The sequence below is a fragment of the Telmatherina bonti genome (genome assembly GCF_933228915.1).
Source record: "Telmatherina bonti genome assembly, chromosome: 8".
NCBI classification, from domain to species: domain Eukaryota; kingdom Metazoa; phylum Chordata; class Actinopteri; order Atheriniformes; family Telmatherinidae; genus Telmatherina; species Telmatherina bonti.
Genome location: NC_136626.1, coordinates 27,745,128 through 27,817,216, shown reverse-complemented (window position 1 = coordinate 27,817,216; position 72,089 = coordinate 27,745,128). Strand labels below are relative to the sequence as shown.

The 72,089-nt window shown below is 39.4% G+C and overlaps 3 protein-coding genes across 3 annotated transcripts in view; 2 read left to right on the top strand and 1 right to left on the bottom strand.

Annotated features, from left to right (window-relative positions):
* yjefn3 (YjeF N-terminal domain containing 3) overlaps positions 1-36,270 on the top strand; it is a gene marked incomplete at both ends in the record, with an annotated part of 43,821 nt that extends 7,551 nt beyond the window's left edge. Inside the window, 5 exons of the mRNA XM_079244689.1 lie at positions 24,083-24,191; positions 30,593-30,703; positions 33,685-33,798; positions 35,680-35,830; positions 36,074-36,270. Of these exons, the coding sequence (XP_079100815.1) occupies positions 24,083-24,191; positions 30,593-30,703; positions 33,685-33,798; positions 35,680-35,830; positions 36,074-36,270 (682 nt within the window). The remainder of the gene's footprint in view (positions 1-24,082; positions 24,192-30,592; positions 30,704-33,684; positions 33,799-35,679; positions 35,831-36,073) is intronic.
* A 4,268-nt stretch (positions 36,271-40,538) lies between these two features.
* On the top strand, positions 40,539-60,735 carry cilp2 (cartilage intermediate layer protein 2). The gene is made up of 10 exons (XM_079244871.1): positions 40,539-40,881; positions 47,888-47,965; positions 49,788-50,057; positions 50,203-50,385; positions 50,725-50,880; positions 50,977-51,294; positions 51,621-51,729; positions 51,999-52,156; positions 54,104-56,532; positions 56,622-60,735. The coding sequence occupies exons 1-9, from the start codon at positions 40,821-40,823 to the stop codon at positions 56,518-56,520; spliced, it is 3,750 nt and encodes a 1,249-aa protein (XP_079100997.1). The 5' UTR covers positions 40,539-40,820; the 3' UTR covers positions 56,521-56,532; positions 56,622-60,735.
* A 3,746-nt stretch (positions 60,736-64,481) lies between these two features.
* On the bottom strand, positions 64,482-67,631 carry LOC306759005 (Rieske domain-containing protein). Its single transcript, XM_079244476.1, has 4 exons — positions 67,400-67,631; positions 66,998-67,113; positions 65,439-65,734; positions 64,482-65,241 (listed from the first exon to the last, which is right to left on the bottom strand). Exons 1-3 carry the CDS (start codon positions 67,587-67,589, stop codon positions 65,636-65,638), a joined length of 405 nt encoding a protein of 134 aa, XP_079100602.1. The 5' UTR covers positions 67,590-67,631; the 3' UTR covers positions 64,482-65,241; positions 65,439-65,635.
* Positions 67,632-72,089: the final 4,458 nt, after the last annotated feature.

Sequence of the window (72,089 nt, the reverse complement as noted above, 5' to 3'; positions counted from 1 at the left end):
TGTGGAGTGTGTAATTGCTTTTTTTGCAGGTGGAATAGCAAACTGTCTGAGCATTAAACTGGCAAGACTGCAAGGGTCAAAGTGTGTTAATTATTTTAAGGGTTAGATTCAGTGGCATGGCATTCATGGTGTATGCTAGAATACGTTTTTGTTTGAATATACATCCACTGTGCGTTTTGTACCTTTCTCTAATTTCTATTAGCTTTCATCTTTGTACTGACCCAGATATCTATGATGGAAAGAGGCCTGTGTGAATGTAGGTGCTGGAGGAAATTTTCTTGGTTAGTTTTAGAAAATAAGAAGCAGCTCAGTACACCCTGTCCTTAAAAACGGTCCCTTCTCCTCAATACTTGTGCCTCCCCCTTATCTTTCTCAGTTAAACAATAGACTATTGATGAGACCTAATTTATTCTACCTTTACAACCGTGATTAAGTCTTAATTGAAATCTAAAAGGCTGCACACTTGAGCACACATAGAACAAGAGCAAAAAATTGTGAATGCATGTGTAGATGTTTCACATGAGTCTTCTCTTCAAGTGCTTGTAAGATTTACTTTACAGGATCTGGTGTCTCTAGCAGCAGAAGATCACACTCAAACATAGCATCTGTTGAGAAACTCTCAGCTAGATGCTTCCAAGCACCTCACTGCTAAATTTCTCAGAGAATATTCATGCCTACACAAGGAGTGTGGATAGAAGAGGCGACTAACGGCACCCTGGACAGCAGGAGACATATTTTCCATTATCTCCAGAATACATGGCACTGCTTTAGGCTTTGTAATTCCAACACACGTTGCAAAGGTATGAGCCAAAATGTAGGAAATGTAGAGACATCAGTGTTCTTTAGTGCCTCAGCCTTTGTGCTGGTGGGGACCATCTGCATCCTTCTTTTGTTTTTCTTTTTTCTTTTTTTTTTTTTTTTTTTAAATGGATTCTGACAATCCATCAAACAAACAAAAACAAACCCAAAAAAGACGCCCTACATAATCACAATGACAGTGCTGCTGTTGCCTCAAGCATACATTGGGTTTAACAGTCAGTGTCTGTGTCCAGTGGCAAGGAAACCTACGTGACAGATGATGTTTGTCTCCATTTTGATTTCTTTTTCTGATTTCATATCCACATACTCGGTGAAACAGAGGCTATTATTAGAGGCAGACCTTTATTTCCTTTGGCAGCTCCACGCAGTTTCTCAATTACCTGCTGCTAATTAAACTTTTGCACTTCTTATCTTTTCACATATTCTCCACCTCTGATATTTCAGGTGGCACATGGTTTCTCTTTTTCCGTTTGTTCAACTCCTTTTGTCCATGCCTCCCTTTTGTGTTCTGATCAGCCTATTTTCCTGCTTCACCCTTACTTCTGGTTACATGTTTTGATGCTGTTACAGCTGTTCGTTTTTACTTCCCTGTTGCTTCTTGTCAAGATCTCAGTAATGCAGTTAGTGAGGGAAAAATCATGGTGACTGATGCATAATGAGGATCAAGCTTTTCCAGTAAGGAGCCCTTTGTATGTATGACTTTCATTTGAATTATTATTCAAATAATACAGCATTAAATTAGAATTGTTATGCTCTGAACTCCACAATGCAATAAAATAAATTCTAATACATTTGATTAAAAAGACAGAGCATGCATGATATTCATGCAGTTTTTAATGAAGACAGGATGCATTATTATTGTTCATGTTGTTTTGTTTACTGCAACAGGAAGTCTTTTTTTTTACTTTATTAAAATCAGACATTTGGTATTATTTGGAATTGATTATCATAACTGCAATTATCTATTGCCACATGCATTAATACATTTATATCTGATTGGCTAAAGCACACAGTTATAAACCATCAAATCTGACAACAAATCTAGTCTGCAGCATTATGGGAAGATTTATTCAGAGATTTCTGCAGCAGGATTCAGAAGTAGAAGAACTTATGATCTTCACCAAGAAGAAAAAGATATTTTCTTCCCTTGACTGAATCGTTACAGGGATAATTGGTTTCTATTAATTTCTTATTTCACACATTCTACTTTTGGCATTTCTTGTTTTTAATTGATGTTTATCAAATAACTTGTGCTTGGCAGAAGAAAAGAAAATTAAATTAAATATAATGATGATGAAATAATATCAATATGAGAGAAATCTGTTAAAGCATTATCTATATAAACCTATTCACGGCATCTCGAAACAATGCAGTAACCTCTGCAGCCACTTTATGCTCTTATGTAACACACATTACTCTGCACCGCCAGCAGTGGAAAACTGTCGGTGTACATTAACTTGCCATGCGGCCATAATGTGGGACCTAAAAGACTCAGATTTAGACTGCCTGGCAAAAACATATTTATGGAGATATGTTCATCCAGCATTTGAAATAATTTTGGTTGTAGCTCATGGAATTCTGGCATCATTCTGGTCGTGTTTATGAAGGCTTTAAACCTAAATCTGCATTTGGATCCTGCCCCCGGCTCAAATGACTTCTCCAGCACAAGCAGTGTTTCCATGTTCGAATCATGGTTGGGATTCTTACTGAGGGTAACTCCAACTAAGAGTTCAGCTACCATGGTAACCATGGACTCTGTGAACCTACAGCACACTTGCTTGTTGACAGGTTTGAGTATCTCCTCATCACGTCAGGAGCACGAGGCAACTGCCAGACAAAAACTGTCCTTTCCTCATTTGTCTGATCGATGGTGAAGCAAACTAGCCTACAAGTTATTTTGGGAGAAGATTTTTAGATGCAGTTTGGAGGTGCTACTTATGACTGTGTAATTGAACATTTGTTGTTTTTTTATTCTGTGGTTTATAGGTACTATATCTGGTCTTACATCTGAGATATAAACCCATTACACTTTCTTTAGAGCAAATTCTTTTATAACAGAATTTATTGTAAATCTATCAAAATAAAAAGTGAGTGGACATTTGTATATGTTAAAAATAGCAGCCTGCTGGGTTCAAAGCAAGTGCAAACGTCAAGAAAATAATATTTACTTTTGTCAATAAAGTTGACTGTGATTACAATCAAAGTTGTAACTATGAGCCTGTAAAACTGAGAAAAGTGGATTTTATTGTTAACTAGGAAAGTAATTCATCTGTCAAATCATAGATTTCTCCCCATGAATCAAAATATAACAATGTTACTTCAGACTGCCGGATTTGCAAATAACATTGGGGGCAAGATTTAGTGTCTCAGTGCATTTTGATATGTAGACTGGTAAAGTTGAGGATAAAATCAACTTCTTTTGGATTAAAGGACAATTACTCTACCTTCTAAGTTCCAACCACACCACTGAGTGGACCATAGACTGTATATGAAAGATGGACAGAGCCTCCGGCGGTTAAACGTGAAGCCTATGCAGAAGTGCATAAAACTGCAGTTTCCCTTTCATCCGCTAGGGGCTGCAAAACAGAGCAAATCCCCATAGACTCCCATGTTAAAAAAAAACCCCAACAACTTCACAGCAGAAATAAACATGTTTACAGCCTGGTTCAAAAATCCATTTTCGGTTTATAAGTCAGGTTTACCTTCATGACAACTGTGGGGGGAGTAAATTTTTTTCTAACTCGCCCGTTTAAAAGTTATTTAATCTCAAAGTTTGGCATATTTAGGGGCATGCCCTTTTGATTGACAGGTACCCAATCTCCTGCTTCAAGTAAGAAGAACGTAGAACAACCGCGGTTTTTAGCCGTTAGCAACGTGACTTAGTTTTGGCCCGCTTACCTCCGTTAGCTGGTTAGCTCCTGTTATCTCCAGGTTAGCTCGGTTAGCTCTTTGATACAGAAAACTAGGAGTTCGCTCGTTGTCAATCTTCTACCATGACAGTCCCAGCCACCCTCTCAGCTCTACTTCTTTGCCCATATTTGTATTTTCCTGGCAAGGTGACACGCATGCCTCTGCCAAGATGGTGATGGTAGGAACTGCCGACCGTACTTTAATTCAGCTCTTCAGAAACCTATGGGTGACATCAAGGAGGCTACGTCCATCTCTAACTACAGTCTATGGCTGGGACAGACCCAGCTTAGGGTAAGGGTACATTACCATCAGGATAGTCCGCTAGACTCGGTCTGATTGGGGAGTTGGCTCAGTTGTTTCCATTCAGACTGAGATAGTATTCAAGCTGCAGTTTGGTCAAACGTGCCAAACCTTTATTATAATATATCCCCATTCCCACCAAAGATGGCGCTGCACTAGTATCTAGCAAAAGAGAGGACAAGACCCGCATCAAGAGGAAAGCTCTTGTTTTCTCGATATAACACAATCGAGAAACAAGAGCAATACAAGATATAACACAAAACTATCGCTGTTAAGGACTGTTAAGAGGACTCTTAACGGGATCGCCATGTATTTACCCGCAATGAAATGCTATGTCAAATGCAGGAAGTGACTTTGTTTGTAGTCCGCTTCCTGTTTTTGGTCCGCTTAAAACAGGCTGAGACCTGCGTTTGTAGGCGGACCGAGTCCGCTTCTTTGGTCCAAATTAGAATTCGTTTGGCGCATTCACAGCTTCCCAAACAAAGCGGACTTTCATGATCATGACCTAAAATTCTCTCTTCTCCCCTTCTTCATTTTCTCCTGTGACTTCAGCAACGTAAATGTTAAGTCATGCATTCACCGTATTTCAGAAGTTTTTGCTTAATCTCTTATCAGCAGTCATTTCAGTTAGAAGAGATAAACTAAAGACATACCCAAAATTGATTATATACGAGATTTTAATTGAAAACAACACTGGTGATTAGACTAATGCATCCCAGCCATGTAGCAGTGATGTGAATACGGTACGAGAAAGCATGGAATAATCACCTGAGAATAATCACTGGATGAGCAGAGATAGGAGGTGGCAAAACCTTCTGAAGAGGCTCCTCTGATATTATTGTCTTGTGTTTTTAGCTCACCTTGATAAGCAAGTGAACATCATTCAAGACCCATTACAGTTTGCTTATCATAATATACCTGGAGTTGAAGATACAATCATCAACTTCAGTGAGCCCACTCTCCTCTGCACAAATCAGGCATCATGATGAAGATCGAGTGCTTTTAACAAAATTCAGCTGCAGAGTTATGTGAGAAGCTTCATAAATTCCAGGTACATATACCTCCACAATCATCTGTATTTATGACTATCTACCAAACACGTTGCACAGTCTGACATTGTGAGACTGAAAGGTTGTCTGTCTGAGATGGTGGTGAGCAGCACTAGAACACCCCGGGGGACTGTACTCTCACCATTTCTCTTCAACTATACACCTCAGGCTTCCAATACAACTCGGAGTCCTGTCATCTGCACAAATACTCTGTAGACTGCAGCTGTGAGGTGCATCAGTTTTGGACCCTCAGCAAGTCCAACTAAAGAGTCTAGCCAGTTTTGCAGCCATCTGTTGCTGCATCAAAACCAGAGATTTAACAAAACTGATTAAACTAATCAAGAAGCCGGGTTCTGTGTTGGGAACAACTCTAGAGTCTGCTAGGGTTAATTATACTAATAATGCTGCATATATTGCTAGAAATAGTGGACAATTCTTCATTTTTTCCATTTCTTTTCATTTCAAACATGTAACTTTTGCAGGTGGGCGTGCTTCTGGTGAATGTGCCAAATAAACTAAAATGGCTAAAGCACAAGGAAGATGCATAACTTGCTGAATTAAAAAAAAAAAAAAAAGTTTAGATACAATTTACTCACATGATACCCAAAAAAAAACTTTAGCTATGTTGATAGCAGAGATACTTTTATGTTGTCCAAGCACATGAAAGCATGTAGAAGGTTTAAAACTTGTAACTTCATCACGTGTATTTGGTGAAAACAAACACAGCCGAGATTGCTCTACAGATCCCAGTCCACGTCGTCATCGCCATACACATAGCTATGAGATCTGTGTAATTGAAGAAAAAAAATGCTAGTTCACATTAAATGAGCTGAACTCACGTGTTAATGTTGGCTTGCTAAAGATAACAGAAAAGATCCTAAACCACTGAAATAAATTCATTTTCAAATTTTTAACAAACCGATCAGTTGTGGTATCATTTGACAACCGTTTTTGATCCCCACTGAGAGATTTGCTGGACACTATTCTCAACATCTTGTTATGAACTTTGTCTTTTTTTATGACTTTATAGCAGAGGTAAAGATGCAGATACAGATGATTTAAAATAATCAGAGAACTGTGAGGAGAAGATGCAGAGAAAGAGGGCTTTACAAAGACTGAAAATAGAAAAAAATGAGCATCAGACTGATTGGAAAGCAAACAGCAATCAAAGTATTTCCACTTTAAAAGCAACTGGGCAGAAGTCCAAATCTAAAATTTGAATTCTTTAATTGGCCCTGAAATAAAATAGAAAAAAGAAATATTTTTCAGTATTTTTATATATATATTTTTTTTCACTTTAGCATTTATGACGATGGGATAGCTCAAAATGATTGGAGTCGTTTGCTTTCTGGTATTTGCCAGGGGGCATTAGACCTGTGTCATACGGCGCACAACAGGGTTTTGAGCAAAGTTTCTACCATAAAGTGATGGAAAATGTCTCAGAAACGTTTTTGATCAAATCTGATACATTTGGCTTTGTAGGGTAAAGCAAGTTCTTTAAATTCAGTTCTTTTAAAGCAAAAAATCCAATTTCAGAGACTTTTCCGTAATTATAAATCCTGCGCCACTATTAAAGCTTCAGCTTTTAATTTCTCCCCCTTCATTGGTTTGTCCCCTGAATGCTGTGGGTGACTCGCTGTCAGGGGGTCAGAACTGTTCTCGGCAATGTGACTAGAGAGACAAATACTTTCATGACAGAATGGGAGCGATGCCTATGGTGACTTGCCGTATGTTGACTCTGCTGGAAAATCACAGCGTAGGAAGAGAAAAAGATCCAGAGAGGCGATAATAAAAAGAGGAGATGAGAGGAGAGGAGCGGGGATTTTAGTACGGTATAGGGGGAAAAAGCAGTGGATGAGGACGACTGTGCTGATAAAAAGAACCTGGGGAGGGGTGCTGTGTCTTGCCACTCACTTCTCTGCCAGCTATTACCAGTTGTCATTCAAATCAGATTTTGTGCCAGTTGCCATAGAAACTAGCCCCAGCTACACCCCTAGGGAGGAATGTTGCCAGGCTTACTGTGATTTTGCACAGGTCATGCGTAAGATGAAGACCTTTGCAAGGAGGCACCTTGGGGGTAAATTTGTAGATTAATTGTGCAGATGTTCATGTTTTTGTGATAAAAGAAAATGTCTTTTCTGAAAAGCAGTTTTTTTAAATGTGATTTTAAAATGAAAGAAGATTGGAATAAACAGAAATATAAAAACAGAAAACAAAATCATAGAAATTTGTGTCTACATTTGATAATACACTTTTCTTTCCATAAACATAGCTTCTGTTTGCAAAGATAAGAACATTTCATATTCGGCCCCTGGTATCGTGGTATCGTTGTTTATGTCTTAATATGTCTGTGAGCATTCACCAGGACGGCTTTCCTAGTTTGAAGTAATTGCTGTCACTGTCTCGCTCTGCTAAGTCCTGATTGGGAGTGCTTTGTTTCCCATCGGAGGAACCCTGTCCCTGAATTCTGATTATGTAAATAGCTTTTGTTGTCTTTTATACTGCTCTCTGTTTTTGTTTATCAAAGGATTTGCATTCACTTGGAGTAAATTAGAAGAAATTAAAGTTTACTTTTAAAAGTTGAGATACCACCAAATACCACCAGAACATACTGTAAATAAGAATAGAAAAATTTAATTAGTTGCATGGCAATTTTTGCATGTCTGATGTGGTAGTATTAATCTCTCCAGATAACAAATTACATGTTCCTTCTTTTCACACAAAAAGAAATAGAAGTATTAGTCAGCAGCTTTATAATTGCTTGGAAACTACATGTAGAAAGGATTTAGTTGCCTCTTTGCCTAGCAACACCTCAGAGCCCAGACTGAGATTTATTACAGTAAAGCAGTCAGTAGAGGAATTCTCTCTTCCTGTGTGCTTTGATGGACAGTTGCTAATGGCAACAGATGACCTGTGAGGCAACTAGTAAAAGCAAAAGAGAAGCGGAAAGCCAGATGGAGGAATCAGCTAACTGTCTTCTCAGAGGTGGAAGATGAAAACTCTGGAGAGCGGAAACAGAAAATGAGAGGAACAAAAATGATGAGAAATGATTAATCTTTTTATGCTATCATTTCTTGCACTTACTTGATTCTCTGAACTCACAAGTGTATTACTACAGTGATAAAGGAGTCAGGATGATAGAGGGGGACGTAAGTTTTATAGCTTTTCCTATTTCTATCAGCTCACAGTAGAAAACCTGAAGGCCTGCCATGTAGTGCCTTATACCAATATTGTTTTTCCCTATAAAATGTACAAAAGGCAGAAAGAAACGACAGCAATGTTTTTTCTCACACGTTGCTACTGTTCCTCCCACAGACAAATAATATATGTTAGGATAATTATTGATTTTGAATTGACCCGATAACTGAGAGTAAAGGGTTGTTTCTTTTCTTTGCTCCCTCGCTGGTCCTGTTTGTGCTGATGTCTGTCTCTCAGCCGATAGCATCTGGGATGGATGGATGGATGGATGGATGGATGGATGGCAGACAGAATTGTAACATCTGCAGTTCTATGAGCAGGAAATAAACAACACACGATCCCTCCCATATTAAGTCGGAAGAACATGTCACATTTGGGAAAACAAAAAAAAGAAAAACTGGATACTCAAATTTCTCATTTAAGTTGCCAGGCCCTGCTTTGTTACATTTAGGAACCAAACCTACCTAGAAATGAAATAAAATATCATTATCAAGTGTGAAATCTTCTATTTCACATCACATTTGAACTTTGCCTGCTGTTGACTGTGCTGTTTCATTGACCTAACCTACATTTAAGTATCATATGTATAAAAAAACAGCTGACCAGAGTCGTCTTGCTTCGAGCTGGAGCTCATTTGGTGCTGACTGCATGTACCCCTCACCTGGTATCCACCGAGGCTGGTAAACTTTCTGCATTCCTGAACATGCTCACCAAAGTTTAGTGACGTAAAAGCTTTTAAGGCTGTGGATGTGAAAAGGCCTGTTTACGACTGAACTAGAAAATAGTTAAACAGCAACACGTATCTATAACAGTCACACCTATTCAAAGCCATGAATAATGCAAGAAGAGCCAGTACTCAAGGACATCCTTCTTGCTCTCTTTTTCATCCCTCATGCAACTATTGCAGTCATTGCTGTCCATCATGTAAATATGTCGTTATTCCAGTATGTCTCCCCACTCACACAGAATGACAGTTTTACCTCTTAAAACTCATCATGATCCTTCTCAAGATTTAATTTAATCTCTGTACATTTTAGCACACATACATGTTACACAGTCGTAACTACACACCAGCCTATTATTTCCACCCACTTCTACACTAAATGCCTTAAAGTCTGCAGGCATTATCTTGATGCTCACAAATGTATCTAATTCAACTCCTTATTTTTATTGACTGTGTGGATGATTGTAGAAACATATGTTTGCTTCTTTTTGCTCTAGTAGCCATTGTTTGTACCTTGCACCATAAACCTCCACTGTGGTAATGAATTATTGACAACATTATGCAGAGAACAGCATCACTGTGGTTATTTTATATTAACATTAACCACATGTGTTTCAATAAAAGGCAGGATTAATCCAAATTCTGTAAGGAAGAGCAGCAGCGAGTGAAACTAGAGGGGAAGAGGGAGGTAATTATTAAAGCACCAGCAGTCACTGGATGTCAAGGTAATTTTCTTTGCAGCAAGGGTCAAGGTAATGAGATTAGTCAACCTTGAGGGGATTGAATAACATTTATTCAATTGGTCATGTATTTTACTTAAGAATGTTGCTTTTAGGGACTGAAATGTAATTTTAGATTTGTACACAATTGCTTTGACCAGTGCCACCCACAGGAAGGTAGATAAGGGTTTGTTAAGGATATAAAAACATTTTGCAAAGCTGTTTGGTGCAGTGGCATCAGAGTCATTGCTATTTTTCACTTGGCCCAGTTGCTTTTGTATTTTTGGAATTTTACTTTCCAGTAGAAAATATGCAAGGAAGAGAGTATGTAAAGTAATTGCTGCAATAGGTTTTTTTTTTTAGCAAGCTTTGTGCCTTACAATTAAATGCTATTTGCATCCTTCTTTACTGCTTAAAAAGAGCACATCTTGACTCATGCACCTGCTATTGGTTGTTGCTGGGCTGTGAAGGCATATGTGCAACACTCTGTGAGGAAATGTAGGAATGAAGAGATTCTGCTTGGGTAAAAATGTATTGAGAATACCAAAAAAAACAAACAAAAAACAAAACAAAACAAAACAAAACAAAAAACCTCTGAATATTATGTTATTATTTAATGAATGGAGAAAATCAAAGATGGTCTGCAACCTGATGGGGTGCATAAGGGTCTCCAGATTAGGGGCCCCACATTGGCAGTTTCCATGGTGACCTAACCTGTGTTTGCTTGTGCTTCAAATTGGTTCTAACTGGGTTTCAGCTGGTGTCCGACTTGGTGAGTTGTGCAGGACTCATGAAAGCCTCATGTCTCGGCCAACATGGCCATGTGGAGCCCACTGATGTTTAGTTTGAACATTACTGGGCATGGGCTTTGCATTGGTACTCTGTCTTCGGTACCACCGTTTTAAAGTGAGTCTAGCAAGTAGTATTTAAAACATGAGTAAGATGAGATCCTCATTTACAAGGTTGAATAACAACAACAAAATGAGAATCAAGCAGTCAAAAAATATCCCACTTCCAATGTCTCTGGCTGTAATCTGCTAAATGAACCCTCATTAGCAGCATTATAGGGACGTATGGATGTCCGAACTCAAATTCCTTTTAAAGTTAACATTACAAAATCATGCATTTTTATCAAATATATACATACATTTTACAACTCAAATAAAATGATTAATGTGAAATGGTAAAACTTTTCCTTTCAACTAAATTATAAAATGTAAAATAATGAATTTAGCTCCAACAGACTTGAACTTGAATTTGGTCCAGTGTGGTTTCAGTTATATGTGCCCATATGTGATGTATCAGCCTCATAAGGGATGCAGGAAGGATAAGTGGGCATGGACATAAACAGAGCAAATTTAAAATCCAATGTTGGCTGCATAAATGGGTCCTAGGTTGGGTTCTGGATGTAACCCAGTCTGACCCAACTTGGCCCCTCAGAACAGTGACTGCTCCAGAACTGTGCATGATGAATGTCGGTGTTCCAACAAAATAAGAGAACATATCTGACAGAATTTCAATGTTGGACTGGCGAGCTGTCCTGGGTGTACCCTGCCTCTCCCCCAAAGACTGCTGGGATAGGCTCCAGCTTCCCCCCAACCTTTAATTGAACTGAGTGGTTCGGATAATGGATGACTGAATGATGAATTTTAATCTACTCTAAAAATGCAACTTTTCATGCTGAATGGAAACATATGATGAGTTTATAAATAAAGATTAAAGGGCAATGGCATTTATCTCATGTAACAGTTGTCAGCCAACTGCACTGTTCCAAATTATTCATTCATTCATTCATTCGTTCATTCATTCGTTCATTCATTAATTCATTAATTCATTCGTTCATTCATTTTCCAAACTGCTTAATCCAATTCAGGGTTGCGGGGAAGCTGGAGCCTATCCCAGCAGTCTTTTGGGCAAAGGCAGGGTACACCCTGGACAGCTCGCCAGAAATAAAACTCAACTGATGAGTTTGAGAAGGTAGCAGTGCCAAAAGTGGGGTCAGTGTGACGACACCTCCTCCACATCTTCACATCTTTGCAGCATGCAGCTCACACAACTGTTCTTCCAGCTCCTGCAGCTCCCAGCGGTGAGGAATGTGTATGCACACATGTGCACAGTCTCATGAGCACGTTGTGCATATGGAAATTAACCCACACCATGCCATGCTCCTCAGGCTGTACAGCTTGTGTGACATTCTGTTCCAAATGTACTGCAAAAACCATGTGTGTGTACGTGTGGCTGCACGGTGGCCTCACAGCAAGAAAGTTACTGGTTTGATCCTCGGTTGGGGTGAGGTTTGGACAGTGGCCTTTCTGTGTGGAGTTTGCATGTTCTCCCCGTGTATGTGTGGGTTCTCTCTGGATACTCCCGCTTCCTCCCACCATCCACAGACATGCATATTAGGTTGATTGGTTACTCTATATTGGGTTGAGTGTGAGCGTGAATGGTTGTCTGTGTGGCCCTGCGATGGACTGGCGAGCTGTCCAGGATGTACCCTGCCTGTCGCCCAAAGACTGCTGGGATAGGCTCCAGCTTCCCTGTGACCCTTAATCAGACTAAGCGGTTAGGATAATGAATGAATGTGTGTGTGTGTTCGTTAAACAACCAGGACTGTCAGTGGAAAAGCCTTCAGCAACCAGAGGTTACAGCTGTACACATGGACCTTTGACACACAAACTTATCAGTCACTTTGTGTTTACTGGCAATTTGAACAAGAGTTTCATGTTCTTTTATCTCCTCTATAAACCTAAAATTTCTCTTTTTATTTATTTATTTTTTTACATCTGTTCTCATTACAGCCAGTTCACTACAGTCCATTCTCACTGTTTTCTACTATTTCATCATCGTTATTGTTCTCTTTTATCAGAGCATCTCTGAAGAATACTCTCCTGATCATCTCTGCCATCAGCGTTTGCCTCATCACACATTTTCTCTCACCACCTGCCACCCGAGCGCTGTGAATACACCCACATGCTCACACACACGCAAACGCATGCATTCGAAAAGACATGCAAGCAAAGCTGCGAAAGGTCGGCAGAATGCCAGTTTCAATATGATGGCTCTGTGGTCCCTCTCTCACCCCCGCCACCCCACCCTCCCGTCCCCTACTGCGGTGCTCATCAATTATAAACAGCCTGCACATTGAGTGTGTGTGTATGCAGTTGTGTTAGAAACAAAAGGATTCTGGTGGTTCGGGAGAGTAGGTCAAGGCTTTCAAATGTATATGCTCTTAGGTATGAATGTGCTGTCAGTGGAAGCTGCCCTTAGTTGACTCACCTGATGTTTCTGCTTGAAGCGAACTCCATATTTTGCTGTGTGAAAGAAAATGAATCAGCAGTGAGGCAACTGGATTGACGTTCATACACATATGGCAAATGCAACCTCACACAGGATGATTAGGGAGGAAGAGAGAGAAGAATATATCTGAAGGGAGTTCAAAGAAAGTGTTGGAAACTTTTCAGCAGCATCAGAAGCATCCTTCTCTTTTATGTCATCCCTGTGCTTAGCCTGCGATCCTCTTCTCGAGCTTTTTATTGGCAGAGCTACAAAATAGAATCATAAAAACGGCAAGCAGGAGGGAGATTTGTCTTTTGTATCCAAACCAGCTGAGCTTGGATGAGGCCCACAGCATTCCTGCTGGGCCTTTAAAGTCTGCAATGAGGACACTCACTGTAAAAAAAAACAAACAAAAAAACAAAAAACCTGAAAATGAGTTGCCAAGTTTTTATCTTCTATATCGCCCACACAGCACTCCTGAGCACCAAACTATTAACTTTTCAGGATTTTTGTTCTTTGGATTTATCTTTATTTATTTATTTGGTTTTTTTTTGGAGACTACACACACACACAAACATAACAACAGGTGTACACACACACACCTACACACACACACACACACACACATCACTTGTGCCAGGCAAACATGGCACTCTCATTGCAGTGAATGCATCAACACTCTTTATGACTTGCATAATTTACATTCAAATTTCATGGTGTTAAAGTTTGTATTGTTAAATAAGGAAAGCCGAATCTGTTCTGTTAAAAAGTCACATCATCTTCAGTTAAATCTGCTCTGTTGCCCGTCTGAGAAATGCAAGAATTGTAACAATCATAATCAATGAACATCTTCAGGTACTACTTGCATTCTTACTTTTACAGTGAATGTAAACCTTATGTAGAGAGTAATCCTCAGTGCCATGTGGTCAAGTATTAAATACAAAGCTCACAAACACTGTTCAGTCTGTTTGCAGGGCAGATATTTCTCATGATGATGATTTTAGCCACATATGTCTGGTTTTCACCTTTGCAGCTTTTCAGACTAACTAAACCCGATACTACATGCAATCTTATTCAAAGACGATAACATGTGGCATCATTAGCATGCTGGTTTTAAGCAGTCACGTGATTCTGGCAGCTCTGTTGCCATGGCATCAGGGCTTTGCATTAGGGGCTGTTGAGGAAAGAACAAGCTCACCTTTTAATTGTATCATTTGAAATGTTGGCATTGTTTCATGTACAAACAGATATTTACTGATGCTGTGACTGAAGTCAGAGTGTGTGCTTTATCTGGGCAGGTACTTTCATATAGGACAACAGCCAGAAAAAATCCAAAGAAACGATGGATCTTCAAATGCATTCAGGCTACTGATGTGTTATCGTTTCTTACATTGGACAGCAACACCTGATAAGTCATTGATACATCATTTCCCAGCCAGCAGCCATGTTGATTATCCTGTTCTGCCCTGGAGACCTGGAGGACAAAAAACCTGTTCTCAGCTGAAACAAATAGGATGTGAAACTACATGTAACATATGATGCTGATGGACCTCAGCTTTAGAAATGTGATAACCACGTTACCAAGAGAAGCAAATAAAGCTTCTGGGAAAAAAAAGAGGATTAAAGATGACTGAGAGAATACAGAATGATGTAATCTGTGGGCATGTGGGTGTGTGCCAGAGTGCACATACGTATGTCCATTCGCTCTTAATGTCAAGTTGTGCTTTGTTGCATCTGTGTGACTTTAGTGTGCATGGAAGAGGCTTATCCATCTAGATAACAGCCCTTATTCCTTTTTAATCACATGACATCTAAAAATGACTGATAAGTACCTGACTCACAGATAGACGCTTTTAGCTCGAGAGAACACGCTCACTCACACTCAGGAAATCAGCACCTGTTGCATTCGGGAAATATGATCCATCTCTGTGTGTTATGCGTGTCCACAGGAGCACAGCTGCTGCAGGATGAAATGAGTTATGAGAGCAAACCGCAGAGTCACCAGTAGGGCTTATCTGAAGAATGCCTGTCTCCTTGTAACGGATATGAGGAACACGAGCAGACGGCTAAACTGATTAAGCCTGATTTAAAAAAAAAAAAAATTATGCCCCACCAGACAGTTGTTTGGCTGTGATTCTGTACCTTTCTCTTTCACACAACACACGGACACAGTTCTCAAATGATCGCCTTAGGGCACGGAGACCAAAGTGAATTATGCCAGCTTGATTCAATAAGAGTTGAGCAGCATGACCGGCTCATGCTCGGCAGTTAGAACGAGACTACACGGAGGCACAGGGTCAGCGTCTATGTGCCAGCTGAGGCTCTTTATGAGACCTAACCCTCTGCTTTGGCACCTGATCCTTTCATTCATCTAATTTGCAGAAGGAAACATTCTAAGTTGTATCCTTCTAGCAAGGTCAAATTACATGCACTGTGCTTGAAATGAGTCATGTTCACTTATGTTTTTTTTGACGGCTACGATGTGATTAAAATTCAAGGATTGTGGTAATTTACCCAGAAAATTAGAATATTGGACATCTAGCCAGCTGCCTGTAAAACCGCAATACAGGAAGTATAAACTGAGTCCCAATACACACATACGTCTACACACTTGTATATTCAGGCATTCAATGTAGGGCATGTTGTTTTTTTTTTTTTTTGTTTTTTTTTGTCTCTAATGATATTCTTCAGGAGCGACCTGATTCTGTTTTTTTTTTTTTTCAGTTTGAGTTATTGCATTATTTCCTTTAGAAGACAAGAGATAGATAGAGTAGAACTCTGCTCCTGCCTTTTTTTCAGAAGATACACCAACTTTGGACTTTCTGCTTTGAATAATTAATATTTAACTTGGTTAAAATTTTAACTAAAATTTGTGACTGAATTAGAACCTCCTTGCCTTGGTATTGCCCTTCTTTTTTTGACCCCCCCCCCCCCCACACACACACCCTTTACATTATCTCCTAGCTGGATGCTGTAGAACTTCCTGCTGACACACTGCAGGAGGTGGGATTGATGATGAAAAGTGTGCTCATGTGACACATGTTAGATTAGATGCTCACATACAGATTTACGCCTGGGAATGCCCACTAATAATCTGGTTGAAATAGTGGGGAAGCCATTCATTATCTTGCATCTTCATGCAGTAATGCATCTGCGATGAAAGCATAGAGGTTTGTCAGCATGAAGTCAGTGTTATGACCAAAACCTTTTATCTGGAACAAGGGATGTGTTTGTAATGAGATTATCCTCAGAGTAATAATACAAGCGAGGCTTTGCCTCTCCATTTGGATGTCTTTACAGTAGATGTGTTTATCTTCCTATAAATACATTCCTCCAGTCAGTTTTGTAAATGTAAAAAACGAAACTGATTGAATCCACCAGGTTACGTCACGTCCAATGTGCTCCTTTCTCTTTTTCTTTCTTTTTGTTTGCCGTCACCTTTCTAACTGCCGCCGCTCACTGAAGTGTGAACTTCCTTCAGAACGGCAGGGCAAAAAGAGACAGGGGGTGGCAGGAGATGATAATATAGAGCAAGAAAACTGAAGAAGGTAAACTGGGGTAACTGATAAGGTAAGATCGACAGCGCTGCAGATCAAAGCGCAGAGCAGTGAAGGGAAGGTGGGCAAGTGATGAAAAGGAGACAGGAAACGCACCCTGGAGAATAATCCAGAGCCTTTGGCTGTGTCTTTGTAGCACACAATACAGTTCTCGTGGCCATATGGAATTGTATATCCTGTTGTTGATGTTTTTCTTTTTGACTGTTCACACAGTATTAATAAAACTCAGATAAATGCAGGATGAAACGTTGAGTAGGAAAAGTAGAGTGACAGCTACTTATGATCAATCAAATTCATAATTATGATTGCAAAGAAATCATTTGTAGACATTTAGATCCTCGATGTAATCCATCCATCCATCCATCCATCCATCCATTCAATCATCCATCCATCCATCCATTCAATCATCCGTCCATCCAATCATCCATCCATCCATCCATCCATCCATTCAATGGTCTGCCTTTAATACTTTAACACCTTTAACACTATCAAGATTTTGATGTCATACCCACTTAACTCTCTTGCTCATTTGCAAAACATTGTCATACTCTTGTTTAAAGATATTAGCCCTTTAAAACTAACTTCAGAAACACTGGGCAGAAAAGTCAATATTTTAAAAATCTGTAGTCTTCATTGGCCCTTTGATAATATCTGAAAAATTTTTGAACAATTTATTTTTGGTATTTTCACGTTTTTTTTGGTTTTTTTTTTACCATGTGATTGGTCAATATAATTGTAGTGCAATCGGGTGTCCACTAGGGGGCAGGATACCAGTATCATATGGTGTAAAACAGGGTTTTGAGTAAAGTTTCTACCATGATGTGATGCAAAATATTCAGAAATTGCACGTGTCAAATATGATATGTTTGGCTTTATAAGATAAAATAAGGATCATGGATCCAACACGACTTCATAAGTTAAACTACATATGTATGTCAATCCTGTCATATTTGTTAACTTTACACGGCAACAAGTAACTGTAGACTAATATCAAAATGCTAACACGCACATATGTATTTGTCCTGACATATCTGATCATAGTTGGCACATTTGGTGATACTTTTTTTGCAGTACAGATAAAAACAACCCCAAAAACAAAAAACTTGTCAATCCTCACCGATCCGTTGCAGAAACAGCTCTTTATCAAGTGAAACCTAAAGAACTTGACAGTCATTAATCACTAAAACTCTCCTGCACTTTGTTTCGTCTGAATCATCACGGTATTCTGTTCCCTCTGAAAGACAGCAACACAACAGATGTGAACATAGAGGGGAATGCCACAAAACAGTAAGAACAAAACCATAAAAGATGACACTGTGATCCACTTTTTATCTCAAGCCGTTCTGTATTCGTGTTTAAAAGGTCCAAAGTATCATTAAGAGCTGTTAACCAGGAGACGGAGCAGGAGGTGGACACATAATAAGACAGGTAGAGGGAGGAACAGTGAGGAGGCCTGTGGAACCAATGAACTGTGCCGTTTTTCCCCCTCTGGCCTCTCTCATGTCAGAGGCCTGACTTATTTTCTGCTTTTTAATAGACCAGAGCTGCTCTCTTCAAACTCCCAGCTCTCCACTGGTGGCTCCAGTTTAATTAATTACACAACAGTAAATTCAGTGCTGGTTGCGGTGGAGCTGTGCAGTCGGTTTAATGAACTGTGCTTAGAAGTGAAACACACAGGAGTCTTACATCTCTCTCAACATTTACAGCGAGCTACAAACGACCGTAACACATGTGACAGTGACACGTGTGATTTGATCTTGTTGTGCTGTTGTAATTATTGCCTTCTTTAGATTTGGACATGTGAATCTAACATAACGTGTTATCATTGTGTTACATCATCTCCTCTTTCAGCTAAACTCGATAAGTGAGTACCGGTAAGTGTGCTCGGCCAACTAGCTTTTATATTTCTAAAACCTTGATGTGTTTTCACTTGTGTTTGGTATTTTAACAGTTTTTTCTCCCATTCTTTATTTCATAATGTGGAAAATGTTTTACAGTTTGCCACATGTCTTTGCTGCAGGCAGGTTAAGCACCGGGAATGACGCAGTTGTAATAGCTACATACCGAATGTGATTTAGCAATGCCAATGTAATTATGAGAAAGACCTTCCCTTCATCGTTTGATCAGCAGTTCCGGTGCCTTTTGGTGTATACAAATTAAACAAGTGTCGTGGAATTTATCTGATGAGAAATAAATCTAGAGATCAACCATGCTCTTTAGGCATACACAAATAACCTCTGCCTGGCAGCACTAGTCAAAACCACGGCAAGGTTGAAGATAACAGTCAAAGCTGAAACAGGCCTTGAACAGAACATTCAGTTTCTTGCATGAACCTACTAAAGCAAGCTTTCTGAACTACTCTAAATTATGCAGAATGTATATTTTGTACTACACAAAAGAAGCTAAATAAAGGAGGAACATATTAAAACTACACTATGTGCTTAATTTCCACCTCACAAGCCTTGTGTAGTAATCTACCTAAGTACTGCTATGGATGCCTGATTGGGAAGTTCACTCTTATAACCAGCTGGTGACAACGTTTCTGCCTGTGGTCTACAAGGTTTTTCTTTGCATGGTGGAATTCTGACTTGTATTTTGTGCATAAAACCACAAACTTTTTTTTTACATGAACAATTGTTCAAATTCTATTTATTTTGAAAGATTGACCCTGTCTAGGGTGTTGGGTTTAGATCAACAATGTGTCTTTTATTCTAATTTAGTATAGCACTATTTTTCTATTCTTTGTTTACCCCGTGCCAATTTCCATTATAATGAGGTTTTGCTTTCTTTGTGTGTGTTATTTGTTTGTTTGTTTTGGCTGACGTTCAGGAACATTGCTGGACCTCGAGCACGGTCTTTCCTGATATAGCCTTTAAAAGTCCACTGTCCCTGCATGCATACTTGTTATTGTTTTCAGCGCTGTGCCCACAATTTTCCTTTCTTGTTTTCCTCTGCCCCCTTTTCTTTTATATATAGAGCGGTCTGCTTGCCCAGTAGCTGCCACTCATCCCAAACAAACACCCCCCCCCCCCCCCCCCCCCCCCCCAACCTGTATTTGGCTTCATGGCTTGAACACATCCAATAAATAATCACACACATCTCACTGAAGAAGTGGTTCTTTAAGTTACAATGTCAGTGGAACATAAACGTCTATAGAATATCTCACACCAACCCATTTTAACCTTGATCTTTGGATCTCCTCATTTTATGTAGTTTTCAATCTCACTTTGATATTCTCTCAGTTCATCTTTAAGCTTTCTTTACGTCTTCTTATAGATTATAGAGCCTTTTCCTCATATATTGTGTCTAGTTTCACCTTCTCCTTTTCTTTTACACCACAATTTTCTTTTTACTGAAAAAAACGTTTAAAAGAAAGACCTCCATAGCCGCTACCGGAGAGCTGATAGCAATGGTGAACAGTGCACTTAGACTCAGCAGTGAAAACCCAGATGTTTAAACACATTCCAGAAAAAAATAATTAGCATAATATATTTTTATTTTATATATATATATATATATATATATATATATATATATATATATATATATATATATATATATATATATATATATATATATATATATATATATATATATATATATATATATATATATATATATATATATATATATATATATATATATATATATAAAATAAAGCTGCTGTTATATATAGCTGCTGCTATATATAACATATAAACATATAAATAAATATTATTTTTGGTAAAAAATTGGCAGAATATATTTAATTGGTGAAGCTGATAGCAATATTGTTCTTTGTTTTTTATTTGGTGTGGAGGGGGGTTAAGAAAATATATTGTTCACAAAGTAATCTACATCCAGAATTCCCAGCTAAACCAGCTACGCAATGTATATGACTTTTTTGTTCGTTTTTAAGTGTTCTGGCAGGAGACAGAAAATGAGGGAAGGATAAAATGTGGCTGCTGATCATTTCAGTCTCTCCAGCAGGTGGAAATCAGTCAAACGGGAAATGAGGATGGTGAAACACTCCTCAGTGCGTTTAACTCTTATGATGCCACAATGCTTCACAGCTAGAGACTATATACAGAAACATACGCAGTATTTTTGTGGAGTTCTTTGGCTGATATTTCAGGATAAATTTAGCACACATGTGCACAGTCTTTACTCTCCTAGCTGCTGTTTCAGTGCGGTTAAATGAGTTTACTTACATGTATTCTGTTATGTTTCGCTGTGTGCATCAACATCGTACACTGATGGATACTTATAGCTTTTTAAAAAAAAATTACTTCATTATTACAACACCTCTATCTAGATTTATTCAAATGTTTTTTTAAAAAATTTTTTTAATGACTATTTCAACTGTTTTGGTCTTTGCTGTGTACTCTCCATCCTCCCATTTGCTGCTGCACTGTCCAAATACTCCCACTGTCACCATTAAAGTTTAATTTTACCTCATCTCATGTGTTAAGATAAACAGATTCATTAAGCAGGTTGTGATCATAGTTGAGCAGCGCCACACTGAAGGTGACATACTGCAGGAGCACATCATGCTCAGCATGGGGAAATCAACCCCCCCCTTCCCCCGGGATTCCTGCTGGCTGTGGCATGGTTCTGGCTTCAGGTGCAGAAGCTAATACTCAAAAGACCACATCTTTTCAACAGTAACAGCATGCTCTCTCTCTCTCTCTCTCTCTCTCTCTCCATCACATGCACAGAAGGCAGGCTTGACGAACATTTATGTACCTATTTTATTTCATTAGCTATTTCTTTCTGCTTTATGCTAATCGTTTATACAAATCATTTAGGTTTCCTAACTTGATAAGTGCTAGTTAGAAGTGTAACAAGCATAATGAAGGTGGTAATTGAAAAGACATGCCATGTTTTGTATGAAGCAGCCATCTGTCTTTGGTCTATCCTGAACACTATGTGCTGCTCCCCCCCCTGGAAGAGCCAGCTAAAACTGGCATCACTCTGAGCGTCACACCCACAACACATTGTTCTGTCAATAACGTAAAAAAATCAATGGTGTTTGCCTGTTCAGCAGCACTTTCACTGTGCTGTATCAGCCCTGGGATGAAATATACCCACCCGTTAAAAGCAAAGCACTTTTTTTTTAAAGCATCCCCATTACAAAAGTGACCACATTCTTAGAAGGAACCAGTTCAGCTTAATAAAAGCTGCAAGAAGTGCTGGTGCTGTTAGGTACAGCATAACAGAGCAAACCTTGTAGACCGAGGTGAACTTTCCAAAGATCAGCTTGTCACTGTGACTCAGGAAACATCCCTGAGGTGAGCCATGGGTGACAGCTGCTGCCGCTCCACTGGCACAGGTAAATGCCAGGAGCCCCACTTGGATACACTGGATTCTTACACACATGCAGACGCACACTGCTGTGTCTTATATGAACCCAGAAGGAACACAAGCAGGCTTAGCATTTGCCACGCTGTCACCATGGAGAATAGAGGCACAGAGAGGCATGTGTGCACCTAGACGTATACACACACATGCAGGCATGTACACACGTGCAGATAAAAACAGACATGCAGATACAGTCTTTCACTGTAATTGTTCAGCATTAATAAAACAATAATCACATTCCACTGCTTGCCTTCAGTCATCTTTGACTGAAAATGGGTTGAGATGAATAAAAATGGTCACAAAATGCAAAATTATTCCTTTGTTTGTCTTGATGCCGATTACGTCTCATAACGTTACGTTATTCATAACATTTATCAGAAGGCTCTGATTGTCTTTTACATTTCTAATAATATGAACCAGGTGTGATGAGCTGTAATTGCTTTTTGCTTCTTCCGCTTGTGTTTTTTCTGATGAAATATGACGTATCATGAACAAAAAAAAGGCACAAATGATGAAACACTAAGAAATCTAAACATGCATATATACTTGCACTGTGTCCATTTGCACTCACACAAAGAGCTCTTGATCTCTTTTAAGAGCTGAAAATGTGAAGCAGAATGAGATGACCTCATTCAGTAAGTGCTGATTAGATGAACATTATTGATTTTGTGCATTGACTCTTATCTCATCTCTTACTGGTCTGTAACAGCCAGAAGATGTTGGATGGCTATAATAACATCAAATTACACTTTAATTGTCATTTTGTTGCTTCTACAGTCAGATTTCTTCATACATCTCTGAGGATGATGTCAAAGCTTTCTTACAAACATACACAGCAACAACAAAAATATCCAGCTATTTTTTTTTTTTACCTGAAAAGTAATTATTTCCTGAACAGTTTTTGGAGTGTAGTATTGATGAGGACCACAAGGTGTCTGTAGAGTAAAAGGGATGCATCCTAAAGACTCTCAAATACAGACGGCAGACACTGTTTTGCTCTTGCTCCACAGACTTTGAATATCAAGTAACATCTGCACGCTTGTGGCCACCTAGATGTCTCCTAGCTGTTGTCTTAACAATATTTATCACACAAGAAAGCCAACACACACCTCCGTACTAAAAGGAGCACTAGAAGATTATCATACAGCAGCATTAGTCCCACTGTCCATATACAGCAAACAGTGAGAGAGAGGAAAGAAGTCCGAGAGTACATGATGAACATTGGATCATAATTATATTTATAGTTAATTAGAGTCTGGCTGAGTTCAGAGCTGTAATAAAACCAGCATGTGTAAAATGACTGGAAAGTACACTTGTCAGTTTATGGATCACATGTTCTGCTTTGAATATCATAGTCGCATTACTCAGCAGCTGTTAGGGTTTCTCTCAGGAAAAACTTGACATTTAAAAGTGTCTGAGCATCTCTTAACCCACCAACCCGATGAGCAGCAAAACCAAGAATACAGATGACTTGTAATGAAATCAGGAAATGAAGAGGAAAAAAATCTGTTTACCTGGTTACCAAAATGCTCCCTTAATGAGTTTAACCAAACCATGGTGAACCCAAATGGTTGCTTTAAACAAAATATCTCCCCAGCATCCATAAAGTGATGAACTGTTGGTGAAATACTGAAAATATACTCATGTTTACAGTAATAGTAGTTTATTACTGTACTGTAGAATTTTAGGTCAAAATGAACAGTTTTATCTTCAAATTACTGTATATTTGCATCATGCAAATATCCAACTACTACTTCTATTAGTACTACTGCCAACAACAATAATGAAATAGTTAAGATTATGAAACTTTTGGGGGATGTTACAGGTTTAGTGCTGGCATTGACAACCAAGCATGCTGTGGGAGGAAAAGCCGAGCACCTGAAGAAAACCAACCCCAGAATGAAAAGGAAACATGCAGTTAGCAGGCTAACAGTTGCTGCTCAGCTGTCAGACCTCAGGGTTGACCTTAGTACCACCATGTCGCCCCAAATAAAAGTCAACACAATAAAAGACAAACTACATAAACAAGCTTTTGTGAGGAAAGACAAAGAAAAGGAGAAAGCTCATGTTGGCTCAGAGGATTTTTAGATCCCACACTTTTCTTGCAACGTGTTGAACAGATTTTTTTTTATTTTCATTCATGATAATGATGACTAATAGTCACTTTTCTTATTTTTTTTTGTCTGTCAGCAAAGGGGAGGCGGCAGCCATAGAGGCAGAACTGCTGAAAGACTACAGGTTTGGACAGCAGCAGCTGATAGAGCTCTGGGGACAGGCGTGCGCCCTCGCCATCACTAAGGTCTGTATACTCCCTCTCACCTGCTGTGCTGATAGTTTTTCTCGATTTCTATTTGTGATTTTTTATTTTCTTACCCAATCCCTGCTTTATTGCAAGTATGAGGCAAAACACAGCATGAGGCAAACTCATAAATCCATCAATGTGTCCACATCCACTCATCTAATCAACCAGATCTGTGTTCTCAGGACAGTGCTCCATCCGGTATTAATGCCACAAATAACAGCTGAGATGAAAAACACCGTTCCAGGATGTTATTGCAGAGCTGTTTATTTTCTGAGAAATGGACCTTTGCTTGAATTTCCTGTTATGTTTTTCAAGCTTGCTCCTTTCGACCATTAATCGAGAGGCACCGAACACTCGACATTCGTTACAGCTAAAAATAATCTCTGATGTGTCTGAAATCTGCTGCTCTCTTACTAGGTGTTACTAACTTATCTCTTTATTTTCTAAAATTAGGTCTTGTCGGGCTTAATGGAAGTCTGTCCATTATTCTCTTTCGGAACATGGTTTTGTATAAATGTTCAAATCGAATGACCGCGTGCTTTTTCTCTCTTTGCACTTATTACAGCGTTTTCATGAAAGATTAGAAAAATCTTAAAAGTTCAAGACTCTGACCTTGGCGAGCTCAGCCTCAAACTAATCCTTTCAAGAGCCTTTATATCCCAGCAAAGCATTTGCAAAGGTCACCAGTTTCACACCCCACTGCCTTCACATTCTGTCACTTTGAGCCTCTGTAATCACCACAAAACTCAGCGAGTCCCCGCAGTGTACTTTTGATTGTACAAGGAGGGTAAAAAGGTCACAGCTGCTGCTTCTTACACTTTTCTAATTTGCAAAAGCGTCCAAACATAATGTCTGATTCTTGTGCAGAAGGGAATGTTCCAACTTTCTGAGACATTTACCTCCAAACATTTGAGAAGATAACCTCGGGGCAGAACACCTGAGCTCACTTTGTGGCAGCGTTCCTTCACCATAACGCACCGGTCTGTCACCGCAACTCTTCTCTGGTGTGGCTGCAGTTTCGTTGTGCTGTGATCTGGTTTGTGTCAAGCTGAGCCATAAATTTGTGGATGGCTGTTAAAGGGCACGCGTGGTTGCCTTTGACCAGACCACTGGCTTGGTTTGATGCCATACTGGCTTCCCCAGCAGGCTCTAAAACAGGCTGTGATTAATAAGAGTCAGCACGCTGTAAGACACATCAAACTCTTCTTCGCTGCGATGAAGAGACAAGGGAATAAAGAAAAACAAGAAGAAACACAAGTTAGCAGTTTAAAAGCAAAACAAATGGATGAAGGTGATAAATTCAGGAAAAGCAAGGAGAAGATAAAGAATGGAAGCATAAACATGCCATGTGGCAGCATCAGCCAGAAAATACTTCATGTTCTCTCCTCAGAGTGTGTGATTAAACCTACCACATCCACTTCCTCTCTATTATCATCAGCCGCTGTTGGCCTCCTGCCTGGCCCTCCACCACCACACTCAAAGTCTTACTAGACAAACACGGCCTGGATGCTGGTGATCCCGGCTGCCCACAGCCGCCCGCAGCGTGCTACCGCTCACATGACATCACTGCTATTTAAGGAAAATTACAGTAGAAAGAGATGCAGGCAGTCTGATTTCACTGATTTCATTGCTGGCCTGCTGCTGTTGGCTACCACATGAACAAGCATGTGTGCAGTCTCACACACACACACACACACACACACACACACACACACACACACACACACACACACACACACACACACACACACACACACACCTACACCTCTGACTGCCAGATAGATTATAGGTTTTCTGTAAGTAATCCCTTTAGTGTTCCAACAGCGGTGGCCAGAACCACCAGCTCCAGACTGCGTGTGTTTCTGTATCAGTCTGAGGCTTTTCAACACCTGAATGGAGACAGGAGACATTTTTGTTACCACATAGCAATAAATTAGTCTGTAGTGTACGGTGGCCCCCCTGGACTTCAGTTTGGTCTTCTAGTACAAATATTAAAGGTTGTATTCTCTTGTGAGTGTATTTGTGTTTTTAGGCCCCTGTCAGTGTTTTCTCAGGATCAGTATGTGTTTCAGGTTGATTGGGGAGGAAGGCTCATGTGCCTTTAAAGTTTATTTCAGAGAAGCATTCCCCTAGAGATGTTATTATAATCAAGACAGACATATTTTCCTTTAGTTGTGTGTGTGTTGGGAAGAGGGGCTCTGTTCTTGACCCTGCAGTCTAATGACCTTTTGTCTATCTGGGCCCCTTCCTGAAGTTCGATCCTGTTTTCGCTTCCTAAAACTGTGAGCAATAAAAGCTTCTGCAAAATAAAAAATTTGCAAAATACTCCAAAATTACAGAGCACTTCTTTTAAATAAACATCCTCACAATCAGAATCATTAAAAAGAAGAATTTTAAGTTGCAAAGCCTAAAGCACTCTAACAATAACACAAAATGTTCATACAGACACAGAAGCTGTCAGGAAAACATCTAAGCAAAAAGATTTTGCAAACTTTCTTTCTTTCTTTCTTTTTGTCTTTCTTTCTAGAAATGTACAGCAGAAGCAGAGCTGTTTAAACAAACCCACTTGTTTTTGGGATTAAAATTGACTAAGATATTTCAGCTGAAATAGGATATATATATATATATATATATATATATATATATATATATATATATATATATATATATATATATATATATATATATATGTATGTATGTATGTATGTATGTATGTATGTATGAATATATATATATATATATATATATATATATATATATATATATATATATATATATATATATATATATATATGTATATATATATATGTGTGTATGAACCCATAAATCCTTATGAAATGCATGAAAAAAAACAGAAACTGGGTCATAGTTGCAAGTTTCATTTCATTTGATGATTAAAAAGCAGTTACACTCAATATTATGTGACAATTATCCTTGCAAGCTTTCATTTAAAATGAACAAAAGAGGCTCAATCAGTCAAGCTGGTGCCCACCAGGGCTCCAATAGAAGTGCTTCTTATCTCTTTTTAAGCTAATTGCTCTCATTTATTTAGGGATTTGAAAGCTCAAATCAGAATTAATGAGTAGTTTGAGCAGATTATGTTCGAGGGCGAGGCTCTCCCTAAGAGTGAAATTGCAGATGCTTCATAATGAAGCTCAAGCTGTTAATTTACTAAAAATGATATTCAGTTCTTAATATGTGCAAACTTAACTTCAGTCTATCAAGCCTCACTAAGAACAGAAATGTTGTTTTTTTTTCTATGACATCATTGCAGATGGATAGATAGATAGATAGATAGATAGATAGATAGATAGATAGATATGTTTCGTGTTATATGGCTTCTTCAGGTTTACATTGTGTGCTAAAGAAAGACATTCTGCTTTGAGTTCTTACCTTCTCGTATGACATCATCTATGTGCTGGTTATAGGCAATGCCGTTAGATCATGTTACACTTTTTAATTTTTAACAAGCTTCTAAGAAAAACAACTTTTGCTTCATAAATGCTGCACCAGTTTTATATGCCAGTTGTCAAGCTTGTCCTTTTGAGGCGTGACACCGACCGAGCAGTAAACAACGGCTTTATCGCTGGAGTTTTGCTGAAAATAGCCGCCTGTTGTGACTGGAAAAATGATGAGCGACTGCAAACTTGAGGGCCTGAAAACAATGATCCAAACTGAAATAATACATGCTTATTAAATTTGATTGAAACTGCAGAGCATGGTTTTGTCTTTCCATTTCAGCTCTTTCACGTTACGCTTCAAAACATAGATGGATGCACAGACTGCCACCATAAAAGTGTGAAACTCAGGAAGGGCTTCAGTCTCATTACGTCTGAAAATGAGACATTTGGAAAATGTATCCTACTCCAAAAGCCTTGCAGTTTTTATGAGAATGATTTGCAGATACATTATGTTTATTTTTTCTTTTGCCTACTCTCCTCCCCTCCACCAAGTTAAATTATATTTAACGGGGAACTCATGCTTAATCCTGCAACTGAACAGTCTATCAATACAGATCACATTATTCCATCTTGACCCTAGTAATAAAAAACCTGCCTTGTTTTAATGTCTTCTAATCTTTTCCTCTAAATCACTACATTTATGTTGCTATCAGCCCTGCGGCAGCAACAACAGCCTGGCTTCCATCTCACTGAGTTTGTGTGATGATTTCTCAGCTGAGCCGTTACGATGGAGATAAGAGCAGCTGTCTCTTTTCCTGGACTCATCGCTCTAGTTAATGCGCTCTGAGTCTTGTTATCCATCCAATTAACCAATGTGGGGGTTGGCCTGCTTCTCTAATGAACTTTGTACTGTAGTGTAAACAGCACTGAAAGTGTAGGAAAAATGGATGTATGGACAGCAGAAGAACCTCAGTCTATTTGAGTGATATTGCTGATATTTGAAAAACCAATAACATAAGCAATTGAGTATTAGCATTTTTATTAGCCAAAATCAAATCAAATCAAATCAAACTTTATTTGTATAGCACTTTTCGTGCTTAAAAACAATACAAAGTGCTTTACATTATAAAACAACTGACATCAAAATAGATAAAACACACACACACACATACACCCATAGTCCCCTTTCACCCACCCACAACCACCCTCACCCATGCCCTATTAGCCCTAGTTAAAAGAAGATGAATGGCCGGGTGCATTTCTACCAGATGTGCACCAGATAAGGAACCGGTATTCTCAGGGTGCCTCGACACAAAGGGCGACCTCCAACCAGGACCACCCAGGCCATCACCATGGGAGCCACCCGGGTCTGGGCAGACAGGACCCACGCCACAACTGTATGGTTGCAGCGCTGGATCCCGACCCACCAGACAGGGACAGCCCCCACAGCGACACCCAGGCAGTCAGAGCCGGGGCGGTCCTCGGTGAAGAGGACCCCAATGAGGAGAGAGCTGGAGTGATAACTAAACAAAAGTAAAATCCATTTAAAAAATAATAAAATCATAAAATTTATACTAATATGTAAATAAATATATAAAATAAATAAATCAAATTAACTAAAAGGATGTAAATAAATATATAAAACATATAAATAAATCAAATTAACTAAAAATAGGAATAAATATCGGCTAATATAAGAATGTTAAAACTTAGTTAAAAGCTAAACTAAAAAGGTTGGTCTTGAGCATTTTTTTTTAGAAACATCAACAGTCTCTGCATGGAACACAGGAGAGGGAAGGATTTGTTTTAAATAAGTTTGCTGTATATTATATTGGTAAATGGATTCTTGCTGTGAATCTATTGGAGACCCTTTACCACATGTCCAATGAATCTGATAAACGTCCAACAAGCCTAATTTTGCTTGACTGTTTTAGGGTATTGTATAGATTATAGAAATGAACATAATCAAATCCAATGGAAATGAGTTAGAAACCTAATCCACAGCGGGAGATGTGAAAGGATTTGGAAACTCTGCATGTACTGTATTTGAACATTTCTTCTTCAGAAATTTGGTTCTATTAATAGATTCTCTTTTCTCATGTGACTGTAATTTGCGGGTAGTGAATAAAGCATTAGTTGTAGACATTTAATGGAAGTGGTAAAACTGGGCTAATTGGTCCTACTTTTTGTGTTCTGACACATTTTCATTGGGCTTTAATTGAATAGAATTTCTTCATAAACTCAGCTTCATGTTCTTGTTCCACTTCATGTAATTATGCTGCGAGCTATACAATGACAAACAATCATTCTTATAATGCAATAAATAAGAACATCAACATCCATATTGTGGCAGTGTATTCATTGCTATGAAGGAACTTTGGAAAATAAAAAAAAAGGACAAACTTACCCTCACACACAGCGCCTCGGTTGAGGTGAGGGAGACGAAGGATTATCCACACAGGATGACAGCTCTGTGGGCGAATACCTGTCAGGTTTAAGAAGGTGCAAGGTGATTTACAAGGGAGCACAGGGCCAGTAAACAAGACAGATTCCGGCAGCTTGGTGCAGTCAGGACTTAGATGGAAAGTGTGATATATATAAGGAGGCATCCCACCAAGAGGACACTGGGATTTTTTCCACTGCTGTCAGGGCTATTTTAATGAGAATGGGGCTTCTCTTTTAGACTAAATAGACAGCGAAGCTGGTGCCATTTCCTCTTTTGGCATTCCTGGCATGCTGCAGTCAGGTATTTGGAGCATGATGGAGAGGCTAAAGCACATATCGGATGACCTGCTCTGTATAAGAATACTAAGGTGTACGGATAACACTAAATATTGCTGGCAATTGATCTCCCCTTTGCTCCACTATTGTTTTCTATCAACAGCTGCTTCTGTATTCTGGTCTGTAATCTCCTCTATCTCTTAATCTAATGTCTAAGCAGCTGATTCTATGGTTTTAACTTTTTGCCTCCCGCTTTTTTCTTTGTCTCCCCACCAGGCCTACCCTCTCAGCTCACTAGCAAAGAAGCAGCCAACAGTGCTAGTGATCTGCGGACCAGATCAAAATGGCTCCATTGGCTTGGTGTGTGCTCGACACCTGCGTATATTTGTAAGTAAATACACCTTACAAAAGACTAACTGAGTCACAGCTACACAACAATGAGAAGATTTGTCAATCATAAAAACCGACTGGTGCTTAGTGAGTCATTAAGACAGAACAAGAGAGAAAAAAGCTGAATTTGTCTCATGGCTAACAGGAGATTCTGTAAACAGGCCCGCTGTGCTTTACAGAATTTCATTTCAGCTCCTGTAAATGCGTTGGAGCCGTTATCCCATTACCCTCTCTGCAAGGGCACTCAGACAGTCGTGATATCATGCTATTGTTACTCTCGTTAAAGACATCCTACGGCCGCCTTACCCCCGCAGCCGCAATGTGATGTCATGAACGAGATGTCTGCCGCTCAGGCTGCAATACGTCAAGACAATTTGTCTGAAGAGAAACGATCGACTCCCTTCAAACACTCCACACTCACCATTGTTGGGTCTTTTCTTTTAACTACATGGGGCTTTTGTTTTGCTTTAGTCTGTGACTTTATTGGAGGGGAAATAGTGTAATATCAGATCTGTGTTTTTGGAATCTTTGGCTCAGGCCGGAGTCCATCTGCACACTTTCCCATATGTATGACATGCTAGATTTACAGCATATTGATAGTTCAGATTAAAACCATGTTAGGCAGGCTTTATTTAAGCAGCCTGATGCCTCTGTGGAGTGTCCCTCTCCTCCCTCTTATCCCAGTCCATTCCCTTGCAAGGCCAAGAACAGGGTGAGAGGTCAGCTTTGAGGGAGATATTTTTACCCTGGAATCTCAGAAATGGATATTAAGCCTCCCTGTAACTTCGCGTGGAAAATCAGTTGGGAACTGATTATTTCTTCCCAAGTATCATGTGTTCTGTCTGCATTTTTATACTCCTTTCTTTTCTAAGAGTTTTACCTTCTGAGTCTGGAACTTGGATTTTTCATCCTTTGTGACACATTAACTTTATTTTAAAAAGAAACTTTTTATTGTTCAGGTTTTTAAAAGCGACTGCTCACCACACCAAACCGACTGGGACCGCGCTCGTCTGAGTTTGCTCTGACTTGAGAAACTGGAGGACTTTGGACTGTAAATCGCATTCTCCGTGTAACAGTGTATGTTTTTCATAGTGCGATGTGATCCCTGTCAACAGGATGACATGCAGGCACATGAACGAAACACACACTTCAACATAAGCATAAACACATATGCAGCTTGCTTCATCTGTAAAAGTGATTAGATGGTGCAAAGAAATGAGTGGTCCAGCTTCTCACAACTCTGCAAGATGTTCATGTTCACAAAGGGTCTCGTGTGCATCTTTGATCTTTTTCTCTTCCAGAAATGGGAAAAAACACAAAGAAGAAGAGCCAAAGATAGAATGAAACTAACTTTAAAAGAGGAAACAAACAAACAAACAAAAAAAAACCAACTAATTGCAATTAGTCCAGATGTTAATATCAAATAAATGGACATCTTATCTCTCTATTTCGGACAGAAAAACTAGAAGATGCATAATGCATCAAGTTTTCAGTGTAATAACTGTTCCAGACCGAATCCATTTATTCTAGATCGGCTCTGTTAGAAAAATAGATAGTACAAGACAGCATCAGTCCTCAGGGAGTGGACTTGTGACCCTGTTACATGTGAGCATTTACTGGAAAAGGACCCTTTCTGCACCATTTACTTGTTCCAGTCTCATGGCTCAGTGACCTCAGGCACGTAGAGCTCTTCTTCAGATTCGCATATTCTAACAGTTTAAGTGCTGCTTGCTGCTGGCGAACCCCAGGAGGGACACACACTGAGGATTAGGTTCTTCTGGGTTTGATGGTCTGTGGAGATCATGATGGTGATGACACTGGTGGCAATATGATTTATTTGGGATACCTAAGTGGGCAACTGAGCTGACAGATCACTTACTTTGTAGGAGAGCCTCAGCTGAGCTTTAGGAAATTTTTCTTTTCCATTTTTACTCTTTTTGGGATGTTGTGAGGGATGGATCAGCACAGTACTGGGAGAAAGGAGAAATTCAGTTTCTTTGCTGAAGTGAAAGCAAGCATAAATCAGCTGCACTAACTGTGCATTTTGTACAGCAAATAAATAAATAAAACAACCATATGAAGTAGGGCAGTCATAATAACGACAGAAACCTTTCATGATATTGATATTGTTGCAATCTGAATACATTTGATAAATGAATTGTATTCTAAATTGGTGATAACTTTCATTAGATAGAATCCTAATATCATGAGTGTTACCAAGACAACAGTGGTTTGTCATTTTTCCAATAAAGCAGTTATAATAAACAGCTGTACATCGTGACACCTTTGATATTGTATCTAAATATTCTGTAGAATGATGGTAATAGATTGTGGATCGTCATAAGATCTTCTGGTTGAACTTTTGAAAATCTAATGCTTGATTGTTTTGTATGTACACTTCTCCATTTTATTGGGATGAATAGATATCTGAAAGTCAGGGCAAACAAAAGAAAACTTTGCTTTCCTGGTGATACATGAGGGAAATACTGGATGAACTGGCCCTTTCAACTGTATGTCATCAAGAATTAGGTTTTTAAAAAGAGATGAACAATACGAAAAGATTAACACAAATCTGCAAATTTCAACATATAAACACCCACTCAGACTGCTGACCTACACCTCACAGTTTTTAATATTTATCTTTTGACTGCCGAAAGGTCATGGATCACAGGTGCTTCCTGCTGCGCTTCACAGACCTCTCAGACTGCAGGGGTCTGGATTTCTACTCTTCTCTGCATCCAGTGCATAAGAGAAGTATTCATGCAGGAAGTGACTGTAGAAACCACAACTTCTGATCATCAATTAACAGTTTTTTTCATTTTCAGTTGCGTGAACTGCAGGTTAAACGTGCCTTGAGGCATAAACTCTGCCGGTGTTTGCTAAAACCACAGATGAGAGATTTTCTTCTAAGTTATCTTTCTGAGTGTTTGTGTTTTTACTCCTCTTTTGTCCTCTCTATATTGTCTCATCGGACGTAGGACTATGAGCCCACCATCTACTACCCAAAGCGTTCGTCTCACAGTGTGCACCAGGATTTCACAGTTCAGTGCGAGAAGATGGACATCCCTTTCCTCTCTTATCTCCCTACAGAGGTCAGTGGCATTTTTACTGAGTGATACACTTTACAAGAGCTTACATCATATTTTTGCAGGTTGTAAAATTTGACTGGACTCACTTGTTTTAGTTAAACTACTGTCACATCTCTCCAGCCTCTGAGTCTTGAAGACTTAGGGTGCTTTCACACCAGGATAGTCTGCTAGACTCGGTACGATTGAGGAGTAAGTTCAAATGGGGAAGGGGAGGGGACGTTCTTCCAGGCCAAGTTTGCGTTCATGTCACACTGCACCCATCCAGCCATTTTCTTCATGGCTTGTTTAAGTTCAGGGTCTGGTCAAATTCGGAAGCTAGAGCCTATCCCAGCAATCATTGGTCGAGAGGCAGAGTACACCCTGAACTGGTCGCCAGTTCAAATCTCACACAAACTGGACCTTTTAAAAAATGTATTTCACTCCCTGCCAAAGGGGTCACTGCATTAACTATTGCTGAAGAGGAAGACATGACACTGAATGAACTCTTCATCTTCAATGTCAATCTTGTTGGTTAATGTAAAACAGCTTCTGTTCCTATCACATAACAACAAAATATGGAACCATGTCATATCATTGCGGTCATGAGTTTATGATATTTCTACCAGAACTTTAACAGAGTTCTACTATGTCCAACCTAACGTCCCAAACATACCTGTGTTTTGGTTGTATTCATCCGCAATGCACTTTGTTTTGTGGTCTTTTTCATATATTTGGTCCACTTAAAATCGACCAAGATTTGTATTTGCAGGCAATCTGAGTCAGAGTTTCTTTGCATATTTAACACACCAAAATCAAAGTGGAATTTCCAAGCAAATAGGCTAGGATCAGAATAAGACAGGTTGGTGTGAATGCACCGTTGCAGAAACACAATCTATCAGTTCGGCAACAGCAAACATTTTCTTTCATCTGCAAAAGTTTTAAAGTTCAAATCTACTTTTCTATTCAGAAATATATGTTGAACCTTTCATGGGTTGAGACATTAATTGCTGGTTATCTAACTGGATATCTAACATTTTAATCAGTTAACTTACTGGTGGCTTTGTTTTGTTGACTTTGGACAGAGACATGCTAACTGTTTCCTATAGAGTTCTTGCTGTGTTAAGCTAAATAACTTTTATCTCCAGGCTTTACGCAGGAGCAGTGCAGTATGCGATGATGCTTTTGATCTTCTCGTCTAACTTTATATTAAAATATCCAAATGTTTTGGTTCCGGCTGTTTTGCCAGGCAACGATGAATAAGTAAATTTTGGTTTGTTTATCTTTTGAAATGAATGAATGTTGTCGGATAAAACATGCCAAAGCTTTTCAGCTGGAGTTGAAAAATAAAACGGACAAAAGGACAGTATGCTTAGAGGTGTAAAATCCACGTGCCATAAAGTAAAAATCCTGTCCGGCAGCCGTTCCAACCAGTTCCTAAATCAGCTGAATTTATTTAACTTAGCTCCACTGCAAGGTAGATGGGCCTGTTAGTTGGAAACATCTGTTCTAAGTGCACAGGTGGATCCAAAAGCATGGCAGGACTTTTAGTTTATGGATTATATACCTCTGCTTTTGCTTAACTGCCTGTGAAGGTCTATTTTTAAGCATTGCAACATAAGTAAAACTTGACTTGTTACACTAGTAGGGCGCCATCTTTAGGCTGGAAATCTCTGATTCATGTAGGTTCCAGTTCGTTGCAGTAGAACAATCAACTTACATGCAATGAAACCACAGATTCACACAATATCAGTGGGAGGGTTCCTTAAATACCAAAAAGCAAGCCTGCCTCTGCTGGTTGGAGGGCTGGTGGTGGTAAAAGTTGTGGCTGAGAAACTGATTCCGGTTAATTGGTGAATAGTAAAGTTATAATTTCTATGTCGTTCACTCTGAAATGTGCTTTTTCAGGTGCAGCTCATAAATGACGCCTACAACTTAGTGATTGATGCCATGCTGGGCTCAGAGTCAGACTGTTCCAACATTAAGGAGCCATATTCTGGTATTCTGGTCACGCTGAAGCAAATCAAGATTCCCATCGCAAGTGTGGATGTGCCCTCAGGTAAGTTTTAGAAGCAATGCTGATATCAGAATTGGGGCCAGCTAATGTGTGGAGATAAATGAGCAACAAGGCATCTCCCGAAGAGCCTTGGCTCCCTCAGAGGAGTTTTCCAAGTGTGCATGCACACATGGAGAATAAATCTTCTACTTCTGTCAGCTCAGAGAGAATTCATTGAAGTCCAAAACCAGAATGTGTTTAAACCAGCCTAAAAGTCACGAAAATGATAATTTTTCTTTTCTGTAGGTTGGGATGTTGAAGAGCCAAGCCAGGATGGGATAAATCCAGAAGTTCTCATCTCTCTTACAGCACCAAAGAAGTGCGCTATGAATTTCTCTGGGAAGCATTTCCTGGCCGGACGCTTCCTGCCCTACGACATTCAGAAAAAATATGAACTAAATCTCCCAGACTACCCTGGAACAGACTATCTTATAGAATTGTAACGTATAGAAACATATGGGCCCATGTGGTCTCTCTTAACTTCTTTGCATTTTATAGATTGTTACTGTGATTTAATGTTAACATCTCAGTTGTTTAGATCAAGAAACAGATTAGGCAAATGTGCTGTTGAGCTACTGTAGACAGATATGTAGAAGCTGTGGCTTGAGTTGTGTCTGTTTAGGGAACGGCATGAGGAGTTTAATGTCAGTCAATTTGTAAAAGTTGTAGCATTACACTGTTTCTGATTTCCAGTCGGCAAAGAAAGACTTATTTATAGGATGCTAACAGGAACACTTTGCCCTTGAATAAATAATTCTAATGTTCTTATGCTTCTATGTTCTCAAGTTTACTTTGCGTTTATCTTACTACTTGAGTGTGCTGCTGAGATGAGGTGGTGTAGATTGGCGACTTAACTCGTCTTTGTTTTTATCTTCTGGTTGGTCTGCCTGCACCTCCGTATGATTTTGTTTTGGTTATCTCATTTGCTTTTATAAAAGGCCTGCACAGTTCTTGTTGTTAAAATAAAAAAATGTTAAATCTTAAAATGTCTCTGATTTCTTTTCTTAAATTTTATCTTTTTTAATTTATCTGGCAACACTTTTTTTTTAAAAAAAGAAAACCATTATCAGGGGCAGGAGCGTGTAACAAAAGCAAAAAAAGAAAATCATTTGAGAATGCTGAACATGTACATATAGACATACTTACATGTACAACCCCCCCCCCCAAAATAAATAAAAAAAAACAAAAAAAAAACAACAACATGAATTATGGATGCAGACGATTTAACAGCAGAAACATGAATATTTGCCTCATCATGTCCAATATAGAAAAATCCACATGGTTACCAATCATTGCTGCTGTAACTGTCAGCTTGATTTGATATTTCCCTCAGTAACTGTGGTAGAAACTGAAAACTGAGCTTGAATATGAGCTAACATTAGACTTAAGTATTTGTGTCCATAAATATGTCATATTGCTTTGAGTGACATGAAAAGTTAAGCTTTTCTTTTAGTTAAGCTTTTTGGATTGCCTTCAGGTGATTACAAATGATTTACGGCCACTTTAAAAAAAAAAGAAACTGATGTGTTTCACTCCTATTCAGTTTATATTATCCTTGCATGCCAACATTGATTCTTTTTTGTTTTATATTTATTTAATGTCCAAATTGGAGCAAATATATGCCTTGAAACATCATGACGACACTTTGCCAAGGCAGGTTTTTGCACAGTGTTCTCAGTTTAATATTGGTCACTAAACACCAAGCTTAGTAACGGTTAAACAAGCACATGACAAGCAATCGTGTTGGGCTTTGAATCGTGCCCATTGCAACATGCTTATACCGGCTCCCAACTACCATAAACAGGCGTGATCAGAGTATAATCATCTGAAAATCTGAAAAGGAAGGTCTCTCATTAGGGAGCCGGGTGCTGTGGTTTCAGTGAGAATGACTAAAACTGAGGCTGTTGTGTTGTTTGTAGATGAGGTAATGTTTATACAAAGGCACAGGAGCTTCTTCAGCATACTAATGCACTAATGCCCTGTGCGTGTGCACATGTGTGAGTGGGTGTAATAAGTCAGTGAAAAGGAATGTTGATGTGTTGTTTTACTCAGAGATATTAACTCTGTCAGAAGGAAAGAGGAGAAAAAAGTCCAGACCCTCAGTGGTCCTGTCTGTTGTTCCTGTCCAACCCTGTCAGGAAACAGTGAGTTGTCGCCACTGTTGTTGGTCCTTTTTTAAGGGAGTGAATGAATATCTAGTTCTGGAGTTGTTAGTGGCCTGGAGACTTGAACAGTCAGCACCAACAGCAGCACTAGTGAAAGACTGGGTGACATGGAAAAGAAGTGCTGTGAAAATAGAGCTAGAGCTTGTTAAAGAGATCATCTCTTAAGTATGAACTGGATTTATAATCCAGTTCTAATATCACAATGTAAACTTAAGGTGATAAAATCTGTCATAAAATAATGTAAAATAAAATATTTTAATGCTCCTCTCCTTGTGATAAATATAAGCTCTTAAGAACAAAAAAGTGAATGGGTTTTAAGGGGTGAGTGAGTGAGTGAGTGTGTAAGTGAGTGAGTGAAGATGTTTAAACAGAGAAGAAATATTCATTAAAGGGATTTCTTGTAGAAACACTCAGAGACTCTTAAATAGGCCAGTGAACATGTTGATGTGAGTGTGTCTGTGAATAATAATACAGAATATCTGTAAATTCTATTCAAGGATTATTGTCACAGATATCATTGTTGAAGCTGTTTATGAACCCTCATTGTGACCCTCATTACAAGGATTGTAAATTTGTAGTGAAATTTTAATGGTCTTGTACATATTAAAGCACTACTGAACCTTTCAAACACCCTCTAACGAAGGCTAATTTGTCATTGCCTTGCACCCTGCCTCTTCTCTGAGTGCTGTCTAGCAAATAAAAGTCAGTCTGATGTTTACTCTTAACTCTTACTCTCTCACTCTTTCTGTTTTTATCTTCAGCCAATTATGTCCTTTTAGGTTTCTTGACTGAGTAAGCCATGGTGCACATGGAAAATGGCCAGTGGGTTTATATCCAGTTACCGGGGTGTGATGTCATGCTGAAAAGGAAAATGAAGTTGCTTTTTAATGGTCTGGAGAAGCAAAGTCAAGAGTTTTTTTTTTTTTTTAAAATCTGGGAGCTGATTTACTAAATTGAAGAAAATAGTGTGTGTTTATTAAAGCAAATCAAACTAAAGTTCATAAGAGAACCCAATTTTGCAAGTAAACTTTAGACAATGCATAAATCAATAACTCATTTTGATTTGGTCAAAACCAGTCTAAATGAAGATTAGCAAAGTTGCAATGAAACAGATGTTTCTCGAGTTTCCAGATCATCTTTAAATTTCTCCAGTAAAACCTAAATAAGCAAATAATGGGGCTCGACCCTGAAAATATGCTCTGAAAATGTATTCTCCTAATGTCCCAAATACACACCAAACCTATGCTTCTCCGTTAATCAACCATCACGGCCACGTCAAACGCAGAATTTAAAACATGTTACTGAGATACTACAGCAATCTGCCACTAAGGACCTGATAAATTAGTCTGATTCATTTGAATACTCAAATCACATATTTTGCTCAGTGAATAGAAAATTCCCTTAAATACATTAATAACAGAACCAGAAACCTATTCAGGAGGAAACTTAGCACATAATGAGAGTAACTTTTTAATGCCTGAAACAAATAATCTGTATGTTTACCACTTAGTTTGTTATGTTTTAGGTTGACAGCACGTGTGAAAGTGACATTTTCAGACAATCAACAGGTTGGAAACCACTTGATTAGCCTGTAAAACTGTGTTTTATACTGTTTATTCCCTCACTGTTCTCATTTTAAAAGTTATTCATTTTGAAAGGCATTCAATCAGGAGCTGTTGTTTAACCTAGCCATCCCCGTTTTTGTTTGCTTAAGCCAAATGCATTACAAATAACCTGAATTTAATCAGCATTTACCCAAGGCTTTGGGTAAATGCTGATAAATACCCAAGGCTTTTACAAGCAGTTCACATGGCTCAATTGAGTCCAAGTACATTGCACCTCATAAGAACGTCTCGTGTCTGTGCTCTGACAACTGTTTCCTGAATGGCATGCCATATGACGCCACTTCCACTCTTTGGCAATGCATCACTCTGCAATCAGCAACTGTTATAAAGTAACCAAACTGAACCAGAACTTGCACCAGAGGGGGAGCAACAGCATCTGGCACCGTCCTGCGTAGGTAAGGGAGATAAAGAAACAGTGAGACAAAAGCCAGATGAGATAATGCATGTGACACTGCAGGGGAAATCTAACTTTACTTTGAGCTGTTAACAAGTTTTGGCTAACAATTATGAATGAGAAGTAAATCTGCAGTTTCATACTAGTTCTGTGCATTTTAAATGATACAAAACCTGCTGAAAACAATCCAAAACTGCAAAAGTACAAGACGCAAGCAGAAGCAGGAATAGGGTTTTAAAGAAAGAACAACACTCATGCATGTGCACACCTGTTCTGTAGACAAATATAACCACAGTGTTGCAAAGGAAAGTTGCAATAACCCGCAAAGGAAAAAATAGCCCTGGAAATAAATCAGAAATGGTGAGACGCTGCTTGGAACAATGGGGAAACACCCTCTTATTTTCAGCAACCACAGCCTCATACAAACACTGCTCCACTCTTTTTCCATGCGTGTGCACAACACCCCCACCACCACCAAACCCTCACCTTTTTTGGATGATGATATGGGGGACCCAGATGTTGTATTTGACTGGCCAATAGTGAGGAGAGAGGGGCTGGATTGGTGTGCACTCCTGATGCCCCTTCTTTTAAAAAGCTCCTGTCTCCAACTCAGCTGCTCAACTCACATGAGGATGAGTCGCGGCGAGACTCCGCTCCACAGGCAGCATCACTTACACCTGAGGAGCTGAAGCAGCTGTGTCTGCAAGCTGAGGAACCAGCCATTTGTTTCTTCTTAGATTTGCATCACTGCAGTAGAGGATCAGAGAGAGGGAAAGAAAAGATCATCTGTCACTGCAAGCATTATCACAATGCTGGAATTAATTAAGCTGGTACTTTTCTGTTTCCTGGCCTCGGTGGCGCTGGGTCAAGGTAAGTGACGGCTGATGATTCCGCTTTTGTCATTACATTTGTTTACAAACTAATGGAAGAACAACGCAATCCCAGGAAAATGCTCCAACTGCATATTTACTGTTACAAAAAATCAGTCATAAACTGAGTTTACTTCTCATCTCCCTTGTGACTTCTTGTAATCACATACGAAACGAGTAACTGCACATGTGCAACGCAACTGTCAGAAACTGTGGGGTTTTTCTGTATTAATGACATGTCCCTGTGGATTCCCTGCAGGAGGGTTTAAGATAAGTAAGTGCAGTTGTCCATGTGTGCTTGAATTATTCATGCTGAAGTGCCAACTGTGCAGACAAAAAATACTGTAAATCACTGGTGAATTTAATAATTTCAAGTGTCTTTCATTCAGATGAGACCTAACTGTGCAGTGTTTTTGAAAGCCCAGCTCATTAGCTCTCAATCCCTCATGTTAAGACAGCCGCATGTTTCACCACTGAGATGATCAACATTTGGGGATATATAAGGGAGAGTCTTGAAAACTCTCCTTGTGGTGTACAAAAATAAAGCTGTGCCGATGACAGTAAAAGAGCTGTTAGTGACCAAAAAAGCTCTTGCCGCACACTTTCCATAATCACAAGCTGCAGAGAAGCAGCTGCCGCTCTGATCTGGTCATCAGCAGGAAAATGTTGCAATTTTCCAGAAGAAAGCAACACTTCCAGCTTCTTTCAAACACCGTACCTCTCAAACTGAAAGTGCCTCAGATTCAAAGAACCAGTTTAGCTGTTCAGTTTACATTAATTCCTCATTAATTGTCAGATATCTAGACATGCTTCCTCCACATTACAAATCCTCCGTCTTTTTACTCCACTACCAGTAGTTATTTCTGCGGCTGTCACTTTCTTTACACCTTACATCTGCTTCACATTAACTTTTTTTCCCCCCCAAGTTAAGGAGTTGGCAGTTCATAAAGGCAATTACGTGTGAATACACCTTAATAGCCTCCATATCTTGTTGGGCACTGAGGCCTCAGTGCCGTAAATGTCTGGCAGAGGCTTCACGCCACTGACTGATGAATAAATCACATGATGAAAGGACAATGAAAGTAGATTTATATGTGGTGATTCATGCTGAACCTGACGAAGCAGAACATTGTGAACTTAAAATGGATTGTAAATTTTAATGTTTGACGCCACACTCTTTTTAGTGTTACATCTTTATCTGAGAGAAAAGTGGTGAATTTTGGCCTTATTCCTCCTCTCTAAAGCTATCCCAATAGTCCCCAAAGATATAAACCCAGTCACCTTGGAAACAAGGTGAAATAATCCAAAGCTAAGTGGTCCACTTTTCCACCTGCTGGCTTTATGCTTGCCTTGGTGAGAAAATGGAATAAAAGGAGGAGTACTGAAACACAGGTAAAATGACTTTACCGTCCTATTTTCCCCTCTGTCAAATTGCCCAGCATGTCAGTCTTTCCTCTTTCCCTTTTGATGTCCATCTCAGCCCCGTTCACAGAGCTCAGCTACTGTAACGATTGTACGTCTCCATCTGTCCATTTGTCTTCATCTGTTCACCTTTTGTTTCCAATCTTCTTCTGGTATTTTTCACAAATACTTTCCCCACCTTTCTCTCTTCTGCCTCTCCCTCACTTCATCAGATTCCATCCTTCACCTTTTCACTATTTATTTCTCTGACTTAGTCCATCAAACATGATCCTGGCTTTGTCCTCTGTCCCGCTCTCCAAACACCTTAAACCTCACAGATTTATGAGTTATTTTCCTTCTGAAAGGGGGGGGGGGGGGGGGGGGGGGGGGGGGGGGGGGGGGGGCTGTTCGTGAATGCCCACGGTAACTCAGGGAGGAGCACTGAGGTGCTACCACCTAGGCATGAGTCTTCCAGCCTTCCCTTCTCTCCTGTTTGCATAATTGCAGTCAGACTGTGGTGCTGCTTCTCCAGATGCTGACCACTGTCTGCTCCACACCGAGCCGTCTGGCCAGCTGAATTCAATGACTGACTGAGACCGAGACTGCAATGGATCAAAGCAAAAACACAAACTCCCATTAATGAAATCCTCCAAACCATAATCACATCTTTTATTTCTATGCCTGTTCTATTTGTTGTGTATTGATGTGTAAACACACACACACACACACACACACACACACACACACACACACACACACACACATGCCAAAAATGATTTATTGCTGAACTAATCAGCTCCTTTAATTCAGCTATTTCCAGCTCTTGGCTCTTTACCTGTGCGCAGGTGCAGAGGTTCAAACGAGGACTTCCAGTTATTAAAATGTGGAAATTCGACACTGCCAAAATCTTTTTTCATAGCGACAGAGAAACAATGTAGTGCTCCCACATTTGCAAATCCTCAAATCATGTGTTTTATTTGCATCATTAGCTAATGGCAGAGAAAAATGGCTCATTTTAAGCAGGAACAGATGTTTTAGAGCTCAGACAGAATTGCTAGAACGAGGAATGCTGGGGTGAAGAGAGAGATAGATGTTAAGAGAATGAGCAGAATCCTCCAAAACCACCCTCACCTCAGCTAAGAAGCTAGCCAAACACATAAACAGCTTCCATATGACATGGTGAATGGATCATCACATACACAGGCCCACACAGACGCATCCCTCTGTTCTGTTTTAGTTATAACTGAACTGAAGTGCACACTCCTTTGACAAATACTGAAAAACCTGATTCAATAAGCAAGCTTTGCTTTCCTGAGTACACTATGTGACATGGAGCTGGGGGGGAGATCCAGACCCTTCTATTTAAGACTTGTGTGTCTGCCAACACACATCTGGCACAACTGTACCTCCCGAATATGAACGAAACCATTCTGGGTGCAATTTCATAAAGTCATTCCTTTTCCTTCCTTTCATGCTTGTCTTCAACAGCTTTTTTATGAGGAACTGGCAGGGACAGAAAACTCAGACGCGAACCAGTGAGGCTGTCCTTCACAAAGGCACCAATGCTTATTAATAGGTTTTCCTTTGTGCAGCCAGGCTGTAAACACACCTACTGTGCATCAGAATGAACCCTTGTGACGTAGATCCCTCGTTCCAAAGCCAAATAAGACACAGTTGCCATAACAAACCCATGCTGGGTAAAGATGGTCAGAAATGCAACGTAAACCGATAGCAAAGATTCAGATGATGCTACGTGAAACTGACAATGCCTGGTATTCAGGAGTATGAGAGGTAAATATGGAACAGGAAGCAGCTTTACCCTATTTGTGCTACTGTGATGTAGCAGTTACCACGTGCATGGTTTCTAAAAGTCAAAATTTATAGGCTACCTGTGAGTTTTGTGAAGTAAAAAAAAAAAAAAGCGTCATTCTTCAAGACATGTTACGTAACTTTCTGACATTAAAGTCTGCATACCAGACTTGTTTGATAACACAGTGACATTTCTCATGCGAACTTCTAAAGCCGCTGCTACCCAGCAGCATCCTAAGACTGAGAAACCGTACTAATAAACTTTAGCATTGGGGATGTGACGTTTCATTGCAGCAGAGTTTAGCTCCACGGTATAATAAAGAACTGGCTGTTTTGAACAAGCAACGTTGTTAATTCAGCAAAGAAACGCAAGAAGGTTGTAAGATTGTCTTTTACTGGTTGGAGAGAGCTAGCAGGTCAGGTAGGATGCAAGATGGATGCCGAATTAGCCGTCAACAGGGGGTGTGTGACGGAGAAAATGGCAAAAGTTTTGTAGCTCGTCTTTTAAAGACAATTCCTGCTGTTGTTTTTCAACCAAAACCAAAGTGGACCAATGGCGACAGAGATTCCTGACCTCAAAGCGCAAAAACAAACTCACACAGCTCAAGCGAACAGTCAAACAAGACACACACAGTACCTGTAAGCCACTTCATGTTGGAGCTTTCTAAACAGTAAAGAGGAAATCCTAAGTTCTAACCTTGCTCCTTTTGGCTTGAGGGGCTAGCGTTACTTGTTGTGAATTCATTCACATACCAGCCATGTGAAGCAGTGTGTCCATAAAAATCCCTGAGCCTTTTAAAATTCATAAAGTGTTAATATGCCTTTCAAAAGCACAATAAGTTCTGTGAGTCGGGCCATAACTGAGGTCACTGGTCCAATGTTTGCTTTTTGCTGCAGCTAATCTGAGTTTGCTCTTTTAACTTTCTAAAAGCCATTAGACACCTTGTAAAACTCTCAGACTTGTTTGCTATTTGGTTTTCATTGTGAAACATCTTGAAATGATAATCAGGAGCCCGAGGCTCTGCTGTGATTTCAATTTGCTTTGGAGTGAGAAGGAGAAACAGTGTTACATAACAAGAGGAGAAATACCACATTTGAATTTCTTGGAAACAAATTGATGCACCCTGGAGTGGATATGGTCATTATTTAGCTGCAAAAATATGATTTCACTGTTAATAAATAAAAAAAAAAAACATGTTGGAGTTTTCTTCTCTAATCTACAGGAGGTCAGAGGGAATGACGGATCATGCACCTTGCAAACCCTTTGTAAAAGAAGTAATATGAAAACATTTCTAGCCGAGGGCTTGAGAATGTAATCCCACATCAAATATAGTTAAAAGTTCTACATCTACATGAGTTACTTCCTTTTTTTTTTATTGCAGACAATATGACATCAACATGGTTCATGTACGTCATCTCTCCTTTATCTCAGGTCTGCAGCACATTTCCATTGAATTTGGGGCAGTAAAGCTTTTTTCCTCTTTGTAATGTCACCATTTTTTCTTACAACAAATAAAAGATGTTCTGGCTTTAAATATATGAACTGATGATGAGGTGTTTCAGTTGCTATTCTGTCCCATTGTTCCTGGAAGCACCGGCTGTGCAACAGTACTGGGTCATCAGTGCACTTTTATTTTCCAGATTTTCCACAGATTTTCTATCAGGAACAAATCAGGACTACAAGCAGGCCAGTCCAGTACCTTTCCCTGGAAAAGATGTTGTGTAGAAGTCCGTGTATGATACTGTCCGGTCTTAGAAACTGAGCATCATAAAGTGACTTTAGGCTTATTTACTCTCACTTATATACTAAAAATGGGGTAATCTCTTTCAAACTTTGTCACACATCACCGCCCTCATACTAGGCTTGCACACTTATGCACTAAAAGTCCTCCATAAACCTTGGATCATTCCAGGCTTTATAAAGGAAAAAAAAAGTGGATTCCTTCCACCTCTGCATTGTTAATAACAATATTAATAATAAAAATACCACTTTGAAGTACCTTTTCTTCTTTTTTCTCTTCACTCCTTGCCTTTACTTTGGAGCGCACTGCTGGTCTTAAGGTCAGAAAAATGGACTCAAATCAACAAATGAAGTGAAGTTGATGAGACAAAACATGAAATGTCTCAGTTTCATCCTGTGTGTCTTAAAACAAAAGTCAAAGTAAATGTAAGAATTTTTTCCAAACTCTCCCAGAGTTTTTTTTTCCTGACAAATAATTACACAAAGGAATGATGGGAAAACTATTTGATTTGACTCACTAAACTAAATCTGCAGGCAGAGCCACATCTGCTCAACAGATCAGTATGAAAGCTTTTGATTTGGTTCTCAAGTCATCCCAGTGTATCGGAGACAAAAAGCCAGTATGGAAACCTAGCAATGGTTTATCCAAAGCTAGAAGCATAAAAATCAACAACAATGACGGTCAACTGACCGTCTGTGTTACTCTGAGACATAAGTCATGCGTTTGTTGACAATAAGTCTTTGTTCTGTTGAGTTTCGTCCTTTTGCTAAATCTATCAAGAAATGTAAATAAAACTTTAAAGGTTGAGGGAAAAGAGTTGGCATGACAATAAAGACTCAAAGTTAGCTGTAAAACCAGCAAGGACTGGGATCAATACTGGTCTCCATGCAAGGATTCTCTGCTTATAAACTCAGTAGGACCAGTGCATATTGGACACACACACACATGCACATGCTGAGGTGGCATAAGCCACTTTTTGTTTCAGTCACCATCCATGACATTTATTTTTTTCCGTGCAACCCAAGTTAAACTCCGAGATGAAATGTCAAGCAAACAGCTGACGTTTTTTTTTTTTTTTCAAAAACATGAAGGATTGGAAGTGGCGGAAAATGAATAATTACACATCAAAGCAAGACGGAAAATGTCAAGGCGCACGTTTTATAACTCAAAGAGCCAAAAATACAATGAATGTCAAGTTTAATATATTTCACATTCTTAAAAGGCAACATTTGTTTCCGTCTTATTTCCAATGTGCAACAGAGTATACAGCATACAGCAGTGACGTAAGAATGATGCAGTGACACAAACATGCATTGTTTACTACTTGTGCATGAATTACTGCATAGTTATTTATCACTAATAAAAAAAAAAAAAAGCTTAAAAAAGGTCTATATATATTTGTGTGTCTGCGTGCAATGTGGTAAGAGTTCTGGCTTGACCGCCGCACAGATGACTCTGAGTGAACTTATCTGTCTCAGCTGGAGTTTGCATCCTCTGCAGAGAAGAAAGATCACAGGACAATACAATTAAACACAAACAGCCTAAATGGTAAGTGTAAAAGCATAAAAGAGGATGTTTGAGGGCAAGGATTTGAGGCTAAAGAGGCAAAAAATTCGAGAGGGGCAGATGAAGATGAAGGCGGGTGGAAAAGACGAGATACTGTATAAACCAAGTAAAAGAAAGGAGTTTTATGCCGTCCTATGTTGGTGAGCTGCCCAGAGGCCTGGACATTGTTTCACCCTCATAAAAAAGAAGTGTGTGAATAAATGGACAAAAGTAAAAACAAATGAGAAAGTCTGTCTTGCCTTAAAGAAAGACTCCATAAAACTTGCATGCACACTTGTATCAGCTGTAATTATACTTTAAATAACCTCTCAAATTTTAAGATACAGTAATGACACAAACATCCATGAAGCCAGGAGAACCTTGTAGAAGCCTAATCATCTCAGCTGTCAGATCATTTAAACCCCAGAAGAAAGTTGTGTGAATAAGGAGAGAAATTCAAGAGGCTTAAGCCCTAAAAAACTTTGTTCTTTTTATTTTTTCTGTGTGCAGGATCTGTGAGAAGCAGGATTTTGCCAGACAGGAACAGAAGAGTGGCCTTTAATGTCTTCTCAGATTCCCAGACATCAGGTAATCCAGCAGGGACTCTGTTTGATAGCAGTTTTCATTTTTTCCAGGTAGTACAAAGTAGAAATAGTGTTAATAATAAATAAATAACAATATGTCTGTTATTGCAATGTAAGTTTTTGATGTCGCAGGATTAACATCATTATTAAAGTAATAAGAGATGTCTGCTTGAGAGGCGCCAAATCAGTGACGTTTTTCAAGCAGGGAAAAGATCAAAGGGAAAATAGATAAAAATGCATTAAGAACTGTAAAATCTATTATTAAAAAAATGGAAGGATAGTGGAGAACCATCGCCTTCAAGAAGGAAATTTATCGAACATAGATCCTGAATAATGGTGAACTTCAGTAAAGAAAAAAGAAACAATAACAATACAACTCCAGTCTATGTTTATTAGTTGAAATAGGAGCATTTCCAAATGCAAAATGAGGAGGTGACTCACGTTACTGGGACTGAACAGCCATGCAATCATTAGAAAACCTCTAGTTAGTGAGAATATCAAGAGAAAAAGACTTCAGTTTGCAAGGAGCATAAACGTTGATTTCTGGAGCAATGCAGGAAGCTCATGTGATCTGATCAGTCTGGATTCACCCTGTTCCAGATGAAAGGAGCATCAGGCTAAAAAGAGCAACGGATAACGTTATGCAGCCATGATGCCTGGTGTCTACTGTACAAGCCTGTGGGGACAGTCTATGATCTGGGCTTGCTGCACTTGGTCAGGTCTACATTCTTAACACTATGTAACTAAATATTGAGATCAGCTGAATATACTGAATAAGAAGATTATTCCATCAAACATGCTTGTGATGGCATGGGCATGTTCCAACCTGACAGTGAGGAAATTGTGCAAAGGTTCAGGGTGCGTGGGACTTCATTTTTCACACAGATTGGCCACCACAGAGTCCAGACCTGAACCCCATTAAGAACCTTTGGGATGTGCTGGAAAAGGTGGTCAGACTATCATCAATACAAGACTGGATGGAAGTAAATCCTCTGGCATTGCAGAGGCTCATCGAAGCTATGTCACAACAAATGCAGGCTGTAATCAAAGCTAAAGCTAGTCACATGAAAAAATTGTGTGACCTTTTGTTTTAGAGGTGACTTTTTACTTTCTAACATGGCAGCATCATATAGTTGCCATTTCTTTAAAATCTATTAAAAACCAATCCAAAATCAAAACACCTCTTATGACTCCAGAATTTTTCTGTCAATCATCTTATGATTAGGATAAGTATTTCAGAAAAAATTCCTTTAAATGATCTGACTGGTTTGCACATCGTTAGAGACAACAATGTGAGAATTACCAGCAGGCAAACACACTGGACTTATGTTAATTCAGAGGTGACGCCCTCTCTTTTCTTCATCCTCCCTCTCAGGATCATCCTTCTTCCTTCACCTTTGTGCAGGTTTTTATTTTTACAAGTCATGCATAGCTCTGTGAGAGAAATTTACTTTGTCGGCACAGTGCTAATGGTTTCCTTTTCATTTTAATTCATCATGTTTTCCTTGAAATTACTGGAAGGTGTCAGAGCATGCAACAGACTAAAACAAATAGACTTTATGCTTAATCAGTCAAACCAGAAGGGGCTTGGAAAGAATGTAACTAAAAACTCCCGGTTGTGCAAGAAGTCCATTTCAAATGGCAAACACAGACCTTTTTAAGACTGTGGCAAATCATGGCTCTTTTCCTTTTTTTTTTTTTGTGATTTTTAACTACTGTAGCTTCTTTAAAAACTTACATTTATAGAATTTTAGTTCTTTAATTACTCTCAATTTTGTTGAATTCTTACATTTTTTTTCACTCATGTTCTCTCCATGTGCCTCCAGGTGTGACTGAGTGGACATCTTGGTTCAACATCGACCATCCTGGTGGGAACGGAGATTACGAGCGTCTGGAGGCGATCCGTTTCTACTACAGAGAGAGAGTTTGTGCGCGGCCTACAGCCATGGAAGCTCGCACTACAGACTGGGTGGCAGCTGCAGACACTGGAGAAGTAGTCCACTCCAGTTTGGAGAAGGGCTTCTGGTGCATCAACAAAGAACAACCACATGGTCGCATCTGTTCCAACTACCACGTTCGCTTTCAATGTCCCCCAGGTAGTCCTGATGACAGTAGCTCAGGACTGTACAAGCTGTCAGTCAACAAATATTTGCTCTGCCTCTTTTTTCAGTATAAACAGTGGCTCATAATGCCAGCTTTGAAGATTAAGACATAATCTGCTTGTCTTTGATGTGTGTTTAGTGCAGAGCTTTTGGACTGACTGGAGCGAATGGGGCCCCTGTTCAACCACGGTTTGTAACGATGTGGGAATCCAAGTTCGGCAAAGGAAGTGTGTCAGCTCTCAGGCCATGCCTCTACTGTTCGTTCCAGCATGTCAGGGCCACCATTCAGAGAGGAGGGAGTGCTCCAACCCTCCATGCACAGGTGATAAACGGACGATCCATCAGCAAGTTTATAACACTGTTACAACTTAACCCTTAACAGTAAACTGAAACTGGGTATTTTTTTCAACAAAGCACTTGTAATTGGGAAATTAGTGCTAAAACCTGCACAAAAAAGTTTCATTTAAGACTATAATCCGCTTTTAATATCCCAAAACACAGAATAATTTCACCATTTAAGAGATTTTTTTGCCCATATTTCACACATATTTATGCAGAACAGTTTGCAATCACCAAATTGATCAAGTATAACTGAAGGAAGCAATAAAAAGGTTTATTATATCTATTTAAGCCATTTTCTTGTGTGTTACTATATGATTAGCCAAATGGAGTCCATGGGGTCGCTGGGGGACGTGTTCAGTGAGCTGTGGTGGAGGTCGCAGGACCAGGAGACGGACCTGTATGAGGGCCTCAGTAACAGTTCAGTGCAAAGGACGGCCTGTTGAAGTGCAAAAATGTGGAAAGACTCCATGTCCAGGTATGTAAAATCAAACCCTGTACAACTGCTATACAACTTGTCATTTTGTTGTCTTTATCAGCCTTCATGTAAATCTCTAATGCTCCCTCACAAAAGCAAAATGCCAGCTTGCGTGCACTGAAGGCCGTCCCAGTGAGGATTGCAGCCGCTGTGTGTGTGAGGGCCACGTGCTGCGTGGGGATGTACGCAGCGTGACTGGAGTCCCTGTGGCAGGTGCCACCGTGGCTCTGGCCAGCCTTCCTAAAGCCATTCGTGCTCGTACGGATTCCCAGGGAAAGTTCAGGTTCACCGGAGTCTGCGCCTCCAACTCAACATTGATCACCATCAGGAAAGAAAAGTTTGCCCCGGTCACCGCTTCTACTTCCAGTAATATTACGGGGTTGTCCTGGTTACAGGCTGTCCTCACATCAGCCGGTGAGTTTCAACAGATGAAAGAGTAGTTAATGATTAGCTATCAGCCAGTTGTTTATCAAAAAAACACATTTTCTCATACTAACTTCAAAATAAAATTGACACATAAACTGTTGGAGCTTGACATAACTTGGCTGCATTTAAACAAAATAAAACTAGAGCTGTGCTGTTTCTAAAAGGTTATGTCCCCCAGTAATCATTTTATTTATAGTTATTTGACAATATTAGAATAAAGTGCAACATCTGACTGAATTGCATGAGTTTTCCGCCTCACCATTCTCATCAGTGTGAGTGGAATGTACAAGATTTGTGTCTTTCTGTTTCTACAGAAAAGCCATACATGGTAAAGCACCCAGAGGACAAGGTGCGCTATGAGGGAGGACGGGTGCTGTTGTGTTGCTCTGCTACGGGATCACCAGCACCTGACAAATACTATTGGTGAGATAAATACCAACGCTCATTCCTCTTTACATCTAACAGAATTTATAAAAAAGATGTTTTTCGGAAAAAGAACGTCTCTATTGCGTAAAACTGAAACGAAGCTGATCATGAAAACAAAAATGAGTCTAAAATCAATATGCAGTTACATTGAATTTTTCATGTATTCAAGATTTTATAGTTGTTAAACTTTACCAGAAGTGAAAAAGACAAAACAAAAGAGGACCTGCTGGCTTTGTTTCTTGATTTTTTTTTACGTATGCATGAAGGTACCACAATGGAACGCTGCTGGACAGGAAGGTGTACAAGTATCAGGAGGACCTCGTGCTGCGAGATCTGAAGCCAGAACAGTCAGGAGAGTATTTCTGCAAAACCAGCAGTCCTGCAGGCAGCATCAAGTCCTCCCCAGCTCTCCTCACTGTGATTGGTATGTATTAAACAGGCTCTCACATGGAAGGGGCCTACATGCTATTTATAGTTCACATGTAAAACAGTTTTTCAATGTTTGAAAGTTTGTTTTCAGAGCCAAAAACTCAGGTTGTAGTAAACTGCAATTTGTCTTCATCAGCAGTAAGAGAAAGTGATCTACAATGCTGATAGAAAGCAGCTCATGAGGATTATAGCTCAGGATGGCTTCTATTCCAGGGCATTTGACAATGACGTATGTAGTCTTCGACGGGTTCAAGTAAAACCACTGACAAAAAGCAAACAACCACAAATCATTTGGCTGTATAAAGAGCAGCTGTTGCAGAGATTGACTACACTTGAAGAGGAATGCCAAAGCTGAGCTCCAACCCAGTCCATGAGACATGTCTGTGCATTAAGAAGAATCAAAGAAAACCATAGTGTCCTACGACTGAAGTAAAGAGAAAACTCTGTGCACGGACTCACTGGAAAAAAAGGGAAAAAATAGCAAAAGGAAATAATAATATCAGGACAATCTATCTGCACCAGGAATACATTTTTATTATGTTTACATTGGTTGAAATTACAACTTTCTAAACAGCCATTTTTCCTCTTACTGTGTGCGACAGCTCTGGATACTGTTAACACCTCGAGTCTAGTTTCTCATGAACATTCTTCATTACGATGAAACCAGAAACTGTCAATAAATTCTGTTTCTTTTCTCGCTGTCGCAGTCAGACAATACGCGTTTCCATGTCTGTGGTGCAGAGCTACTCTGTGCTCATACATTCCAGATGCTTGGGAGTGAAAATGAACAAACATGGCTTTCAGCTTTGAAGCCAATTTACCTCAGACTGCAGACAAATCCCTGAATCCAAAGGTCATTATGGCAGGTGACACTACATATGAGAAGAACACCACCTGCAGCTCATGACAAACACGGCTTTCTACTCAGTTTCCTTTTCCATTTCATACAACAGTAAAGGCTGATATTTAAATGATCCATGTTCACAGGAAACTCGTTCATGAAACCAAAAACAACAGCAGTAAAGTAACAAGATTATTTTGGCAAACTGCACAGATGCATGTGTCTGCAATTATCGACTTACTTGGAAGTTAGAAGTTACTTACTTGGAATACTTGCTAAAAGCATAAAAATGATATCATGCAAATTAACAATGTAAATGTGGACATTCATTCTTTCTTTCCAGCCCCAAGTAGGAAGGTTAGCAAATAAATGTTCTCTTGATGTTACCATGTCATGCATGCTTTGCGATCCAACTTGGACAGTTATGTTTGCGTTCATGTCATACAAACATTTTGTCTGTAAGTCATAAATGTCCTTTCCACATATTTTAACCAAACATCACAATCTTGTGGAATTACATAGCAAATTAGCATTAATGTTTAGAAAATCTATGGCTTTAGGGATGGCTCTGGCACAGCTCCCACAACTAGACTTGCATTTTCACCCATTGTCAAGTCTACAAGAGATGACAATGTTGACACTTGCAATGTAAAGATTTTTAACCCTTTGGCTTCAGAGTTTTATGGTTAGATCCCAATATAGCATTGCTGTAAAACTACCTATTCCTACTATATGACATAAAACAAAATGACTGCCTAATGAGTCATATTTATCTTAAAATTTTGAAGCCTGGACTGTGAAACTACCACAAAATTAATATGTGGATAAATGATTTTTTTTTTCTTTATTTCTATTATGAGTGGGCTAAAAAAAAACTCTACTGTTTATTGACTTCCAATTTTTCTGTTAAATTCAATTAAGTACTTGCTATTCAATAATCCTACAGTTATAACATAAAGGTCTAGATCAGAAATATGCATGATTTCAACAAAATGCTTTTCTAACAAAAACAAAACTAACAAAAAAATGTACCTTTCATGGCTTCTGTGCACTTGACGCTATATATTGGTACAATAGCTTGTCTTATTATCTACTTTGCAGCCAAAGGAACTCCAGCTTGCAATTCTACACCTGAAACACACCTCATCAGACTCCCGATGGACTGTGTTCAACCAGGAACTGACTCCAAGTACTACAACGCTGGCCGCTGCCCTCACAACAAATGTGCTGGTTCCCTTGACTTTGATATGCGCTGTAGAGATGGAGAAGGATTCTGCTGTGCGGTCCAGCAGATGGAGAGTCAAGTCATTAACTGTGGTAGCTATAGCCTCCCCATTCGGGCTGTGATGCAATGCAGTTGCCAGAAATGCGTGCAGCCGACTGTGTTGGTTCGTGGCAGAGTGGTCACAGCTGACAATAATGAGCCTCTGCGGTTTGGGCACATCTATATTGGTAAAGAAAGAGTCGGGACCACTGGATACCAAGGAGGCTTCACTTTGCAAATCACTCCTGAAACTCATAGATTAGTGGTTAATTTTGTTGATCCAACTCAGCGATTTCTTGACACTCCAAAAGTGTTCATATTTGACAAGAAAGGTGGATCCATCTATCATGATGTGAAAGTGATGAGGAAGCAGACACCTATTGATATCAATGCTGGAGAGACCAATTTTATTGATTTAGGAGAAATTAAAGGAGAGGATCCAATTGGACAGTTGGTCATTCCTCCTAATTCTTTCCACAAAGACAATGGAGAAATCTATGAGGGGACCGTAAAAGCCAGTGTCACATTTATTGACCCAAGAAACATCACTACAGCAGCTGCAGCCCCAGGTGATCTTAACTTTGTGGATGATGAGGGTGATATGCTCCCTTTGAGGACCTATGGCATGTTTTCAGTGGATTTTAGAGATGATGTCAACAAGGAGGTACTTGGAGCTGGAGCAGTCCAAGTCCTCCTTGACACACAGCATGTTAAAATGGAAGAGCACATTCCTAAAATGAAGCTCTGGTCTTTAAACCCAGACACTGGGGTTTGGGAGGAGGAGAGTGACTTTCACTACAGCACAACAACTGCAGGTGGCCGTGGACGGAGCAAGCGTGAAGAGCGCACGTTTCTCATTGGTAACATGGAGATTAGAGAACGCAGACTCTTCAATTTAGATGTGCCTGAAAACAGGCGCTGTTATGTCAAAGTCCGTGCATACATGAGTGACAAATTCCTGCCCACTGAACAGCTTGAGGGTGTTGTAATCAGTCTAATAAACTTGGAGCCAAAACCAGGCTATTCCTCTAATCCTAGGGCATGGGGACGCTTTGACAGTGTTATAACTGGACCCAATGGAGCCTGTTTACCAGCTTTCTGTGATGCCATGAGGCCTGATGCTTACACAGCTTATGTTACAGCAATGCTAGGTGGAGAAGAGCTGGAGGCAGCTCCTTCCTCCCCAAAGATGAATCCAAACATCATTGGAGTGTCTCAGCCCTACCTGGATAAAATAGATTACCAGCGGTCTGATCATGAGGATCCAGCTTTAAAGAAAACAGCCTTTAGAATCAACTTAGCAAAGCCTAATCAAAACAATCTCGATGAAACTAATGGACCCATATATCCATATCAGAATTTAATAGCTTGTGAAAATGCCCCTGTGGATGCAAATCATTTTCGATTTTTCAGAGTGGAAAAGGACAAATACGAATATAATGTTGTTCCCTTTGAGGAGAATGACTTGACAACTTGGACAGGAGACTACCTCTCTTGGTGGCCAAACCCCCAGGAGTTCAGAGCATGCTTCATCAAAGTCAAGATTCATGGACAAAGAGAGGTGATGGTGAGGTCGAGGAATCTGGGAGGAACACATCCACAGACAAAAGGCCAACTTTATGGTATTAGAGACATTCGGAGTACCCGTGACATGCGAGAGGCCAACACCTCAGCCGCCTGTGTTGAGTTCAAATGTAGTGGCATGCTGTTTGACCAAGCAAAGGTGGACAGATCCCTGATAGTTGTCATTCCACAGGGCAACTGCCGCAGGATCGGTGTCAACAGCCTCCTACAAGAGTATCTCATTAAACACCCACCAGTTGCTCAAAACAATGAGACGCACGCATTTACCATGTTAGCGCCTGTTGACCCTTTGGGACACAACTACGGCATTTACACAGTCACAGACCAGAACCCCAGAGTGGCCAAAGAGATTGCTATTGGGCGCTGCTTTGATGGCACCTCAGATGGTTTTTCCAGAGAGATGAAATCAGACTCCGGAGTGGCACTGACCTATAGTTGTCCTGAGAGGAAAATTAACAGGGAAAGCCTTTTCCAGCGTCTACAGACCAACCCAGGTCAGACATTGTCTCAGATGGCGAGGGACATGAGGGAGTCGCAGGGTATGCAGGTGCAGAGGTCATCCACCCAGGTGGTAGCTTATCCTTCGGAGCAGCGGGGCCGGACCCAGAGTCGCAGAGTTAGCTCTACACCCAGGAGGAGAGCATCCGTGAGAGCACAGCAGCGCCAATAGAGCCAACAAGAAGTAAGTTAGAAAAGGATGATTGATTGTTTCGTGTTTACATTGGCAGCAGTAGAAGGATGTTTTACATTTTCTTTCTTTTTCATTACTAGGTAATGAGTGGAGACTGACACAATGGCATCAAGCCCAGAGAGTAAAAGCTGTCTGATGAGAAGTGGATATTCCTTCTTCATTATTAAAATCAGAACTGAGACAGGCAGCCAGATATTCATTACTCTGATAGTAACTTGAAAGATTTGGCATATCAGTTTTTTCCTCCCTTTGAAAAGTAAGTATCATTTGTCTATTTTTAACTTCGACAGAGACATTTATTTAATTGGTCTTGTTCTTGTTTTATGAATGACTGTACGACATTGTCCGTTGACAAGAGCTTCATAGAGCTTATACTGTATGTGGCCTTCCACATTTTCTGACATGAATCAGTTCTGGAGTTGCCTCCAAACCTTCAAATACTGTCAAGACCCCAGTCAGCCCTGAAAGTTACAAAAATATTCAATACTTTCCAATGAAATCATGCTTTTTGAGATGTGAAAAGAACCAACATGAAGTCCCATGTCGTTTGCAATGGACACTGAGCCCTTTTTCTACAAACTGAGACTCTGCACCAAAGGAAAGGACACTCAAGACAGACAGTGAGACATGCCACCCAGGGAAGCGAGGAAATTTGCAGACAACTTTCTTAGTATTATTCATTGCCTTGCCACTTTGCCAACTGTGATTCAGTCAAACATCCTTTCATACCTACTTAACGTGTGCAGGACCGAGACTGTCGCCAAGAAAAGCATGGATCTCACTGGTAGCCGGCAGGCTGAGGTGAATATAATTGATTGAGAGGTATTACAAAATGTTCCTTTTCCTCTGAACATTCCAAGAAGAAAGAAAAGTTTTCCAAACAATGTATTCCTCAGCGTTTCAGTTTCACAGCAAAAGGCTCGTTCAGGGTCTATGAATGAACTTTGTTTTTGTTGTTGGGTAGTGTGTTTGTGAGCTTCTTTTGTATCTTGAAGTGCAATAATTATAATTAAACTTGAGAATCAGTCAAACTCAGTGTGCTCCTAACTATTACAGAGCATGTTAAGCGCTACTGGTGAATGAAACAACTGTCAGTATACAGTGATGCTTGGAAGTCTGCAAATTCATTTGAGCTTCCTGTTTTGCATGGATTTATGCTACATCTTTACACATGTTCTTATCTGTGGAAATCTGATGGTTTTTCTTTCTTTATGAATGGTTAACAAACTTTCAAGCACCAAAGTGGGCAATAGATATTTTGGTTCAGGAGTTCATTGGGGAATCTTGCCCAGGACTCATTTTATGTGATTTTCAGCAAATAATTGTGCTATGTAATCGTTCTTTGACTCATCATTCTACACTGCATAACTCAGCAGATTTTACAAGTTTGTATACATTATTTCTTTTAGTTTCAGAATTCAATTTTGTGATTTACTTGGAGAAAATTAAGTTTAAAGTTTCTTTTAATTTATGAAATGCACTACAATCAAAAAGTCAGATCTTTTGATTGCCAGCCCAGTTTTCTGGAAATCTGGTCTATGCAACACTATGCGACAATTTCCACACATAAACGATAAATGTTTGCAAGAACTCAGACTGGCAGATTGTTTGATTGCTCTGCTATTTTAAATGAAGACTGTAATAGGCACAAAGTTCACTTGGCATTAAAAACTTGGCTTGTCTGCAACATTGGCTTTGGCAGACCCATAGGAGAGGCTGTTGTAACTCAGCTAATTCACATCCAAGTCCAAAGGAAGCACTACAGTCCATAGAGACACCAGGAGAGCTTGCAAGTAAATTTAATCTTAAAACTAATTAGAACCAGACTTTCACACGCAGCTAAGCATGTTACTTTTCAGGCAACTAATATTCAACTTGGTAATCCCAATATATTGGGCCAAAGACTGTTGCAGTAGAATATATTTAACATCTGAGCGCCACTTTGCACACTTACCTCTTATGTGTAACAGAGAAATTACCATGCTCGAAAGGAGTCACAGCTAATTTCTCTAAATATATGCTAAATGTAGCTCCGCTATTATTCTTGGAACCACTTTAGAGATATTCCTCCACTCAAGGAAAGCACCTGAAACAGACAAGAAGCAATCTGTGACACTTTAAACATTAACACTGACTTCTCCAAACACAGGCCTGAGAGTGATGTTGAGTCATCCAGGTGAAAAAAACAGTCACGAAAAATTCCCAGCTACATTTGTAGCATCAATCCAGTAAGAAAGATGATGATTGAATCCAGGTGTTGGAAGAGATAAGTCCTCCAAAAATGCAGCGATATCTGAGGTCAGGTGAGGGGGACTCAACAGATGTAGCGCAAATAAAGGAAATGTTAAACCACAGGCTTCAAGAAAAAGCGAATCAAGATTGTCTGCTGATGGATTTAATCGTTCTAGAGTACAGTTTGGCAGGAAAAAAAAACAAACAACAGGAAATGTTCGTGGTCTTCGGCCTCACAGTCGGAGATTTACAGAATCTTCAGCTTCAAGTGGTTGCAGATGGAAGAATACGTCATTTCTTCTGAGAATACTTTAACAGGAGAACTGGATTATTCATGAGAATTTATCGGGGGGGGTCCCAAATGACAAGGAAACAATAACAGCTTAAGTAAACCATTATGTAAGGCTTTACTTGAGAAATTAATCTGTGCTCTGTAAATTGTTGTTTTGTCTTTGTAGAACTTCAAAGAAGATTAAAGAACCTCTCGAAGTTGAGTTTAATGACTTAAAGTTTCCAAAGTCTTGCAAATAATGTAGAGAGTTTAAGTCTGAATACAAAAGATAAACACACTGCAGCAATTAATTGTTAAAGGAAAGGGAATACACATCTCATTAGCAGTAATGCTTTATTTTTACATCAAACGTCAGTAAACTTAATGTATTTTTGTTGAACAATCTTTATAAATCTTTTAATATTTGAGGAACAGAGCAAAAATTGTGCTGTGTCATGAGTAAGTCGAGAATATAAAAAACAAAAACGAAACACGTATTCTGTCAGTTAAAAACAGAAGTATTGCAAACCCATTTTCAACATTGTACATAAGCAACCTACTAAGTGCTGGTTTGCAACTGTTGTCAGTTTTTGTGAAAAACAAGTTTGGGACAATATTTTAAACAGTCCAAACTTAATCTGTAGTTTTAGTTAGTTTAGTTGTGTGTAACTTGCTACTTTAAAGCAGGATTTGTAGCTTTGCGAGGTATCTTCAGTCTCAGCTCTGGAATTGCAGCATCACAAACCTGTTCTGTTCTTAGTGGGTTGTATCACAATGGGGAAACCTCTTTAGGCATCAATGAATGGACAGTGAGGAAACTTTCACATAAACATTTCAGAAGACAGCTGCCAGCAGCGGAGAATAATGAGCAGAAATAGTTCAGAATCTAATAAAGACGAAAACCTTCTCATATGCTGCAAAATTACAGCAGCGGGCGACTGCTGAAATCTAAACATCCAAAGGTGTCCTGGACCTGCTTCATAACACACTCCTCTGATCAGAGAAATAAAATGACCACATCTTTATACTACCTGCTAGCTCTGCTGTAGCGGTCACATGAATTCCCTGTTTCAAGTCTGTTACACAGACTGATAAAAATTCACACATAATGGTGGAATCATAAATCACCACAATTACAGCCATTCAGATCAATTAATTTCAGTCAGGGTTTGTCTCTCTTGTGGTTTGCTTGAAATACTTACCGCAGGTAGGTAACAAGACCACCTACTTAAATTGGTTGGGAAAGGTCAACTTCACCTGCAAAGTGACAGTTAAAATAGGTAAATGTACATGTAAAAATTGTGCTTTTTAATAAACCTGCAGAGGGATTCATCACCAGTGGAGGAAGAGCGAGGTCTTGCATTTAATGCTTTGTGACACCATCACTTAATGCACTATTAAATCCGGTCTAACTTTTAAAAAATAACTAAGTAAACATATTTACCAAACATTAGAATTATTTTTGACTCCTCTATTGGTAAAGTTGTAGCTGCTTTACAGTATTAAGGGTTGGGGAACCAATGGATGATCAGATTTTTTTGGATAAATTTTTAATCTTTAGTGACAACTTAGTCTTTATTAAATCCCTTCATATTACTGCAGAATCTTATCCCCTAGAAATCCATTTCAAATACCAATCCCTTGCCCTGAAAGTATGGGGATAGCAGTCTCCCTAACCTTTCATTTCTATAACAGGAATATCTAAATATGGATGGAGATGCACTAGAAACCACTTCAAAAGGCTTTAAATTTTTCAAAGGTATTAATGATGTGGATTTTTTTTTAAATATCATAAATCATCTCATCTTTGTGTTACAGTAATTGTTCCATTTGATTTAAGACAGAAAAGCAAGAATCTGAATCCATCAAGGAGTGAAATAATTACAGTAATAAATTCTTGACAATTTTATAAAAACAATCATTGCATGGTGACGCTGAGTGCTCATTCTGAAATATGATTTAATATGTAAATTGCATACTGTACTGAATCTGCAACAATTATATGAACTGTAAATAAAGGATTTTATGTCAACTTTTTCGTTGACATATTTCTGATGTTGCCATTTGGATATAAGGCAAATAATAAAGTTTTAATGCGCATTTTTGAAAATAAGAATAATGATACATGATGAACATCCCATGAAGATGCTAAAAGAATTCCATTTGGGATTTATGATTAATAACAGTAAATACTTTAATGTCACGATTGCTGTGGAGATTAGGACCCAAATGCAGGAGTCAGGAAGCCAGGATGCCAGGGTGCAGGAAGTCGTGGTTTTAATCCCAAAGCAAAAGAGAGCTGCTCTAACAAAATGAACCAGCAACTGACAGCGCAAACCAAGGGGTATAAATACACAGAAGAAGAAACTAGACACAGGTGAAACAAATCAGAAAATCAAACCAGGTGAACTGATGAACAGGAACCTAGACATGAGAGAACTAAACAAACAAAACTACAAACCAAAACAGGAAACCAGAACTAAGGAGAAACACAAAATATCATATCATGACACTTTAACTCTGCAAAAAGCAAGCAGTTTAGAAGAAATAAAACAATAACAGATAACAGGACAAGCCTTAAAGACACTACAAAACTTCTGCCATTTTCTCAGTCACGCGCCCCCCCCCCCCTATCAACGGCTAATTCGGCATCCATCTTGCATCCTAGCTAAACTGTTAGCGCTCTCCAGCCAGCAAAACACAATCTTGCAATTGCACTATTATTTAGTCTCTTTCTCTCATTTAATCTTCTTGTGTTTCTTTGCTGAATCAGCAACTTTTCGTGTTCAAAACAGCTAGTTTGTTTTCTAGCATGAAGTGAAACTTCATGCTAGAAAACAAACTGCTGCAACGTCACATCGAGTCCCGGATGTAGAAGTTGTATAGCGCGGCTTCTCAGCTTCAGCACTGAGGCTCAGCTAGCCTAGCACGCCAGACTGGAATGTTCTAAATATTCAATACAGAGCGGCTCTGTCGTGAGTTCCTTCACTTCAAGGAGATTCGCATCAGTCTGAAACAAACTGGCCACTCGGATTGGTTGATCTGAGGATACTCTTGCCTCTTGCCTTGCGTCACCACGTATTCTTCAAAACATTCAAGATGGCACACGGATGTAGTGGGAGTTAATTTCTTCTACGATTTCTATGATTAGGTTAAAAAAAGCAACACACCGAGTTGCCAATAACGCCATGTAGCCTCGGGTTTTTACAGCAAAAACCACACAGGTCATTTATGTCTTCTGTACTGCACGCCATGTTTATTTTCTTCTGCTGCGTTCGCTCTACTGAACACTTCCAGACATTGTAGGCTGCCGCTTTACTGACGTCACGTCCAGCATTTTTCTGATTGGTTTACCTGCAATTGTTTTTCCTGCCCTAGAAATGCGTTGATGCGAGTGAGTCTCCAGATTCTACGCTGGTACAGCGAGAGAGTCTGACTTGCCAGGCCACTGCTGAGCAGCAGCGGCTCCAGAAATACATGACAGATATCACTGTGTCATCGAAAAGGTCTGTTATGCAGCGTTTAAAGTCACAATGTTACGTAATGTGTCTTTAATTCAGTCCAAAAAATAACTATACAATATTTCTAACATATTGCGCAGAACACTTCAGAAACAAGAAATAGAAAAAACATTAAAAGTAGCAAAAGCTTAACAAGAATGATGGTTTCCTTTTTGCATTTGTTTACTTTCATGCCGAGGTGTGAAAATAAAAATAAAAAAATCACTCCTGCAGAATTGTGAATGATGTTTACTTTGCCTTTCATACAGACACAAAATAGCTTTATCTCTGTTGCGTGTTCCCATTACTCTTCAGGTCATAAGTCATAGGATAGCGCTGAGATCTTTGGAGAACGAAACCGACATTTCTAGCCTGGAGAATTATTATTGCTATAAAGTCGCACAACAGTGTGCACAGTAGGGAAGAATCGCAGTGTTAAGTCACTCTGACACCTTCCTGAGTGAGCTCCGTACGGTTGCCAGCAAATATGGTTGTGAGGAAATATAGTGAGTGCCCCTTTTTGCAAGAACAGGAATAAAGAAAACACACTGGCATCAATGTGCACATGCATACTGCTAGAAAAACACTTTTTTTCCCCCCCAGTCAATGGTCCATTTCAGGCCGTGAACTTTCCTCCGGCGCCTTACCAGCCATTTCTCTTAAATCCCACTGCGTCAGTAGCAGACAGACCTGTCTGTGCAAAAGCCAGGAGTGGCAAGTAAAGCTGATGGAGATGTCTCGGCACTGGATTGCCACCAGTTGAAACCACTGTGCCTCATTTTTGTGCTCTTTTTGCAGGAGCTCTCATTAAAAAAAAAAAAAAAAAAAAACACAACTAAAAAACAAACAAACAAAAAACAAAAACCCACAACTTTGAATATGGTTAAAGTTTAGAAGCGAGTCTTCACTGCGTGACTTCACTGGAAGGACTGCTTAAACTTTTGTGAGGACACACAGCTCATGAGGTGTGTAACAGTTTGAGTATGAGAGTAATGTTTGTTTTTGGTGGAAAAACCATCACAGGCTAAACATTTTCTATGTAACTGTGTCAGACCATTTACTTTTTTAATGTAGCATTATTACACAAGCAGTTCAGTAAAAGCCTCAACGATAAGATCTGTCTCACCATGACATGAATGGTGCTCAGTTATAAGCATGGACTACCAAAAAAAAAAAAAAAAAGTCATTAGCTCACTGGTTTGTGTTCGGACATTCTGGCTGCTGCCATGTTCATTATTGAAAACCAAACTTTAGAAGCAAGCAGGTCTGACTGAACTATGCAAGCCATCTGCAGGGCAGCTTGGTATTCGACATGCAGCCTCAACACAACACATAACCTGCTTCATCATTTATTTTAACTTAAAACAACCATAATGTAAATAAAGACTATTGTGAACCAAGACACAGGTTCTAAAATTCTTCATGTAAAGTACCAAGATCATATCAGGCTTCTTGACTGACAGTAAAATATAGTGGAAAAGACCCTGCTCTTCTATCAGGAAAAATGAAAAAAACTATTGAGTGGAAGCAGCTTTCATTGTAACAGTGGTTTATGCCAGAACTGGCTTTTAAACTTTGTTTTTCACGTCTGCAAAGTCCTTATGACCATGAAGGATCTGAGACTATATTGGTTGTTTAAATGCTTTTGATTTGGCCTTAATATAAAACATAAAATACATCTTTCCTACAGTAATGTGTTTGGTATCTTTTTTTTTTTTCTTTTCCCTTGCTTAATAATTACCTTTCCACTCTAGCCTATTTTATTGACATATTGAGCTTAAAAATACAAATAATTATGTCCACATTGAAAAAAAGTAACATTTATGACAACAGAAACCCACAAACACCACTTTTTTTTAATCATTTAGTAAAATATGAGAAAAAAGGCCAAATAGAAGCTTGTCCATCCCTTCCCACTTTCATGTCTGGATTAATATTTAGGTCTAATTTTTAAACCACCATATCTCTGGTTTTACTTAGTTTATAAACATCATACAAAACCTGGCAAAGAGCTTTAAATCTGCACAATCTAATGAAGCTAACAACAGTGCTCCAGGTGACTTTTTTTTATAACTCTGTAAAGATATCACGATCCAATCATGCTGTTTATGCCATATTACATGGGCACAATACTGTATAAATATATACACAGATTTTATTTGATACATACCTCACTAATTGTGTTAAATTTGAAAGCCTTGTTAACGAGTAGAGTAACTCCAACCAACCATCCTGATTAGAAGGACGCTCCTACTTCAGTAAGCAGAAAGTCCTGATGTCGGATCAATACATGCCAGCTTCAGCCTTGGATTGACTCTCCATCCATCCGTCCGTTTCGTTTTCATGACAGCAAGCAAACAGAAGCCTTTTTCGCAGAGTCATACACTTTACATATTGAGCAGAGATCTGTGATCAGGACAGCTGGCTGGATCGCAGGACATCTTCACATCACCAGAGGAAAAAACAGGAGGTCATCTGGAGCGCTGCGCCCAGCTTCACTTACAAGTTCTGACACTCTCCCAGTTTTGGTTTCATGTTGATGGACCATGGAAAACCAGAGATCACCCATCCATTTTCTCAATGGCTTAGTTCGATTAGTTCGATTCGATGGCTTAGTTGGTAGTGCGAGTACACCAGCTGTTAACAGCCTGAGAACCATGGCTTTATGGTTTGAGTAAAGCAACTGAGGCCATTAACCTATAAGAAAAAGCAGGTAAACTAATTAAAAGACGTGCAAAACACTTTTTAGACAATTTTCAAGTATTAAAAACTCATTTGTAGAAAAATCCTTTTTATTTAGCCAAATTTCCCTCTTTATGTTGTTTATATGCTGCTGTGAGATCAGCTGTAGGCCTTCAACGCTACATGTTCAGTGCTTGTGCTGGTTTCTCTACCTGGAATTTCAGCAAGAAAAACAATTTCATGATGTCATGTCCTCACTCAGCGTCCTCGATCCAGTCCTGAGATGAGAGCAGTCAAAGCAGAAGCGGCTCGGAAAACAAGAGATAAGACTCTGGAATGTTTTTGGATGGTTTGTGTTGGTGGAAAAAGTCTTAAAATAAGGATGAAGCAGCAGCTGTGCTGAGGTAATTCAGTTTTTCAGCTCCACTGGAAAAGGTTTTAAGGAGAGACGACTCGCATGCTTCACATATACGTTGCCCTCCTCCATCTTGACTTCATGCACTCGCTGCTGTAAACATGAACAGAGGACGCAACAGGTCAGCCGTGTTCCTGAACTACATCAATTATGTTCGCTCCAAGATACAGACCACACTTTTTTTTTAGTAATTCCACTTAAAATTTTACACAGATTCCAGTTTTTAAATCACAATATCCAATTTACAAAATGTGACTGATTGCAAACATATCAGTATAAACCTGGTGTGCCGATCAGAGTACGAGTGTGTAAGTCGCTTCGGACAAAAGCGTCTCCTAAATGACTATAGAAATAGAATAGAATAGAATAGAATAGAATAGAATAGAATAGAATAGAATAGAAGCACTTGCATCATGTACTTTTTATAATTCATCTTGTTGGATCAACTTTAGTTTTGGTTATCGGACTTCTTTGAATATGTTATACCACAGTTATTTTCCTCCTGAGATGAAGATTTTTTGTTTGTTTTTTATTTTTGCTTGTTCTTTTCCAAAAATATTGTATTCATATTCAAATATAATATTCAGGTATAATGATGTGTCATACTCCCTAAACTACTATGGATGGATGGATGGATGCAGTGGTGTAGTCCAGGGTATACGCGAGTATACGGAGTATACCCACTTCTTTTTCAGTCAGAATTGAGTATACCCACTTCTAAACTCCCCTGTGATGCTGCCTTTACAATTACAAACATCCCTACACATGTACTTACATCGCCCAGCAGTTCAGATGAGGTTACCAGTATGCTACACTGGTGCAGTTAGCTATCAGCTGCGTTAACTTCAGCCTGAACATAGACATAATACAGATATATATATATATATATATATATATATATATACATTTATATATATATATATATATATATATATATGTATATGTCTATGAGCCTGTCTCTCTCCAGTCTGTGTGCCAGTTCTGGTTTACTGGTTTAGTTATTCCATAACTCTTCCTCCCTAAAACTGAAGCGTAGAAATGATGTGACGATGAGCAGATATACTGATGGATCTATGTAGAGTAGAACTACATGTCACTGTTTCTGAAACTGCGTTTTCTGGGCTGCTATTATTCTGTTTTTTGTTTTTTTTTAATAAAGGGAAAAAATTTAGAGTAGGCTATACCCCCTTCTTGAGGGACCATTACACCACTGGATGGATGGATGGATGGATGGATGGATGGACCAGTAAGGACATCTGGTTTGTGAACGGGACCATTTTTGTTTTGGCCAGACGGTGTATACTTATAGGAGAGTTGGAGCAACATAACACATGCCAAACAAAGGTGCACACTAACCTGTAATGATGTCCCTGACTTCCCAGTTCTGAGATCAAAGTTATAATCATGCCAGGGACAGAATACCTGCAGGACTCCGTCTGCCTCCTCGATGTCCCCTTCACAAAGAGGACCACCTGAGTGTCCATACAGGAAACAGTTAATCACAAACTCCCATCAAAACAGTCCTCCTTCCTTCTGGGAAAATATGATGCTTTCTGAGCACTGTTTGGAAGCTAGCCGGCAGGGGGCAGGTGCAAACAGACCCACCCTGATGACAGCCCAGCGAGGCATTTACAGATGGTTACTGTTTACATTTAACTTAAATGTGTCTGTCTGTCGCTAGCAGATGGGGGGTTAAATCAGGCAAGGAAGAGCTGTGTTTCTCTTAAAAGTTTTTATTATTATTACTATTATTTTTACCGGAATGTGCACAGCGGGCATCCATGGCAAAAAAGTCCCCCTTCACATAGAAAAGGCAGACATCCGCGTCGTAACCGACAGAGGAGTACATTAGTCGGCAGCGTTTCTTGGAAAGCTCCGAGGCTGCGCCTATAAGCCTCCATGAGGCAGCCTCCATATTCCCCTCTTCATCCCCGGAGCCAGAAGCCATAAATTACAGCGAAACGACTTCAGTTTGGGTAATTTGCGGAGTTACAGGCCTTCCTTTCCCCCTGAGTGCGAATGATTTTTCCTGTTCGCTGAAGGCAAATGCTCCATGTTAAGCAGCAGGCAACGGACGGCGACGCGGACTGGCCTGCTAGCTGCCTGACAGCAAAGCAAGCGAGGACCCCCCTCACACACACACACACACACACACACACACACACACACAGCTCTCATCCCACTGATAAAGCAAAAGCAGCACATATACCATCAACGAACCTACATTTAAAATGCGCAAATGCGAGTATCTATCTGAAAATAACCCTCCAAGAAGCAGCTGGCGCAGAATTCAGCAAAAACCTCAAAAGAGAATGCTGCACATTAGAAAAGACTGTGTTATTATAAATGGGCCCAGACAGACCCTACTTGTTCTTTCATTTGGGGTCAGTCTGTGTCATTAACTAGCAGTCTGAAACAATGAAACATTTCTCCATGCTTCTATGGTGGCCTGTTGAGCGGACTGAAAACATGTCCTCCTGGACATGTTCCCGAGAAGTGTGGTAACTGTGGGGCACGACTTTTTATGTAGTGTATAAATAGTTGCAAATAATTTGTCAATTATCTGTAACAAAGCCTGTTTTTGTTCTTTCATGGCAGCAAAGCCTCCAAGCTGCAGCGTTGCAGACAGGTATTTGGCTGATTTCTTTGGACTGTGGTTTTGTTTTGTGCTTTTTTTCCACAGTGCCGTCTCTAAGCATCCTTAATAGTTTTGAGGAGTCTGTGTTTCTACTTGTGCATTAGATAATAGACCATTTGATCTTGTCTTTTGCTGCTGGAAATCTCAATTTTAGTCAGCAGTGCTGTATCAAATGAAGATCTAATAAAGCAGATAAAACTTCTGTCAGCAACTTTAACTTTCCCAAAGACAGAGATTGATGACTCATAATTATCACCAGTGAAAACTAGCTTTTAAAAAAAAACCCAAAAACACTCAAGTTGAAATACTTAAAACCACGAGTTTGTCCATTCAGCAATTAAAAAAATTAAAAATATATAAATGATGATCTGTGTTTTTTCATCTATAATTCACATTGTTTCCATTAAGCAGAAAAATAATGCAACTTGTGAGCTGACATGTCTAGACTGGAGTGATGCATAGCAGAAGCTGCCTGTTTGGATCTGTAACATCGGGAAACAGTCGTGTGCATGTGTAGAGGATGGCAGGAACTGTGTGAAGTGTTTTACAGGCAGGATGAAAGAAAGTTTCTGCATCTTGTCAGAAGTTGCATCTGAGTAAACGAGAGGAGAAAGGAAAGCCAATGTAAAGAAATCTGAGCTACGTGACAAGGTTTTAATTATGCATTATTTTCAGCAGGCTAGATTCCAACTGTGAATTTCCTGAAGTAGCAATAAAGTGAGGACTCTGTGATACTCTGCTTTAACAGCTTTTTGAATTTCATATTTCGTTTTAAAGTTACTCGTCGTTGAACTTCAGGGTTGATCAAAATACCAGACTAACTACCTCTGACACACACTTAGAAATACAGTATTTTTCCCTTCAGCCTCTTCTCATAGAGCATGGTCAGCTTGGAAAGTCACCAGAGGTGTTTACTTCCACAAGCTCTTCCAAGACTTTCTTATTAGAAAGTAAGACCTGAAGTTTATGAAGCGGGTCAAACAGGATTCACCCAAAAAGCTTTGCAGTAAAGTAGGAAAATTGTTGGTTTGAGATGGCACTGACAAACTCGCTCCTCACCACCGCTTTGGCATGCAGAACAAACAAAACATGCTGCGCACATGAAGTGAATAAAATTAAATAAACTCCAAATGATTTGCGTTTTTGTGGGAAAAAAAAGAATAATTGCAGATATGAAAATGATGCATTCTGGAAAGTTTGAATCAGAGGGCTGGAGGGGATTAATAAACACAACTGCAGACAATGAGAAAAAAAAAAAGAAGCTAGAATGATCACAGGAGCATTGCACTGTCGATAAATTTCTTTGACTTCTCATTCCAGTACTCCAACCACTGGACAGTCTTACTCTTTGCATGGGCCAAAATTAGGTGTGGAGAAATTCTGGCACAGATGAGATATTAGGAGCATGAATAGAGCCAGAACTCATCCATCATTAGCTTCATCTTCTCCACAACCCAGCAACCGCTCTCGAAAGTCTCCTAATTCACCCTGGAAGAGCAGCTCTCCAGCCAATGTGGTTTTCATTAGCTAAGCAAAAGCTCAGGCCAAACTCAAACCCTGCTTTGCTCCTTGTTCTACTACAGCGTGTGATTTAAGTGCTTCTTGTTATCATGTAGAGATAGTAGGACATCCAGATTAACAGGATCCCAGCTGAGCTTATTTTATGACAACAGATGTGTTTGTTGTTTTTAACTTGATGTCCTCAGCTGTGGAACGTGAATAGCCACAGTGTCATTATGTCACCACAAATACAAATCCAGACTCAGCATTGATGTTTAGCAGACAGGACACTGAAGCCACAAGGCCACTCCTCAGCCAAGTTCCAATGTCTACCCTCAAAAACTCACAAAAACGGCCTTTCATCAAGTGTTAATCCATTCTTAATGAGGTTTTTTTTTCAACTCCTGTACCCTTTTTTTTTCTGTGCTACAAGTTAGATGAGGTCAGTACATTCTTATTTCTGTAAATTAAATATAAAAATATGAGCAGAAAGTAAGAGAATTAGCCTGACAGGGTCTAGTTGGAATGTCATGCATATATGATCCATGCATTTTCTTCATCACTTAGTCCAACTCAGGGTCGCAGAAGTAAGAGCCTTCCCAGCAATCACTGGGAGACAGGCAGAGTACACCCTGGACAGCTTGGCAGTCCATCTCAACACAGAGACAAACAACTATTCATGCTTACACTCACTCCTGGAGAAAACCCACACATACACCTAAAGGCCACTTCAAACCTCCCCCACCGTGCATATAGGATATAAAATCTTTTTTTTTTCTGGCTTCAGTCCCACCTTGTATCATTGTGAGGATTTTTCAGGATTTCAACACATCACTGACAGGCTTTTATTTAAACATTAACATCATCTCTTTTGAAGCAAATCTATTTACTAACTTTTGGTGCTAAAGTCTAACCGAAACACAGGTGAATCTAAATGTGAGGATTTTAAGTGGGAATGTCATTGAATCTGAAGTGTTACGATGTTCATTCAGACTTTCCGCTGTTTCATTTATTTACTAATTTTGTTGTGGTTCGGTGTTCAGTTGTTAATTTAAAGTTTTTATTTAAATGAAAAACATGAAATATCTCCTAATGAAAAATAAACTAGAGATTAAGCTTTTATGAAAAGGTAAGTGAAAAACTGCCAACATACAAACCTAAATTAGGCTAAAATAGAAGCTTTGAATGATACCAAATGAAGAATCATTTGGGAACCGAAGAAGCTCTTCTGAAGGACCCGAGCCCAAAAACAGCCTTTTGGAAATTACTGATACAGAAAAACTTTTTGTTTTTGTGAAGTCTTTTTATATAACATAAAATGAAGACATTTAAAAGATGCTTTTTTATGAAAATGGTTACATGTAGCCTGAACAAAGTGTCCTGTTTTCTATAATTGTGGTTGACCTTAATGCACAGCCTCCCATACTGAGTTGTATGAGTCTGCTGTACTCCAGAATAAATAAGAAACCCAGCAGGTATGTACTTAATGAAATCAGCAAATTAAAACCAAATAACCTAAACCAGTGTGATGCTGAACGACTACAGTGTTGGATCATTTGTCAACAAGAGCGAAATCCTCCATAAGAGAAAAGACATGGAGGCAAATCTAAACTCTTTGCTGCAGTTTTTCTTTTTATTTAAATCTGGTTATTGTGGAGGCCACATTCTGGTTCTTAATGATGTTCATGAGACAGGTCGTTGATTTGTTTAGCAGTGTTTATGGGTACATCAGGATCTTGGAAAACAGTCTCATGGTTTGGGAACTGTATATGCGCCACCTGCATTTGTAAAATAGCCACATTCCTTGACTGTTATATGACCACACAGAGCAATAATCAGATCTAATGACATGAGATGGCCTGCTCACACCATTAAAGATCCACATTATTAAACTGCTGGCAGCAGCTAAGGCAGACTGAAGGCATCCTTTGCTTTTTCCAAACATAAAGCTGCCTGACTGAAGGAAAAAGAGCGAACGGCAAGATTAGTCATCACACAAAATTTTGGCCGAATTGTTAAAACTTTGGGGAAAAAAGAAATGTAAAAAAGAAGACCCCATTCTGCTAACTTGCAACCAACTTTAGATTTTTATGGAGAATTATACAGAAAACAAAGACATTTTAATTGTAAATGTTAAATATTGTTCACTTCAAAGACCCGATTTGATGGCCTTAATTATGGACTTTTAAACTCTTCAATCTTTCAGTAAACTGAATCCTAGTTGACATAAAAACATCTGAAATTTTCAAATAGGTTTTTTTCCACCTGGCTCGCAGGGGAAGGACATCATTTAACTGTACCTGTGAGACT

Bases quoted from the DNA above. Each gene is read 5' to 3' on its own strand.
- LOC306759005 (XM_079244476.1), bottom strand. From the start codon at position 67,589: ATGGCTTCTGGCTCCGGGGATGAAGAGGGGAATATGGAGGCTGCCTCA. The intron at 67,114-67,399 runs GTAAAAATAATA...ATGGACACTCAG, and splicing joins TGCCCGCTGTGCACATTCCG to GTGGTCCTCTTTGTGAAGGG. The intron at 65,735-66,997 runs GTTAGTGTGCAC...TCATGTTTACAG, and splicing joins AGTCAGGGACATCATTACAG to CAGCGAGTGCATGAAGTCAA.
- cilp2 (XM_079244871.1), top strand. From the start codon at position 40,821: ATGCTGGAATTAATTAAGCTGGTACTTTTCTGTTTCCTGGCCTCGGTG. The intron at 40,882-47,887 runs GTAAGTGACGGC...TTCTGTGTGCAG, and splicing joins CTCGGTGGCGCTGGGTCAAG to GATCTGTGAGAAGCAGGATT. The intron at 47,966-49,787 runs GTAATCCAGCAG...ATGTGCCTCCAG, and splicing joins CTCAGATTCCCAGACATCAG to GTGTGACTGAGTGGACATCT.